This window comes from Panthera onca, chromosome D1 (assembly GCF_046562875.1).
Source record: "Panthera onca isolate mPanOnc1 chromosome D1, mPanOnc1 haplotype 2, whole genome shotgun sequence".
Lineage (NCBI taxonomy): Eukaryota > Metazoa > Chordata > Mammalia > Carnivora > Felidae > Panthera > Panthera onca.
Window position 1 is genome coordinate 98,532,014 of NC_138348.1, and position 66,719 is coordinate 98,598,732.

General features: G+C 53.4%; 6 protein-coding genes across 29 annotated transcripts in view; 1 reads left to right on the forward strand and 5 right to left on the reverse strand.

Moving 5' to 3' along the window:
* CBL (Cbl proto-oncogene) overlaps positions 1–6,537 on the reverse strand; it is an 84,811-nt gene extending 78,274 nt beyond the window's left edge. For all 3 annotated transcript variants that reach the window (XM_060605012.3, XM_060605011.3, XM_060605010.3), the window contains exon 1: positions 5,995–6,537. In XM_060605012.3, the coding sequence (XP_060460995.1) occupies positions 5,995–6,189 (195 nt within the window). In that variant the 5' untranslated portion in view covers positions 6,190–6,537. The remainder of the gene's footprint in view (positions 1–5,994) is intronic.
* Positions 6,538–10,551: 4,014 nt separating this feature from the next.
* Positions 10,552–14,886, forward strand: DRC12 (dynein regulatory complex subunit 12 homolog). Of its 5 annotated transcripts, XM_060605009.3 has the most exons (8): positions 10,599–10,615; positions 10,763–10,808; positions 10,927–11,008; positions 11,459–11,524; positions 11,924–12,043; positions 12,556–12,648; positions 14,142–14,272; positions 14,553–14,886. In XM_060605009.3, the coding sequence occupies exons 3-8, from the start codon at positions 10,939–10,941 to the stop codon at positions 14,679–14,681; spliced, it is 609 nt and encodes a 202-aa protein (XP_060460992.1). In that variant the 5' UTR covers positions 10,599–10,615; positions 10,763–10,808; positions 10,927–10,938; the 3' UTR covers positions 14,682–14,886. The 5 variants fall into 5 exon arrangements, with proteins under 5 accessions (XP_060460989.1, XP_060460988.1, XP_060460990.1 ...); XM_060605006.3 differs by lacking the exon at positions 10,763–10,808 and having other exon boundaries at positions 10,552–10,615; XM_060605005.3 differs by lacking the exon at positions 10,763–10,808 and having other exon boundaries at positions 10,588–10,630.
* Positions 14,887–15,519: 633 nt separating this feature from the next.
* NHERF4 (NHERF family PDZ scaffold protein 4) lies at positions 15,520–20,397 on the reverse strand. 2 transcript variants are annotated; one of them, XM_060605001.3, is made up of 11 exons: positions 20,029–20,397; positions 19,619–19,646; positions 19,402–19,475; positions 18,853–19,064; positions 18,387–18,576; positions 18,134–18,270; positions 17,674–17,878; positions 17,251–17,447; positions 16,918–17,145; positions 16,577–16,777; positions 15,520–16,346 (listed from the first exon to the last, which is right to left on the reverse strand). In XM_060605001.3, the coding sequence occupies exons 1-11, from the start codon at positions 20,042–20,044 to the stop codon at positions 16,317–16,319; spliced, it is 1,518 nt and encodes a 505-aa protein (XP_060460984.1). In that variant the 5' UTR covers positions 20,045–20,397; the 3' UTR covers positions 15,520–16,316. The 2 variants fall into 2 exon arrangements, with proteins under 2 accessions (XP_060460984.1, XP_078288964.1); XM_078432838.2 differs by having other exon boundaries at positions 19,402–20,397.
* A 112-nt stretch (positions 20,398–20,509) lies between these two features.
* NLRX1 (NLR family member X1) lies at positions 20,510–32,488 on the reverse strand. 5 transcript variants are annotated; one of them, XM_060604998.3, is made up of 10 exons: positions 32,464–32,488; positions 30,382–30,509; positions 29,757–29,826; positions 29,171–29,259; positions 27,991–28,610; positions 26,585–27,406; positions 23,153–23,748; positions 22,791–22,877; positions 21,806–22,057; positions 20,510–21,397 (listed from the first exon to the last, which is right to left on the reverse strand). In XM_060604998.3, exons 2-10 carry the CDS (start codon positions 30,449–30,451, stop codon positions 21,076–21,078), a joined length of 2,928 nt encoding a protein of 975 aa, XP_060460981.2. In that variant the 5' UTR covers positions 30,452–30,509; positions 32,464–32,488; the 3' UTR covers positions 20,510–21,075. The 5 variants fall into 5 exon arrangements, 4 of the variants coding, with proteins under 4 accessions (XP_060460981.2, XP_060460979.2, XP_060460978.2 ...); XM_060604996.3 differs by lacking the exon at positions 32,464–32,488 and adding an exon at positions 32,034–32,144; XM_060604995.3 differs by lacking the exon at positions 32,464–32,488 and adding an exon at positions 31,605–32,015.
* A 3,262-nt stretch (positions 32,489–35,750) lies between these two features.
* On the reverse strand, positions 35,751–49,484 carry ABCG4 (ATP binding cassette subfamily G member 4). Of its 7 annotated transcripts, none has more exons than XM_060604989.3 (15): positions 49,172–49,484; positions 48,223–48,472; positions 43,961–44,078; positions 43,708–43,840; positions 43,533–43,583; positions 43,187–43,332; positions 41,919–42,042; positions 41,676–41,790; positions 41,362–41,504; positions 40,021–40,119; positions 39,629–39,797; positions 39,423–39,523; positions 37,934–38,092; positions 37,648–37,766; positions 35,751–37,484 (listed from the first exon to the last, which is right to left on the reverse strand). In XM_060604989.3, exons 2-15 carry the CDS (start codon positions 48,458–48,460, stop codon positions 37,259–37,261), a joined length of 1,941 nt encoding a protein of 646 aa, XP_060460972.1. In that variant the 5' UTR covers positions 48,461–48,472; positions 49,172–49,484; the 3' UTR covers positions 35,751–37,258. The 7 variants fall into 7 exon arrangements, with proteins under 7 accessions (XP_060460972.1, XP_060460971.1, XP_060460970.1 ...); XM_060604988.3 differs by having other exon boundaries at positions 48,223–48,487; positions 49,090–49,484; XM_060604987.3 differs by having other exon boundaries at positions 49,090–49,483.
* Positions 49,485–56,323: 6,839 nt separating this feature from the next.
* The window catches only part of HINFP (histone H4 transcription factor), a 14,576-nt gene continuing 4,180 nt past the window's right edge, over positions 56,324–66,719 (reverse strand). For 3 of the 7 annotated variants that reach the window (XM_078432837.2, XM_060604980.3, XM_060604981.3), the window contains exons 2-10: positions 64,278–64,462; positions 61,910–62,139; positions 61,539–61,650; positions 61,215–61,367; positions 60,637–60,714; positions 60,429–60,549; positions 60,204–60,342; positions 59,987–60,111; positions 58,461–59,430 (exon numbers count right to left, since the gene is read on the reverse strand). In XM_078432837.2, the coding sequence (XP_078288963.1) occupies positions 59,007–59,430; positions 59,987–60,111; positions 60,204–60,342; positions 60,429–60,549; positions 60,637–60,714; positions 61,215–61,367; positions 61,539–61,650; positions 61,910–62,139; positions 64,278–64,452 (1,557 nt within the window). In that variant the 5' untranslated portion in view covers positions 64,453–64,462 and the 3' untranslated portion in view covers positions 58,461–59,006. Of the gene's footprint in view, positions 58,283–58,460; positions 59,647–59,986; positions 60,112–60,203; positions 60,343–60,428; positions 60,550–60,636; positions 60,715–61,214; positions 61,368–61,538; positions 61,651–61,909; positions 62,140–64,277; positions 64,463–66,719 lie in introns of those variants that run through there. The other 4 variants (XR_013550034.2, XM_060604983.3, XM_060604984.3 and 1 more) reach the window with 4 other exon arrangements.

Here is a 66,719-nt window from a genome sequence, read left to right on the forward strand (position 1 = left end):
ATCCAGATGGCAAACAGAACACATGAAAAGATGCTCAACGTGCCATCAGGGAAATACGAACCAAAACCAAAAGGAGATACCACCTCATACCGGTCGGAATGGCAAAAATTAACAACTCAGGAAACAACAGCTGTTGTGGAGCAAAGGGAACCCTACTGCACTATTGGTGGGGATGCAAACTGGTGCGGCCACTCTGGAAAACAGTGTGGAGGTTCCTCAAAAAATTAAAAATAGAACTATCTTCGAGCCAGCAATTGCACTACTAGGAATTTAGCCAAAGGATACAACAATGCTGATTCGAAGGGGCACATGTACCCCAATGTTTATAGCAGAGCTATCAACAATAGCCAAATTATGGAAAGAGCCCAAATGTCCATCAACTGATGAATAGATTAAGAAGATGTGGTACATAATATAAACACAATGGAATACTACCCGACAGTGAAAAAGAATGAAATCTTGCCATGAGCAACAACACAGATGGAACTAGAGGGTATTAGGCTAAGCGAAATAAGAGAAAGATTATCACATGATTTCACTCACATGCGGAATCGGAGAAACTGAACAGATGATCAGAAAGGAAGGGAAGGAAAAATAAGATAAAAACAGACAGGGAGGCATTCCATAAGAGACTCTTAAATGCAGAGAACAAACTGAGGGTTGATGGGGGCGGGGTCAATGGGTGATGGGCATGAAGGAGGGCACTTTTCAGGATGAGCACTGGTCGTTATACGTAACTGGTACATCACTGGGTTCTACTCCTGAAGCCAAGTCTACACTGTATGTTTAAAAAAAAAAAAAAAACAAAAAACAACAAGGTTTACTATATATAGCAAGAATTACCAAAAACTTTAGCCAAAGCTACAAAATGAACAGAACAAATTCTCTTCTCCCCTGGCCCAACCCCACTTTTATTCTATATACCTTTCAAAATTTCTACCATGAATCACATGAAATGCTCAAATGAGCTCATTTCATAAGAAATTATGAAGAATTTTACATCCTTTTGGGGAGTTAATAGCATAAAAACAACACAATCATGTTTTACAATTACTGTATATTACCTTTATAATCGAAAAAGGTAAAACTACTTTAAGTAAATGATACTTTAATTCAGCACTCAAGAAGATTCCTAGGGCTCCTGGGTAGCTCAGTCAGTTAAGCTTCCAACTCTTGATCTCGGCTCAGGTCACGACCTCACACTTTGTGACATGGAGCCCCGAGTCTGGCTCCTCACTGACAACACAGAGCCTGCTTGGGATTCTCTCTCCCCCTCTGCCCTTCCCCACTTCTGCTTTCTCTCTCTCAAAATAAATAAACATTAAAAAAAAGGGGGGGGGATTCCCTACCTGATTCCCCCCTAATCAATCATACAAAAAAATGAGGAGGGACTATGTTTTGACCTCATTTTATTTTGTTAAATGTCTGCACTTCATTCAGCAAGTACCACATGTTAGGCCCAGGAACTGATATCAAGACAGAGCCTGGGTCCTGAAGAGCTCTAGCGAAGGGAGAAACGGATGAAAAAGTGATAAATACTACCGCAGAGAACACAAATTAAGTAGAAGAGGAAAATGAAGTGTACAAGCCTCTGTGACCACCATGCAAAGTAACCAGTACACATTAATTTGAAGAAATGCAAACACTGAACTTGAAAGCAGATAACAGACATTTCACTGGATGGTATTAAATGCTACCTTATTATTCAAGAGAATGTCTACTTTGCTCGGGTGCGTTAATGAACGTGTGTGCGTGAGGACTATTGTAACCACACAGGTCACTTGCTGAATGGTTTCTGTTACTGACGCTTTGTGGAACACCTGAGAAGGTACTGTATGGAGGAAATAACCAAGCCTAAGGAGGTGGGTTATCCTGGATTCCAAGTCAGGCTCCACCATTAACTAAATTAAATTACGTAACATCTCTGAGCCCAAGTGTCTCCATCTATAAAAGAGATGATACCGCCAAAGGGCTACTGCAAGAAATAAGTTTAATGTGATTAAAATTGATTCCCACCCCCACACGTTTTCTTTTCAGTTATTCCTTCAGAACACACAAAGCAATTTAAATATTTACAAAGCTCTTACTATTGTATAAGTCCTCATGACTGGACACTGCAGGAGATAAGCAGATCATGGTCGCTGTGCTGTCCTCACGGAATTCACAATCTCAAGAGGTTAAGGTGAGTACAGAAGTAATATGTACAGAAAAAAATAAGTCTAAACTTAAGAGATCTCCTATCACTGTTTACATACTTACGTAGTCACTCATCACTGTAATGTAATCTGGAGTGTAAGAATTTACACCTAGCAGTATGCCTGGGACTTGGTGTGCAAAGGAAGGAAGGAAGGAAGGAAGAAGGAAGGAAGGAAGGAAGGAGGAAGGAAGGAAGGAAGGAAGGAAGGAAGGAAGGAGGAAGGAAGGGAGGAAGGAAGGGAGGAAGGAAGGGAGGAAGGAAGGAAGGAAGGAAGGAGGAAGGAAAGGAGGATGTAGTCCAATGAAATACACTGAATCATAAATTCTAATTAGTGCCTCTTACTTCCCAAATACAGGAAGTTACTCAAGGTATTTTTTGGGGGGTGGTGGGACAGAGGTGGGACAAACAGAAGAAGGCAGGTAGCAGAAGGATCACCTTTTGAAAATACTTTTTTAAAACTCATGCCTTAAAGGGAAGCTTTTTCCCTTAAAATCATAAGGGAACTATAAATTCTCTTATAAATTATATCTCATTAAAAAAAATCAACACCTTAGTGTTTTAATGATATAAGCTAATTCGAAATAAAAACATAACATAGACCTAAAATATAGCCAGTATGTTGCTCTGCTTCAGGGGCAGGCAAACTACAACCGCCAGCCCTTTCTTTTTGTCCACCTGCAAGCTAGGAATGGCTTTTACTTTTTTAAAGAGCTGTGAAACAGTAACAAAGAATACAAGACTAAGTATGTGTCCAGCAAAGCCTAAAATATTTGCTGTCCCTTGACAAAAACAGATTGCCAACTCCTGCTCTACTTCGTAATGGAATTTTGAGTCTCACTAGATACCTTACTACTTCTAAGTTTACATTTAAGGCAATTTATAGGATTTTTCTCTCCACTCCCCTGCCCAATCCTCTCTTCCCAGCCACTTTCTTCACACACAGGTATTTACACAAGTATTTATTACAATATACTCGGCTGGCAACATAGAGGTTGACCATGTTTTTTGTTTAATAACAAGTGTCCCAGCACAAGGATTTTTCCGACAGTGAGTTTAAGTTCCACAATGGATTAGTAAATCGGGCCTGTGTTGACCAGAACCCATGACTTATGCCGACTTCTCCATCTGCACACATTCAATACTGGGGGAGGGGAAGAGACTAAGTTCCCAGCACGAAGTCAAGACACTGATCATTGATAGGCTAGAATAATATTCACCGAGCTTCAACAACAAGGATAGAACAGGTGTGAGAGAGAGACTCAGAACCGAATTCAATAAATGTGTGGGGCAATTGTGGATTTGACAGTAAGTTCTTTACCACTTACATCATACCACATGAAGAAGGGTTAGTGACATTTATTTAAGACTCTACCAAATAAAAACGTGGAAAAAAATATGCAAGCATAAAAGAAACAGTTCAATCCAATACTTATGAAAGTACTAGGAGATCTGGGGAGCAATATGAACCTATCAGCCTAATACACCAGAAACAAGACTAGTAATTTGTGATATGGGGCAGAGACATTACTAAAAATCACCTTCTAAGACAAGCAACACAAGAATAAAACATCCCTCTCTCCCAACACTAGAAAGGAACAGCTGGGCACCTACTTCCCTTGAAGCTATCAAAACCTGAAAAGCACTCAAAGTGAGTCCTATTCTCCCCATACAACTAAACATCCTGCAGGAAAAAAATCACATCGCTATACACATACTTTAAAGAAATGAGGGAAAAAAACTTTAAAAAGGATCTTATTTGAACTACCTTATAGAGATTCAAAAGTTTGAGGAAAAGTGTATTATTTTTAAGGAAAGGTCTCTAATCCATACAAGTTTGGGTATATTGCATACACGTATCTTACATGAGAAACTAATTAAACATACAATTTTTTTTTTTTTAAATCCAGGAGAACCTTTTCAGTCCTCAGCTGTAAATCCCTAAATGCAAACCTACAAACTTCAGATCTTGAATACATTTGGTATTTTTTTAAAAAGGTGTCAATGAGGGGCACCTGGGTGGCTCAGTCGGTCGAGGGTCCAACTTCCGACTTCGGCTCAGGTCACGATCTCAAGATCTTGTGGTTTGAGTTCGTGCCCCACACAGGGCTCTGTGCTGACAGCTCAGAGCCTGCAGCCTGCTTCAGATTCTGTCTCCCTTGCTCTCTGCCCCTCACCCACTTGCATTCTGTCTCTCTCAAAAATAAGTAAACATTTAAGAAAAAAAAAAACGTTTTTAAAGGTGTCAATGAATTTAAAGTTTCCTTTACATGCCTAACTTTCTGTAACGGTTTTATTACAATTTCTAAATAATGAAATTAAAACTACACCCACCAACGTAATAAATATGAAAAAACTTGTATCATTAACTACAATACCAATTATTTAACATGAGAAACACCAGCCCCGAAAAAGTGGCTCTGAAACCACTCGTATGCACTTCAGGAGTGTTAATGCACGCACGGGACTTATTAAGCATTTATACAGCACTTTTATATTTGCCAAGTGTTTCATAATCATTCTTATTAGCTGTTTTAGTCCAAAACAATCCATGAAGAACTTTACAGAAGAGGAACCTAGACCTAGAGAGGAACCAGAGAAAACCAATTTTCCTCTGGAGGAAATAACACCATTCTCTTACAATATGCCAGATACTTCCAGTTACTTTTCACTGACAATATGAAATTTTCCAAAAATAAGTTGTTAATTAATGAACGTGAAAAATACTAAGAAAACACTGTACTGGGTGCTCTCAAAATGCTTAAACACTTTTAAGGACTCTGGACTACTACATTATAGACACTATAATGAGGCAAACTTCTCCCAAACGCCACACCTGATGGCTAAATATAAAAGCGATATTTTTCAAACTTGCTTTAAAAAAGGTAAGCAAAGAAGCTCATTGAACAAACTTAAAAGTCAGGTCCTGTAACAAGGAGTCAGGTCGGCCACGAAAAAAGTAGAACCCAGCTAAAAGCAGCATGAGGAGGAAGTTCTGGAAGCAGTCAGAATCTGGAAGAAGTCAGAATCTGCTGCTTAGCACGCTCCGTTAATACATCTTTCAGAAGATAATGTTTCTAACCAGAACTTGTGGTTTAATCTCAGCACCAGCAATGGATCACATCCAATGTTTTGGAGAATAAAAATTTGCCCCAGCGCTAGAGGTGGAGGAAAGTTCCTTCCTTGGCCATTTAAACATCCCGATTTCTTTTACCTTGGTGTTAATATCTTAATGAGAAAAAACTATGGGCTCTCCCCGAGCGCAGTTTGCCTACGGAGTTGTCCTGACCCCAGGTCTCTCAACCGGAGCCCATAAACGTTAATTCCCGACTCAGAGCTCGACTGCTCATCCAGCTAACAGCCCCAGCCGGTAAATTGCACGCTCTTCTTCGCCCTCCCCCTCCCTCCTACCTCCTGGGGCCAATTCCGTGACCCACATCCCCAGACCCTGCAGAGCCCCAAACTCTGCACCCCCCCCATTATACTTCCGCCCTGGTGGCTTCCCAGTTAACCTTCACCCCAGCCCCCACCCCATCTTTGTCTCGCCACCCCCAAACACTACCTCAACGTTCCCCAACTCCCAACCGCAGCCCTTCCCCCCACCGCCGACCCCCACCTTCCCGGTCTCTTCCTCAGCCCCGCGTCCCCCACCCTTCGGCCGGGTCACCCCAGCTCCTCGCCTCCCCAGCCCCGCATGACCCGTCCCCTCCCCCAGCTTCCTCTGTCCCTTCCTTCCCTTCCCTCGGCCCCCTCCGCCCACGCCCACCCCTGCTCCCGCGGGTCCTGGGCAGGCCTTTCACCTTGTCCATGAGCTTCCAGCACTTCTCCACCATCTTCTTGTCCACGGTGCCGGGCGGGTGGGGGCTGAGGTGGTGGTGGTGGTGGTGGTGCGGCTGGAAGGCGTCCTTCATGAGCCCGATCAGGCCGCCCGAGCCCGAGCCCCCGGAGCTGCCGCCGCCCCCGGCCCCAGAGCTCTTTTTCACGTTGCCGGCCATGGCCCGGGGAGGGTTGGGGGCCCAGCCGCGTCCGCCGGCTCCGCTCCGCTGCGAGCGAGGGAAAGAAGGAGGGCGTGAAGGAGGGGCCTCTCCCGGCCGCCGCCGCAGCCGCCGCCGGCTGTCCGGGCGGAGGGAGGGGCGGCCGCGGGGAGGAGGAGTGGGCGGTGACTGGAGCGAGGTTCGCGCGGGCGCGCCCCTTCCGAGAGCGCAAGCCCGGGGACGGGAGGAGCGCACGGCGCTCCGGGAAGCCGGCGGCCCGGTCCCGACTGGGTAGCGACCCTTCCTGCGCCACCCCCTCCCGAGCCACAGCTCCCGGAAAGCCGAGGCCAAGTTTCCGCGCCGCCTACCCCTCCCCTGCCCCCGGGGGCGGGCCCAGGCAGAACCTTTGCGCCTGCGCCCTCTGCTGGAGAATCCGGGAAAGGAAGGGGCGGGGTCTGGGGTAGAGTCTGCGCGTTAGACAGAAGCCGAGCCCTCCATGTTCCTTGTGGGTTGTTAGGTTGGCGCTCTTTGAGGGGTGATTGGGGTATTTAAATTAGGACAGCTAGCCGTAGAAAGAAACTTAACGTCAAGTCTTCCGCCACATACCTGATAAATAAGGAAATTGAGCTTAAAGTCATTTGCTTCTAAACATCGTGGGAGAAAAACGGAAGTTATTTCCCCACCCCTTTGGTGTTTTAAACTCATTAAGTCGGCACCGAGGGACAGGAATGCGAATGCTGCAGACTGTTCCAGCCTGATTACGAACACTCCAGAAAGGCTTAAGACACTTAGGCCGCAAGCTCTTCTTCCAGGCCCTTTGACCTTCTGAAAACAAAACATTTCCCCCTTTTTTGGCTTCTGAACACTAGTTCCTTTTCTGGGAATTGGGTATGTGCTCAAGATTCCCCGGGCTCAGCGCATTGCACCGCAGGTTAGCATCCCCAGCACCAGGCCTTGACCACAGAAAGACAGCTGCGAGCCCTAGCCCGAGGAGGACTCCTCTCATGAAACAAAAGCAGTTTCCAGTCATTTCCACTTCTCTAATCTAAAAGCTTCGTTGGAAAAACTATGAAAAAAGGGAACTTTCTTCCTGAAGAAGGAAGTGCCCTGACCTAATTTGTTAATTCTGAGCCTCTTCTTGGGGAGCTTGCAGGCTCTAGCGTGTCTGTAAGTACTCAGTTCCCTCTTAGATCCTCCCACCTGGGTCCTCCACAAAGCCCTTGACTGATTAAGGAATTGAGTTTATTGTGTGCCCCTGTAAGTGGGGGGAGGAATATCTCTGGACTCAAAGACCTATCCGTCAGACCTCCTTATTCTGCAATTCAGTGGCCTTTATCTAAGATTGATTAAGGAGTCCATTATTGTTTCCTATCAGTAGAGTTAGAAAGAGAAGGGGCGCCTGGGTGGCTTGGTCGGTTAAGCGTCCGACTTCGGCTCAGGTCATGATCTCACGGTCTGTGAGTTCAAGCCCCACATTGGGCTCTGTGCTGACAGCTCAGAGCCTGGAGCCTGCTTCAGATTCCGTGTCTCCCTCTCTCTCTTTCTCTCAAAAATAAACATTAAAAATTTTTTTAGAAAAGAAAAGAAAGAAACCTTTAAACACTGCTAATGGTCTCCTGAATGAAATTAACAGTCATGATCTAACTCCAAACTACCTTGCAGTTTTATATAATATCAATGCACATACTATGCTGGGTGACTGACCAAATCACAAAATACCACAATTCTTTTTTTTTTTTTTTCCATCCACATTGCTCAGAGCATTCCCTCTGCCTAAAGTGTGCTACTGAAGTTCAATCCATTCTTCAGAATTCAGCTAGAAATAACCAGACATTCCAGCTAGAAATAACCCTGTCCTCCTCTAAATTTCCATAACCATTTATTCTTACAGCTACCATACATTAATTCATGCCATACTGTCTTGTTGACTTTGGTCTTCCACAGTACCTAACACAGTGTAGGTACACAGGGTATTTCCCCCCTCCATCATCAAATTGTATTGTTTGTACAAATTGTATAGTTTGTACTTTGTTTCTGCTGAAGAAGACATATTTCTTTAAATATACAAATGACCTACCTCGCATATTTGAATAAAGCAGAGTGACAGTTCTCTCCTCTATATCCCTTAAACACTCCCAGATGGACAGAGTTCTGTCTGGTGATAGTTCCTATTTTCACTTCTAAACTGAAGTTAATGAGTGGGGCACCTGGGTGGCTCAGTCAGTTGAACGACAACTTCGGCTCAGGTCATGATCCCACAGGTTGGTGACTTTGAACCCCCGCATGGGCGCTGTACTGGCAGCACCAGAGCCTGCCTGGGAGTCTCCCTCTTTCTCTGCCCCTCTCCCACTCGCACTCTTGGTCTCTCGCTCTCTCTCTCTCTCTCTCAGAAAATAAATGAATTTTAAAAAGAAATCAGGGACATTTGGTTAAGCATCCAACTTCAGCTCAGATCGTGATCTCACGGTTCGCGGGCTCAAGCCCCCTGTCGGACTCTGTGCTGACAGCTCAGAGCCTGGAGCCTGCTTCAGATTCCATGTCTCCCTCTCTCTCTGCCCCTCCCCCACTCACGCTCTGTGTGTCTTTATCTCTCTCTCTCAAAAATAAATAAACATTAAAAAAAATTTTAACGTTAATGAAAAAAGAAGGAAAGCTTGGCCTTTTTTTTTTTTGTTTAATAATTTTTACTTGGCTTATTTTCAAAGTGTACTCAAGATGGGATTGGATTGTTGATCACAGTGTCATTCTTATTCTTGGTTATTCTAGAGCTGGCTCAGTTTGTACCATCACATCATGTGACATGAGGCACTTTTATTACATTTCACCTTCACCCAGACCACATCCTCATTCTGCACCTGAATGTCGGTTGGTTGACTGAACATATTTGAAAAGTAAATGCTCTTCCAAGGCGTGATATGTCGTTTGTATTCTGTAAACTCTGTCCTCAAAATGCCATCCAATGAATGCATCAGCATAACAGAGAAACTGATCATTCCGTGGCAAATGACCCCAACGAGGCTTCTAGATGAGGAGGACCAGTGCAAGAAACTCTACTGCATTCCAATGCAGGGGGAAACGGTTCTGGGGGAAGAATAAATGCAAGCTGACAACAGGCAATTGAACAGAAGTGTGGAGGGGGACAGAGATAGAGAGAAATAGCTAAAAAAAAGTCTGCAGGTTCCTTAATCCACAAGGGGGAAATCCCTGAGGTTTTTGCTGTTTTCATTCTAGCCAGTATGGTGCCCAGAGATCCAGGTGGCAGACAGATGACAAGGCTCCAGAATAGCAACAGGGCTGGAAGAAGGGTAGAGGCTGCCCCACAAGGGCAGGTCGCTCACCATACTCCTTCCCCCAAAGTCGTTTTTCCAGCCATTCATGACTCCAGCAAGATGCTAGAAAGTATCCCCAAGAGGGAGGCACCATCAATAATTTAAGTAGAAAAATTTAGGAGCCTGGCGGGGGGAGGGGGGGGGGGGCGTCAAGCAAGTCCACTAGAGGGAGCCCCGACAAACTCAATACCACAGAGAGCCCAGCAAAGTAGTTTCTGAGCACCCGTCTCTGAAAACCAGCCTCATAAGGGAATAGGGGAAGATCAATAAATTAAGTCTCCACAAGGGAAGATAGCCCTGTGAATGCCCAGTTGAAACCCAGGCCTTACAGGATTTACAGAATCAAAGACTTAAAGACCAGGAAACTGAAGCTGAGCAAAATTAAATGGCTTGCCAAGTTTACATAACTGGAGGGGGGACTAGAACCCATGGCTCTTGTCTCTAACCAGTATCCTTTCTTCTACATTTGTAGCCTCTATGTCAGCAGCCTGGAGTCCGTGGGTCTATCTTTCCTCTGTGTCTCCTTTCTCCGATGCGAGAAACACTCTCAACTCCCTTCTCCTGCATTTCTTTCCCTTGTATGCTACAGAATGCCTTCCCCAAGCCTAATAATGTCATTTGCTGATCAGCCCTAGGGATGTAAATTGCCCCAAATGGCTACTATGAGCTCTTTTCCTCTGTATCAGCATAACAGCACCATATCAGATGTGTAAATCTGTAACTTGTAAGTCTCCAAACCTCAGGCGGTGCTACATGGAAATGAAGCATAGTTACCGGGCTCCAAAGCCCTTTCTCCTCAAACTACATTTAGAACGTAGGGATAAGGAGAGAATTGAAGAATTGACCCTCTGGGACCTTGCTATTTTAAGCTTTGTACTTGGCCCATTCCACCTGTCTCTGACTCCGTGTTTCCCAGTTACCTGGACAACACTCGGCCTCCCGAAACCCAACCTTCCAGTTCTCAGTCCTGCCCTCAAAGGAAATTTGTCACCCTGGATTGGCTCCCAGAACCCAGGCTCCTCCTCAGGCTCCTAGCTGGTTGGGCCATTTCTCTGCCCCTCTCCATGAGTGGGTCACCCTACAGGGAAATACAACAGAAGCAAGAGAGGATCCTACAGGTAGGACGAGGCAGGGTAAGGATGACGGGAAGAGGGAAGAGACGAGGACTGAGGTTTATTTTCTCCAAAAGAGGGTAGAGGGGAATGATTTCTGTACATAGAACCTTACTGGTAGAAAGAAACAGCTCTACCTTCCCCCTACCCCAGGCTTGCCTAAAGGCCCAAGGAGACCAAGAACAGAAGCTTCTGGAAGGTATAAGAGACATGCTCGGAGACTAGAGCTCTAACTCTCCTGGGACTCCTGGTTCAATCTAGGGGTCAGGAAAGCAACCCCATGTGCAGTCTTCAATACAAGTCCTCTCCTTCCCCAGGACAGCAAGGAGATGCCATCTAAGACCAAAGGAAAAGGGATGAAAGCTGGGTCACAGAAGAAGAAAAAGAATGTGGGTGCTGGTGAGTCAGGGTGGATGGAGGTGAGCGCCTCCTGCTTCTCCATTCTCTGGCTTAGACACCAAGCAGAGGTGCTCCAGAGAGAATTCAGCCCTCTGCATGACAAGATAGAGCCTTCAGGACCCTCTCCCCCGATATCTTCCCTCCACGTTCCATGGAGCTGGGAAATTGGGGAAACCGGCATATACCCACTCTGTGCTGCCCTTCTGGCTTTGTGCCTTCCCTATATATTCATTACACATATTCTGAGTACCTACCCTGGGCTGGGCTGCCAGGACACAGCAGGGAACCCCGCCATCAGAAATCCCTCCTTGAAAGGTCCTCAGATCTCCTGCAGGAAGAAAGTTCAGGGCGTGGGATGAGGATGGGGAGAAGTGAGGGAGGCTGAGATCATGATAAGTTCCTAAAGGTCCAAGGAGACCAAGCTGAGGCTTTGCCAACTTGCCAAGGCAGATGTGGAAGCCAAATCCGCACACAGGCTGGCAGTGCTGGAAAAGGAGTTGCTCCAAGACCACTTGGGTAAGAAAGTGGAAGCTCAGGACAACAGAGGTGCGCGGGGCAGGGGGGGGGGGGGGGTGCATTTCACATCGTCAGAGGCTCGGAGGCTTAGAGCTGTTTGCGGGAGGCTGAGGTGACCCCTGCCAATCCTCTGGTGGAGGAAGAACCGACGTTGCGAGGAAGGGTTGGGCCGGGAGGGTTGGTGATGATAGCTAGTTTTTATAAGCAGAACATAGAGGGGGGTTTCCCTTAGTAAGGAAAAGCTCATGGCATTCCAGGGACAAACCGACCAACCCAGAGGGAAAATGAAAGGCTGGAAGCCTGCCACCGGGTTCCCAGAGGTGGGCACGGTCCATCAAGCCCACGGGGCCACGTGGGACCCCCAGCCAGTGGTGAGGACGGCTCTGGGACTTTTCACAGCTCTGAGGAGGGACGAGGCCCGCCGAGCCAAGGCTTCTGAAGACCAGCTGAGGTGGAGGCTGCGAGCGCTAGAGGCTGAGTTGGAAGAGGCCCGAAGTGAGGGGAAGGCCGTCTATGCAGGTGTGTGTGGTTGGTCAGGCAGGCGGGCAGGAGACAGGGGCCTGGAAAAGGACAGCCAAGAGGGCCAGAGGATACAAGGAAGTGAAACAAGAAAGATGTCCGTCTGCCATGCCTAACTTTAACCTTCCCGGCTCGGCATGAATTGGGCAGGGTCCTGAAGGAAACGAAGGACAGCCTCCCAGGATCCCAGGCAGGAACCTTCCCGGATGCCTGATGCCATGTGCTTTGTGGATTAAAAAATGCAGTCATGGCCTTTATCTCATTCATCCCATGGGAGTGAGTGGGGGGAGAAGGGCTACAGTCTAGGTACTGAGTTGGAATGGGGGAAGGAGTTTCGTTTCCTAGCTCTTCCCCAGCTTTTCGGGGTCGGCCAGCCTCTCAGAATCACAAGAACCACCAAGGCGGCCTTTATGCTCCTGTCCCACTGGACCAAGAAGGCCCTCCCTGCCCACAATGTCCCTTCCTTTCTCCACCACTCCATCCACACCTGGGACCCTCTGTCCCCACCACAGAGATGAGTCGTCAGTGCCAAGTCCTGCAGAAGGAAATGGAGACCCGCAGCAGGCAGCTGGAAGAAGAAGTGAGGGGCCTTCGGGAGCAGCTGGGTAGGCTTCCCCACTCCCTAACCCCTGTCTCTCCAAGGGGCACTGACAGGGTCCAAGTCTGCAGGGGTGGACTTACGATGGTCCTTCTCTAGGGAACCCTGGGCGGCTCAGTCTGTTGAGCATCTGATGACGGCTCAGGTCATGATCTTACGGTTCGTTGGTTTGAGCCCCGCATCAGGCTCACTGCTGTTAGCATGGAGCCCACTTTGGATCCTTTGTCCCCGTCTCCGTCTGCCCCTGCCCTGCTTGTGCTCTCTCTCAAAAATAAACATTAAAAAAAAAAAAAAAAGTCCTTCTCTAGAAGACTGCTATCTAAGCTCTCTTACCCTTTTCCTTTTTTAAAAAAGAAAAAATTTTTTTAACATTTATTCATTTTTAAGAGAGAGAGTGAGCGGGGGAGGCGTAGAGAGAGAGGGAGACACAGAATCCAAACAGGCTCCAGGCTCCGAGCTGTCAGCACAGAGCCCGAAGCGGGGCTCGAACTCAGGGGCCGCAAGATCATGACCTGAGCCAAAGTTGGACACTTAACCAACTGAGCCACCCATGCGCCCTCTCTTATCCTTTTCCCCATCAACTCTCCCACCATGGAAGATTGGAGCAGAGGGTTCAAGATGGTAAAAACCTCTTAGGTTGTAACTAAAAAAAGACCTAAGTCTCTTACCCCATCTTCCTCTCTCAATGGTCTCTCCAAATCCAGATCTTTCTCCCCACCACTGCCATGTCTGTCATGGGCAAAACATACTCCCTCTCAGCTGATTTTCGCAATGAAACTGAGGAAAGATATTAGACTTACGTCCATATCTTCAATGCCTCATGCATGCTCAGTCCTACATAAGTACTTGCTACATAAAGGAATAAACCTTCCAGATAAGTAAAAATGTAAAAAACAGGAAGTTTTTCCTTTCTCTCTTGGTTACAGGACGCAGTTGAGCTATGTTAGCGTGCACATAAGATCTTTCACAATTGTGGTCTCAAAGTTTTCTTAACCTAAAATAGCCTCAGTTTAACCTAAAATAGTCTCAGATACCTAAGAGTTGCTTATCTGCCATGCAGACCCTGAATGCCCTTCCTCATCCTTGCCTTGTCTGGAATTTAAATTCGATCAGCATTTATGGAGCACCTCCTGTATATGCTATACATTTCCCCCTATATGCTCGCATTCAACTCACAGTAAGCCTGTAAAGTTTGGATCATTCTGTCTTTAAAGATGAAGAACCTTAGGCTCAGAGAGAGACATGCCTGAGGTTACACAGGTAGTCAATAAGCGACAACCAAACTCTGGACCCACATCTCTTGTCCCAATGCCACTACTCTCTCTACTGAACCTTAGAGGTACATGTCCGCTCTTCATACGGGCTGCGGGAAAATTGGTGATACTGGGGGAGTCTGGAATGATCCCATTTAAGTTCCGCTTTTTAGGTACCTTTGGAGACTCTGTTCACAGGGAGGGTGTCACTACCCAATCCTCTTTCTCCTTCTGCCCGGCCCCACAGAGACGTGCCAGAGGGAGGCTGAGGCCGCACGGGAAGGGGCAGAGCAGGCCCTCAGAGAGCGGGACCAGACCCTGGCTCAGCTTCGGGCACACGTGGCAGACATAGAGGCCAAGTACGAGGAAATCTTACACGTAAGCACCCCTGTTTGAATCCCAACCACCCCAGTACCCAGCACCCCCCCATCCCCCCAAACCCCAACTAGTATGACAGTGACAGACTGGGGGAAGGAGAAGCAGCATCTCCACAAGGAAATCTGCTCTGTCTTGAGGGCAGACAACCAGGGGATGCAACCACGCCCACTAAGTGTAAAAGCTCCCAGAAGCCACTGGCAAAGGAGAGCTCACAGACTAGCCTGGGGCACCCCTCACGCTGCCCTCTCCCTTCCTGGGGCCTGAAGCTTGGTGTCTGCAGGGCAGCCTGGACCAACTCTTGGCCAAGCTGAGAGCAGTGAAGCCTCAGTGGGATGGGGCCGTGCTGAGACTTCATACCAAATACAAGGAGCGGCTCCGCCAGTTTGGACTCAACCCCCTGGATCTGTGAAGCTGTAAGCCTCTAGCCCCTGGGGCTCTGGGAGGCTCCAGCAATAAAGCTGTCTCCATGTGGAACTCAGCAGAACTGTGGGCCGTGGCTTTTTGGCAGAGGTGAGGACCTCTTACGGGGCAGCTTGGTTCTGGGCTGACCCATTACTCCGAAGACTGAACGAGAAGAGAGAAATTCGGTAAGGTCTCAACTCTCTTTTAGAGAAACTGGGTCCCATGCCTTGGGTCTGGAGCTTTTTTGGTCCCTCCAAACCACCGTCCCGGCCCCCCCCCCCCCCCTCCAACACAGGCAGCCAGATTTGTAGGAGAAAGGCCATTTCTATAATAGACTAACAGTAACCAGCCACCAGCCCGCACAATCCTCAGGTTGCAGAGGAAGGTGTAACTTGTCTCCAAATTCTTGCAATATACCCGAGTCTCCTGGCGTCATGCCTAGGGCAAGTTCCAGATGGCTTCAATCCTAGCCAGCCCACAGTCCACCTAAAAAGGGAAAAAAACCCTGGGATTCTCCTCTATTTTACTACAACCCTCCCAGTACTATTTCACCTCTGGTCAAATGTGGCGGGGGGGGGGGGGGGGGGGTTGGTGTCCCACACCAAGAAATCCCCTAACAGTTCTGCGGACACCAGCCGGGTGCCTTACAAGTTAACTCAGTTCTGTCACTACTGACGTGAAGAGAGCATCAGATCCCTCAGGCTCAGCCCCGCAAGACCGGCCCCACTTCAAAAGCCAGCGGCTGTCACCTGTGCTTCTGACCAGCTGGCCAAAACACAAAGGTTCCCACGACCCCGCCCCCCCCCCCCTTGGGCTCCAATATTTGCCAGCGCGGCTCACAGAACTCAAGAGAAACCTTTTAATCGCTAGATTGCCGGTTTTTTATAAAGGACACAAGTCAGGAACGGCCAGATGAAAGTAGGAACGGGACAAGGCATGAGCGTGGGAGCTCCATGCCCCCTCTGGGTACACCACCTGGCCAGCACCTCCAGGCTCCCTGAACCCCGTCCTTTTGGGGGGTTTTTTTATGGAGGCTTCACTAGGGAGGCACGAGCAGTGAAACCATTGGTCATTGGTGATTAATTCAACCTCCAGTGCCTCTCCCCTCCCGGGAGGTCCAGGGTGGGGGTGGGGCGGGGTGGGGCTGAAAGTTCCAACCCTCTCTAATCACGTGGTGGGTTCCCCTGGCAACCAGTCCCCCAACCTTAGGTGCTTTCCAAAAATCACTTCCTTAATTAATAAAGTCAGATGTAGTTGAAAGGGGCTTGTTACGAGTAACAGAAGACACCTTTGTCATCTTACTACTTCGGAAATTCCAAGGGTTTTAGGAGCTCTGTGCTGGGAAAGGGTCTAATTTATTACAAATCACGAAATCACACCATTCTTCATTTTCGGGCGGGAAGTTCATCCCAGGGACACAACCCGATGCTCCTAGGCCCCCTAGTGGGCCTGCCGGAGGCCTCTGGCCACACCCTCTTCTGGGAGGAAGGGAGGGAGACCTTGGGCAATCCTGTGATTGGGGGTGTCCGGAATCCTAGAGCTGCAGTTCTGGCTTAAAGAGAGCTTCTCAGCTCCTACCATCACTAGCCGGAGAGTGAAGACGGAAAGGCCACTGGGCAGATCTGTGTCCAGCGGAGGAGGACTACAGCAGCTCTGAGGCTAGAGCCCCGTCCTGAGCAGAGAGAGAAGACAGAAGGTCATTCAAGGATCAGAAGAGTTCCTTTTCCCTGCCCCCACCCCCACTGGACCGGCCAGGGATGTGGCTTGTTCCCTGGGTCCTTCTGTCCCCACCTACCATGGTCTAAAGTCCCAACCTGCATGCCTCACACTGCTTCACCCTGTAGCCCTCCTCTTGGGCTCTTTCTCTGGCTGCTCACTGCCCGTCTGTCCCTACTTCCTTACCTCTCCAAACCCTGGGCGATCGCAGGCTTCGAAGCCCCGGCAGGACCTGGCGGCCAGCTTCAGGCAGAGGGGTGGCTCAGCCTCAACCAGCTGCTGAAGCTTTTCCAGGTCATTCTCTCCACCCATGGGATACCCATTCACCTCCAGAATCACGTCTCCCGTTTGCAGCCCCGCCCGGGCAGCTGAGCCTCCTAGGGTCACCTGGTGAAGAGGGGGGTTACAGAACATGGGACACCGTGGAAAAGTCGCTGGATGCTCTAAGACCTTGGGAGGGAAGCAGATGATGGCTCATTAGGAGGCAAAGGACTGGAAAGATCCGAGGTCCATAGGGCATAAGTCACCTGGGAGACGAAGAGACGAGGCTCACTGGCCACACAGGTAAGCCGGAAGCCGTAGCCACCGCCAGGCCCAGGGTACAGGAAGCACTGGCGGGAGCCACACGGGACAAGAGGCATGGCTGTGTCTTCAACTGGTAGGTCCTTGGTTTCAACCAGAGAGGGCGAGCAGTTTTCCTGGGGAGAGGCAGGAGCCTCTGTGCTCTCCAAGAAGAGAAGTGGGGACAAGCGAACCTGGAAGGAGGCAGACAGAACAAACCTTTCTTTTTTGCTTCTCCCCCCTACCGGAGCCCTGCTCCATTCCTGCCCCCACTCCAGCCCCCGGCCCTCAGCTCGCACCATGCTGAAGAAGCGGTCAGCCTTACGGTCGACAACAGTGAGGGAAACAGAAGAGCCCTGCGCGCGGATCCTGGACACTGTCTCCTCGTGGCCCAGCCCCTCCACACTTTCCCCAGCCACAGCCACCAGCCGGTCCCCAGCCTGCATCCCGGCTTTCTCAGCTGGCAGTCCTGGGTCCACCTCCCACAGGAACTGTCCTAGGACGTAAACATCCTCATGGCCCCTTCCCTGCTAACCCCAGGGCCAGCCCAGGCCACTGTGGGCACACAGGGACTAACCCCGGGGGGGGGGGGGGGCGGGGACACAGTAGGAGGAGGCTCAGGGCTGGGGTTCAGCCGGGGATACCACTTATATGCACTGAGAGTCGAATGTGAACAGGTTTAACACACACCTTCCCTACCCGCCTCCGGGACTACCACTCACCGGGTTGGCCGTCAAGACCTTTCTCCTCCCGAAGCAGGAACCCAAAGCCCCGGGGCCCCTTCTGTAGGTGCAGAGAGCGCGGCTTGGTGGGCAGTGCCCAGCCCTCCGCTAAGGGCGCAGCCAGGGGCATTCCCAGCCGGCGACACTGTTCCTCCACCTCCGGCCCGGCCACCAGCAGGGTCACTTGCTCTCCACTCTGCCAAAGCTGTAGGGGCCCAGCAGGGCATCGGCATCAACCAGCTGGGTAGGGAGGGCAGAGCCAGGCCCTCCTCCAAGCCCCAGGAAGGAGGCACTAAGGGTGGGGGAGAGAAGAGCCTAGCAGGAACTGTGAAGGGAAGCATGGCAGGAGGTACAAGGTCAGATGAGAAGATGAGTGCGAGGGGGAGGAATCTGCTGCCTGAGGCATGGCCCCCGGGCCCAGAGGGGTGAGGCCCGAATGGGGGAAGACAGCCGGCCATACCTTCCTGCCGAGTTGGTTATAAGTGAACTTCTCCACGCTGACCCCATTCACTTCTAGCAGTCGGGCCCCAGGAGGCACCCCAGCCCGCTCAGCTGCTCCTCCAGTGCTCAGCACCAACCAGAAAGGAGCCTGATAACCTGGAAGCCGGGGGGCGGGGGTGGGGGGGGGGAAACAAGTAAGTTTCCATCTGCCACCTGCCCAGAACTGGGCTAAGATCCCGCTCTTGACCTCCCTCCCGAGCCTCGGGGCTCACTGTAAGTGACGCTGAAGCCAAAGCCGCCCTCATCTTTCACTATGTGACACAGTCGGGGCCGGACCCCTGGGCCGAGAGTAGGAGACAGGTGGGCACTGTTCCCCTGCCGAGCTTGAACCATGTCATACACGTGCTGCGCCAAAACTGTCAGCAACACCCGCGGACCGCTGGCCCGGATACGGCGCACCACCTAAAGAGAGGGCATGCAGGGGGAGGTTGGGAGGGGCCCCTCTTGCCAGCGCCCCCTCCCTGGAACCAGCTGTCTGCAGCCAAATGCTCTACCCCTGAGCTATACCCCCTGGAACCAACCCTCCGGATCATCCCAACCTGGGCAGCCCTAAATCCTGGAAGGTAGGGGAGGTTGAGGCTTAGGGACTGCCCCCATCTATCCAGGGAAGTGACTTTCTCTCTCCTTGAGGTGCTAAGAGATGTTCTACGCCACAGGGAAGCCCCAGCCCAACCTCACCACAGCATAGTCTTCACATTCCACAACGTGGTCGTTCACCCCTAGGATCCGGTCCCCTTCCCGAAGACCCTGGCGCTGGGCAGACGTGCCCGGCTCCACCCTGCACACCACAGGCACAGCCTTGCCCAGCTCCTGTCTCAGGTGGAAGCCAAAACTCCTGCCCTCCTCTTTGCTCAGCAGACAGAAGCGAGGCCGCTCCAGGCTCCAGAGATCTGGAAGGGGATGTGGGCAACAGAAAAGGGGGAGGAAGAGGGGGCATGGCCCAAATACAAGTCGCCTTGTGCCTGGCAGACGCTACCCTTGTGATAGGGCACTGGGCAGGCTCCTACCCAGTTAAGTATTGGGCAGTGGGGCCAAATACCCAAATGTGGGAAGAGTGGCTTGGACAGAAGAAAACACCCAAACCCCTCCTACCTCCACACAGTTACTCCCCACCAGGCTGCTATCAGAGGGAGGCCGAGTGGAGTGGTTACCAAGGAGACGGGAGGCCGGTGAGGAGCTGTGGTATCTCTGGGGAAAGGGAATGGTTGCCCAGGGCGAGGGGGTTACCGGAGGGGTCAAGGTCTTCAGCCAGAGAGAGGACAGGATTATCAATGCCCTGCTTTGGGTTAAACTCAAACTTCCTGCAAGGAGGCAAGGGACACAGGTAGGAGCAAGCTGACATCGGGACTCTGGTCCCGGTCTCTACTTGAGGTGCGAATGAAGGCCTTCCCCACCTTGGATCTCCTCCGCCCCTTGCCCCAATCCTTCCCAGCATGGCACTTACAGAGTTAACGAGGCTGTGTCCTGAAGATCTGCTGGGCAAAGAAGGGACGAGGAGAGGAGGGGCGCATTCCCTCCCCACCCCACTCCTCTTCCACAGTCATTAACTGAAAGGACTTGGGCGAACCCCCAAATTTAGAACTTGCCCCCTCCATTCTGCTCCAGAAAGACCTTCCCTTCTTCTCTCTTCCCTTTGCCTCCCAGTCCACAGAAATCTGAGCATATCAGGACAGGGCGTGGACCAGGAAGACAGACCTATCCACTCACCTCTTCTCTTCTAACTCGCCATCTATTTGCCTCCGGGCACCAAGCCCCAACATCAAGTACACCCTGGTCCCAAAGCCTTGGCCTCCCAATCTGCCCTCTCAACTACCCTCTCAAGTCCCCAGCAGAGGATTTCTCCCAGTCTCCTACCTGCAGCTGCTTCCATAGTTGGATCAGTGACCCAGTGCTCAGGGTAGGGACAAGGTCCATGAAAAACAGCTGACCCTCCCACCTAACCTGCCACGTCCCGCCTCCTTAAAGACACTGCCTTAGGAGCAGTGAGGTAATGGTTAACGGGAGGAGTCTTATCCCCCAGGGGGAAGTATGTGTGTTCCTCCTGCCCCCATTCCTGGGCCCCAACTTTCTCTGGAGACTGCTGCGGTCCCAGCTTCTGCTCTGGGCGGACAAAGGTAGGTTGCTGGTCACGATAATGCCAAGCCTGGGATAGGTATGTTTGAAAAGGTGATAGAAGTCCTATAGCCCAGCATGACCTCCTCCCACCCCAGTATCTTGTTCCTAGACCACCCCCAGCCCTTGCTGCCTCTGAACCTAGCGTCCAAGAACCACCTACAACAAAGTGGTCCGAAAACAGCGCCCCTTCTTGAAAGCATCAGGCAAGAAGGAGGCCATAGTAGGTAGAAGACACAGCTTTTTAATAGAAGCAGGGCAGTGCACAGGCCCCTCGGAGCCACTGAGCATAAGTACGATTGTGAGAAAGGGGGCGTGAAGGTGAGGAGAAGGCACCAACAAGAGAGGAAAGTGGCTCCGGGCATCCTCCGTGTCCTCTGATGAGCAGAAAGGCAGAAGGTGGAGGCCCTCCAACGCATCTGATTGGCAACACCACCGGTGAGGCGGGCGGGAGAAGTGCGCCCCCTGGTGGCACACTCGGAAGCTCCTCGAGAGGATGGAGGTAAGGTTGGTGGTGCCACAGGGCGACTGGCTGCCAAGATGCCACATGAAGAGTCTTTCTCAGCCCTAGCTGAATGGTAGGAGGCACGTTCCATGACCCTGGCAATTCCAGACTTGGGGGAGCAATGGTTGGACACGCCCCGGGAGAGCAACTGGCACAGTTGTGCCCTATCCTTTACCTCCAGCCCCACAGGGATCTTTCTGGAAGTAGTAGTGCAAACCAGGAGGCCACAGAGGGAAGGGTCTTGGGGCCAGGGGTCACATAGCTCGGTGACTGCCGCCACTGCTTCAGCTTCCAGGGCCTCCCAGCTGCTCCAGGAGGGCCCTGACCTCACCCTCCACTCGCAGCAGCTGGGCCTTGCGCCAGGGGTTAAGGGTATCCCCTCGGCTGTCTTCCAGATCTCGAAGCAGCAGCTCAAGGTGGCGCCGGACACGACTGCGATCCCAGCTGTTGAGGTTCCGCTGGACTTCACTAAGGATCACCGACCAGTACTCAGACACTGCTGTCCCCTCTGTCAGCGATACCACGACCCGGGCACCACCTTTAGCAGTGCTCGCCACATCCCGCAGGGCCTGGCGGCCCTCTGAGCTCAGCTCATTGAAGTAGAGGCTAGAAGGAGAGAAAATAGAAGATGCCATTCAGCGGGGCTCTGAGAAGGAGGGCAGAGGGTGGACGGGACAGAGCCTGGGGGGTCCTCACGACTCCTCCCCTGGCTCTGGAATGCGATGGGGTGTGTGAGATGAGCCAGAGATGGAGGGGGGTGGCCAACAGGAGGTGGAGATGACATCTAAATTCAGCAGGATCCGGGACAGTAGGGATGCAGCCACTAGGACTCGAAGAGAAACGGTAGTAGGGAATCGGGGCGGGGCAAGGCGTGGGTCGGTTCCGAAGCGGGTCCGTGAGGACCAGAGAGAAGGCAGGGGTAGAGGGTAGGCCCTAGGGCAGGAAGAATGCAGTGGAGACAGGAGGGAGACTGAAGGGCTGGGGTGGGGGGATGGCACCGAGGACAAGACTCACTGCAGCAGCTCCAGGGAGGGGTGGTCCTGGGCAGCTTGGGCCAGGGCCAGGGCCGCTGTGTCGCCAGCACCATTGTAGGCCACGTTCAGCTCCTGCAGCTGTTGATTACGGTCCAGCTGGGTGGCCAGCAGCTCCAGGCCCTCGTCCCCAAGGCCCGTATGCAGCAGGGAAAGGTGTGTCAGTGAGGTGTTTCCGGCCAGCCCCTCCAGCAGCAGGGCCACACCGGCCGCCGTCAGCGGGTTGTTGGACAGCCTACGGCCACAAGCACCCCAACGTTATGAGGGCCCACGACAGATGCCCTGCGCTGGGCGGTGGGACTTGGACCGAAAGGATACACGGCCTGGGGTGGGGGGAGCCTGGACACAAAGGTGTGCGGGCCGGGGAGAAGAGCACCGAGAAACAGGGGTGTGGTAGAGCGCACAGGAGGCAGAGCAGGGTGGGGGCTGGCTTCTCCTCCTTCCTTCCATTCTCTTCTGCTGACCCACCTCTCTTCATCGTTACCACTTCTCTTCTCCTTCCTTTTTTCACCTCCTCCCCAGACCGCCCTGCCCCTTGCCCTCCCCCTCTTCATTCACCTCCTCTTACTCCAACCAGGCTTCTGGGTTCCTAGTAAACCAGTCAGCGCTTTGGAAGCATCTGCTGAGTGCCCAGCATTAGGGTCATCCTTGTGAGGCGACAGGGAAAATCCTGGGAGAGCATCAGCGGCACTGTTGCCAGGCAACCGGCCTGGCTATTATTCCCCCGGACCCACGCTGATTTTAGCCACCAGAGAGGCACCTATTCCCGGTGGCGGCTTTCCTCCACCCCGCTGCTTGTACTGGACCTGGGCGGCAGGACGGGGTCTAGGCCCCCACCCCCTTCACCACACCAGGGGTGGGCCAGCGCCAGGTGTGTTGAGGCGGGAGGCTCACCGTTGACCTTAGCCTGCCAGCAGGATGGCCAGAGCCTCCCTCCAGCCCTCCCCCACCGGTCCCGAAACACTCACCGCAGGGTGGTGATCTGGCACTGGTCGTGCAGCAGCAGGTCTCGGAGGTCGCTGCAGGCCTCGGGGCCCAGGCTGTTGAGTTGCAAGCTGGGACGGAAAGTGGCCAGAGGGGAGGTGAGAAGCAAGGGAGGAGTTCAGCATGGAGCCTGCCCACCCACCATGCCCTTTTCTCACCATCCTGCCTCTCAAAGCCCACGCAGCCCTCCCTTCTATTGCTTGTCACCTCCACGCACCCCAGACTTCCTCGTCCCGCCCCCTGGTCCTTCCTCACTACCTTTGGTCTCCCCAGCACCTTCTCTTCCCACCTCTTCACCCCCAACCCTCTCCTGACTTCCGGCCCATGCTTGAAGGCGGGTCCTCACCCCAGCTTCCGGGCACGCAGGAAGACAGGCCTGAGTGTGCACAGCCCGGCAGGGTCCAGCTGACAGGAGGCCAAGTTCACCTCATCCAGGGCGTGCCTTCCGCTGCCCAGCACAGCTGCCACCACTGTGCACTTGAGGGGTGTCATGCGCACACCGGCCAGGTTGAGCTGGCGCAGGGAGCTGAGCACCTCAGCAGAGAAGCGCTGATTCTGGAACTCATAGTGGAAGAACAGGTGGTCCAGGAGCTCTGATGGGGGCAGCACCTGCCGGCCCAGCTTGCCCAGCTTCTTCTTGATGGCCTGGGCGTTCTCCAGGGCATCCAGGTTCTTGATGGGGCAGCCGAGCTGAGCCAGCACGGCCCGGTTGTGCGCGGACAGAAGCCCTCCCATGAACATGGGGAAGAGCTCAAAGACCTCATCATCGGGAGGCTCGTCTGGATGGCGCCGGGGGCCCTCCACGCCCAGGATACTGGCACCCATCTGGTCCAGGACATCGTCGTTGTAGTAGTCCTCCTCTCGGAACATCTCCAGCACCATGGCCTGGGCCACCGCCTCGCGGCTCTTACCCACCACGCGCCCAAACACTCTTGGAACCACCTGGGAGGGGACACGGGGACGGTGCTGCAGCCTCCTGTGTGCCCGCTCGGCCTTCAAAGCTCAGCGGAAGGTGCATTCTCCCTGCCCATCCGGCCTCACCGTCTCCCTTAAACCCCCAGCACGATTTGTCTGATCATACTACTCCCCCACGGCAGCACCCGCCGTGGCTCCCCACTGCCCACGCGGAATAGAAAACTTGTCATAATTTGGCCCCAATTTGACCTTTCCACAGCCACCTCTCGATACTTGTGTCCTACATTCCTGACATTAGGAAATTCTTTCTCCCAGACACCCCATACACTTGCAAGCCCGGTGGTGGGAAGGAATTCATATCTATTTTGCATTTGGTTTGGTACCAGGCGAGGTGCTGCTACGAAGATATCCTCATCTTCCACATCATCACGGTCACCCCAGCAACAAAGACTGATGTCGCTCTTGCTCCTTCGAGGCCCTGCCAGCCACACTGCCTTCAGCTACAGACTTCTTACGCTCACGCGCTCTGCTTCTGTCCTTTCGGTTTTTGTCATTATTATTATTTTTCGACAGTACCACGGTTCCATTCCTTCAAAGCTGTATTCTCTTTCTGGGGTGACTCCCCTCCCCAATTCTTCTCCTTGGCTATGCTCCAGGGTCAGGTTAAATGCTCTTCCTGCAGAGAAGTGTTTCACACACACACACACACACACACACACACACACACACCCATCAGGTCCCCCACTTACACATTTTCACAGCACCTGCAACTTTGCTTTCCAGGCACTTACCATAAATCTCATTTATTTATTTATTTTTTTTTAGTTTTCATTTTTTCTAGTGTTCTGTTTATTTTTGAGAGAGAGCACGCAAGTCGAGGAGGGACAGAGAGAGAGGGGAGTAGAAGATCTGGAGCAGGCTCTGTGCTGACAGTGGCAAAGCCCGATGGGGGGGCTCGAACTGGCACACTGTGAGATCATGACCTGAGCTGATGTTGGACGCTTGACCAACTGAGCCACCCGGGTGCCAAACCATAGTTTTAAATCACACGGTCACAGGGACATGTTTGTGTTCCCCCTGGAGGACCAGAAAGGGCGGAAATCTGGGGTTTGGTTCATTGGTCCTTCCCCAGAACCTAACACATTGCCTGGTATACAGCAGGCGCTCAAATGTTTGTTGGGGAAATTAACATTTAGGAGGTTTGGGACATCGTCTCCCGTCCTTGCCTGGGTGCAAGGCAAGGAGGGCCCGTGGCTCTGACAAGGAGCCACGAGGTTGTTTTGTGGAACCTCCTCTAACGGCTGGTTTGGTTTCTTTTTTCCCTTTTTACAGGTCAGGTCTCTGCCATGGAGGTTATAGCGCTCCTCCCTCAACAGTCACATGGTGACAACATGAGAAAATGTCACCCTGCGAAGCTGAGTCAATAGGCTTGTGAAGAAACAAATCGGACCAGCATTCTGCTCAGCAGCCCTCCCTCCCAGAGGGCCGGAGTTGTGGTGCTAACAATTTGGTGCACTGAGGGGCTTCTGGAATCCTGTCAGGAGACCACAACCTCTCACTGTAACCCAGAGAAGGCAAACACATCCTCAAAGGGCTGGGCTGGCCTGAGCAATGGCCATTACCTTCCCGTCTGAGCCTATGGTGTGGGAAAGGGTGGGCTTCCCGAGCCTGTTTTTCTGTCTAACAAACAATAAATAGCACTTATTACGTATCAGATCCTGAGGATGAATACATTTACTCCTCATATTAGGCCAAATGATATAGATTCTGTTATCCCCATTTAACAGGTAAGACTTGGAGGCACATAGCAGTTAAGTAACTTGTCCAAGATCACACAGCTAGTAAATGGCAGAGCCTGGATTTAATCCCATAGAGCTGAATTACTGAATCCCTGCTCCTAAACATTATGCTTCGGTGCCTATAAAGAGGAAAACCTGTTAACATTTTGCCAGCACTGACCAGGGTTCTACCTCCCAAAGAAGAGTTACTGATGCATTCCTAGAGAGGACCAGGGTTACCTAGCAAGGCACCAAAGCTTAACAGAAACATCTATCACACACCAGTAAAGTTTGGCAGAGAGAGCACAGGGTTCAGACTCCTAAACCTGGACCCAGATCCCAGCTATCCCGCTTACTATCTGGGTGACCTTGGGCAAGTTACTTAGCCTCTGTGAGCCTCGGTCTCTTACGATTTTTCTTAGGATTCTAAAAAGGGATCATAATAAGATTTCATTCACAAGGCACCTGGTAGACATCACCAGAAGGTGGATCCTTCTTCCCCTCAAAAACTTAGCACGTCTGTCCTGCTCACAGCACAGTCCTTGGGCCTGTAATTTGGACTCTGGAGCAGGCCTGCGCTATCCTAAGCCAATTATCAATGCCATTTCTCCTCCTGGTATAAATGAATAAAACGGCATCTGCTTTATAAACTTGTCTCTGGTGATTTAGTTAGAATGAGTCATCATTCCCGGAGTCTAACCACCTCCAAGGGAACAGATACATTGGAGTTTCTGGGCCTGCAAAGAAGAGGCCAGACCCTGGACTGTAGCGCGACTCCTGCCTCCCACCGACAAAGGCCAGAAGAGAGGCAAAAAGAAAACCGTCATTAGGGTCATAGGATTGTGACTAAAGTGCCTGCGCCCTCACATCCTCCTCCCAGCCATCAAGCCTTCCCCAGTCTGTGGTTTCCTGCTCCCCCTTCCCTTATGTCTCAATCCCACTAAAAGCCAGATTGCCCAAATCTGAAACCAGAGTCAAGAAGAAGATTCACAGCTACACAGGAAGTGGCGGTTTCCTTCTGGGAGAGGAGCAAGGGGGTGAACGGGGGATAGGGGGGCTGAGAGCCCAGGGTGCTGGGCCGTTACCTTGAGCAGGTTGAAGAGCAGAGGCAGGGCTCGCAGGGGTAGAAGCTTGGCCACAATGCCCAGGACCAGACTGACGTCCTCCCCGACGCGGCCCACGAGCTCGGCCACTTCCTTGCCCACCCGCTGCAGGGTCGTCTTCCGCAAACCCAGCACGATGTAGAGGGCGGCCAGGTATTCCTGCATGGCAGGCACGGTGAACACAAAGGTGCCCTGGCGCCCTGGTTCCACACACGGGGCCAGAAAAAACCTCAGGGCGTCCCGGCGGAAGACACGTAGCAGCTGGAACTCTTCTTCAGTCTTCATGCCAGCTTCCAGGCAGCCACGGACATCCTCTTCGGAGAAGTAGGTCTTGCGGGAGGACACCCCCTCGTAGGCCAACTTGCCCATGGTTCGGGCTGCATAGGCCATTAGGGACAGCTTGGAGGGGTCAGTGCTGTCCAGCATCTCCCCACTGAAGTTCAGACGCAGGAAGCTGGTGTAAATGCTCGTGAGGGTCTGTCCAGCCGGCGTGGGAGCGTGCAGGAAGTGCAAGGTGGCACAGACAAGCCAGCAATAGGAGGGCAGGAAGCAGGCGGCGGCGATCTGGTGGTGCCCCTCCAGGTTCCGGGAGAGCATCTGCACCAGATTGTCACGCTGAGCTGGCGTGGCCGAGATCCCTGCACCCCCAGCACCGTACTCACAGTCTGGCTGGTTGAGGCGGAGCTGGAAGTAGAGCTTCTGCAGGTTGGTATCAGAGAAGCCACAGATCTGGCCATAGCGGCCCACATACTTGCTGGGGATTCGGCCGATGGCGGAGGGCCGGGTGGTCACCAGAATGCTGGCCTGGGAACGGCACGGTTGAGAGTTAAGCAAGACCTTTGTGTCCTGATGGCCTCACTCTCCAGAGAGCCCCTGAAGATTGAGTGTCCCAGGATGGAGATGATGATGCCCACAGGGCACCCGGGTGGCTCAGTTGGTGAAGCATCCAACTTCGGCTCAGGTCACGGTCTTATGGTTCATCGGTTCAAGCCCCAAGTCAGCGCAGAGCCTGCTTGGGATTCGCTCTCTCCCTCTCTTCCCCCCTCTTTCTCAAATAAATAAAAACTTAAAAAAAAAAAAAAAAAAAAGAAAATGATGGCGACTATAATAATTATAACTAACAATTACTGAGCCTCCACTAGGATCCAGGGCACCGTGTTAAAGTACTTCCTATGCAGTGTCTCAGTTGAGTATAGCTCTAGGAGAGAAGGAACAGAGCTTGGGGAAGTTACTGACTGGCTTAAAGACACACAGCTGGGAAGTGGAGGGGCAGGTTTGAACTAACCAAGAACCTATGCCCCCACACCAATAAAACACAAGGGCTCGGGACACACAGGTCTTTAGGAGGCAAGTTAGGGGCAGCAGCGGTGAGGCAGGGGGCCACTCACCTCGGGCAGCATGTATTTGCGCAGCAGGTTGACAATGATGGCAGCTGGCGCCTCTGGCTCCTCGGGGTCACTGCAAAGCCCTGTTCCGGCTAACCGGAAGTCGAGGTTGAGATGCTCTAAGCCATGGAGCACAAAGAGCAGGCGGGACCCAGCAGCAGCCAGCAGGGGCAGAATCTCCTTCAGGGGCGTGTAGCGCTGAGCCACAAGTTGGCACAAGGAGGCGGGGGCAGGGCCCAGGGATGACAGATCCTCGCAGGAGAAGGGGATGAGCAGCTCGAAGGCTGGCAGCTGCCCGTAACACCAGTCCAAGACCATCTTGCGCACGAGTGTGCTCTTCCCCGTGCCCACTGTCCCATAGAGCACCACTGTCTGCACCTGGCGCCCACAGGCATCTGGGTCAAAGAGCTGGGACAGAGCCAGTGCGGGGAGACCGGCTAGGGGTGGCTGATGCTCCAGGGCCAGCTCTGCCGTTGGGCGAAACAGCTCATCTGGGCTGCTCTCGCGGATCACAGGGTCTACATGGACCGTGTCTAGTGCAAAAGTCGGGCCGAACCGGCGCTCTTCTCTGGGCAGTCGGCTGAACCACTCGGCCAGATTCCGGCGATAGCGCTGGACAGCTTCTGGATGGGAAGGCAAGGGGAATGGGTCAAGGAAAGGGGCTGGAAGATGCAGGAGCTTAGGGCTGGCCAGGGAGGTGGTAGGGTCAGGCAGCAGAATCGAATCACAGGACCAGGATACCGAGACCCAGAACGATGCTGTGCACAGAGGACTCCCTCAGACAAGACTGTCCAGAGAGTTTGGAACGCCCATGGCAGAGAGCGGTGAGCCGTGAGACAAGTGACACCAAACCTGGGTTGACTGGTTGTGTGGTTGTGTGTGCGCAATCTCCACCTGAATGTCAGACCCCCGGTTTGTTGAGGGCAGATGTGATATATCCCCCCCACCAGTGCTTTGTATACGCTAAGTGCGCTAAGAGTATACTGCACAAGTGTTGCAGGAAGGGATACATGGACAGGTGGACGATGGGGTGAGGGGAGTTGATGGATCCTCTCTGTCTCCTTCTTCCTGCCTGCTTCTCCCTCCAGACCCAACTTCCCCCCCCTCGCCCCCCATCAATCCCCATCACTAGGATCCCATTCCGCCCCTCTCCTCAGGCTGACTGAGCAGCCATTCTCTTTACCAGATGCAGAGATGCCCTGGAACAGCTGTCCATGCCTTCTGGATGGAGGACCACTGCCTGCTGAGCTTCCATGGTGACGTATAAAGGCCCTGAGAGCAAGAAGGGTTGAGCTGGGGCTCGGCTACTGGGCTCAGCCTCTGCACAGGCTCAGAACCCAGGCCCGTCTGAACTGCTGGACTTTGAGCTTCCTGAGATCCAGGCCTGACCCTGGATACCCAAGTCGAGAGCCTTATCAGACTCTCACACCCTTCCCGGGGACTGAGGTCTTTGTCCCGCTCACCGCACCCCACCCCGCCACCCCCCCCCCCCCACACCACTCTGCTGACTGCCCGCCTGGAGCTCAGGCTGGCCACTGCCAGACTCCACCCACTTCCCACAGATCCTCCCTCTGGCTGCCCACCGTCGCTTGTACTGTAGATCATGTAAACCGACTTCATCTTAGGCCTGGTAGCTGACTCTGTACCCTCCCCACCCTCAGAAAAGCCAATCTCACTCCCGAGAGATCAAGACCTCTCCGAGTCCTGCCCCTTCCCAGGCTACTCAGCTATGCCCAGATGTGTCCTAAGGCATGGCATGGAGGCCTCACCTAGAGAGCCCAAGGGGACGCTCCCCTTTATGGGGCCAACTCCAGTGGATCAGGAAGGGGATCCGTCCATCTACAGAGGGAAAGGGGAAGGAAGAAATAGCACCCAGATCCCACCCACATTTTCCCACCAATACACAGACTCCGTGTCTACATTAAATCCCCCATCATTTGTTCGCAGAACATCGTGTTCTGCCCTCTGTAGCAGTTACCATGCAATTTTATATCTTGTTGTATGATTATTTGATTAACAGACATTTCTGCCCCACCCCCTCCACGAGAGCAGGGACTCCGTCTGTTTTCGTTCATAATTACATACTTAGAACCTAGCACAGGGTCTGGCACATAGCACATACTTAAGAAATGTCTGCTGAACGCAAAACGAAATCAGACAAGGGATCCTAGACTCCTATAGCTACGGGGACCCTCAAAGGTCATCTAGCTTGACTCCCTTATTTTAGGATGGGAAAAAGGAAGCTCAGGGAGGTGAGGTGGCTCGCCCAAGGCCAACAGCTCCTGGAGCACAGTTAGGGCTAGCACACCTGGTATCTGGATCCCTGCCCTCTTGGAGACACCATCTGGACCCTGAAGAGGAATGTAGAAACAGAAACTGCTTCTTCCTGCTCACCTGCTGACTGGAGTACTCTTCCCAGACCAGGGCCCCAAGAGGCCCCGGGCAAGTGGCAAACCCACCACATGGTAGGAAAGAAGGTCAGAGCCCGGGGGACTTAGCACGCCACCTTCTTTCCTGTTCCCCTGTAAGAAGACTTCTGTGAATGGACCACACACACACACACACACACACACACACACACACACCTCCCCACTCCCATCTCCCCGTGCAGGCCACAGAAAGGCCTTTCTCCTCAGGGAGCATCAGCCTTGCCTTAAATGTCAGCATTGCCAAAGCCTTGACCTGGCTTCAGATCGACTCCCTCCCCTACACCCCCTACTCGAGGGATTCCGTTTCATCTCCTACTACCCCTGAGCCTTCAACGAATGCCTTTCTCTCGAGTTCCAGCCTGGTGAACTACTTTATTTAGGCGTCGTTTTCGCTTGGCTGCCAGCAGGCTCAGATGAGTCCTGTGTTCATTTTCAACGGCTTTTCTGAGCCGACGTTTTCAAGTAACAATTATCCACTTTTCCCAGCTCTCGGGTCCTGTTGGCTGAGTTTTAATGATTTCATCACTTTATCTATTCTATGACTTTTATGTAAGCCGCCTTTGAGGCTGGCATAAATAATAAATGAATGGATGACTTCCTACTTGACATCTCCATATGGCCATCCTGCCTGTGCTCCATGCTTCGCCCATACACTCCTCACCCCCCCCCCCACCCCTTTTAGTTACTTTATTGCTTTATCTTTCCAAGCACCCCATTTATACTAGGCACCTGACCTCTTGGGTCTTGAAACGCTTTCTCCCTTCACACACTTGAAACAGCCTTACCGACTCCTCGTGCCAGCGTTTTGCCAGCCTGTTCCTATGGCATTGCCTCTGTGCCCCCTTCTCCTTCTTCTCCTTCCCCGCTCTCTGCCTTCAGTCTCACCCCACACCATTCTAATCCCTCATCTCAGCCACCAATCACCTCCCTACAATCCTGGGTTACGCAAAGAGTCCAAACACCTGGCCCACACAAGCTATTTTTCAGTTTGCCCCCAACCCCTACCTCAGTAGCCAGGCTCACCAAATTCTTGCTCTCAACTTTCCTAACTGTTCATACATTTTCTTCGGCTTGAAATGGCCTTTCTCCCCTGCCGGAATCCTACCCAATTTTTTAAGACCCTGCTCCAAGGTCCCCTCTCCTGGGACCCTGATGCCCCTTAAATGGAGCGTGCTGCTAATTTGGTACTTAGTCTGCCCTGAGATGTGGCTCCTTAAGGGCAGGACACGTTCAGGGCAGGGGAAATGGGCTTGGGCCCACCCACCAGCAAGGCCCACCGGTGGAGCGGCGGGGGCCAGAGCCGAGGTCCCAGGGGCTGGAGAAGGCTTAAGAGAAGGCCCTGGAAAGCTGAGAAGAAAGCTCGGGGAAACTAGCTCAGCGGGAGAAAGTCAGATCCAGGGCCACTGCCTCAAGATGGGGCTCGCCGAGCAGGCGGGGCGGCGGTGAGGGCAATTTCCAAAGATCATTTCCAAGCAGCGGGCACAGCAGGAACAGTACGGGGGCTGTGCTCAGAGCTCCTCCCCGCCCTCCAAACTGGGTCCCAAACAGCTCTCCCCGTTCCCGCTGCTCTCGGAGCCCAAGGGGAGAGGCTGCCGGCAAGCCCACCGCTCAGCGCACCCGCTCGCTCCTCCGGGTCCCGGGCTTGACCTCCCCGAAGCAGCGGCCCAGCCGGGGCGGGGGGGGGGGGCGCGCGGGGCTTCGGCGCCGCCCGGGCCTTCACCCGCGGGCCTCCGGCGGCTCCCGCTTCCTCCCAGAGGCCCCCGCTCGGCGCGTCCCGTCCGCCCCGCCCCTCGTGCGCGGAGCCCGGCCCGCCCCGGCAGCAGGCCCCGGTCGCGGGCCGCGGGGAGGACGGCCCGGACCCCAGCGGCCCGCGGAGGAAGGGGACCGCGGCGCCCGGAGCCCGGCGCCGCGGGGAGCAGACCCGGGGCGGGGACGTCCCGGTGCGTCACCCCCCCCCCCCCCCTTCGCGCCCGCCCTCCGCGGCTCCGGGCCTCGATCCCGGCTGGCCCCGCCGCCGCCGCCTCCCGGACTGCCCTCTGCAGGTTACCAGGCGCCGGTGCCATCCAATTACTTCTCCCCTCTCGGGCGGGGCTTGCTGTTGTGCCCATTGTACAGACCGAGGAACTGCCGCTCAGAGGGTGGGATGACTCCCGCAGGTTGACCCAGTTAGGAAGTGGAAGGGCCGGGACGAGAGTTCCCGGGCCTAGATCTCCCGGCCTCACCCCTCCTGAGGCACCTACCCGTCCCCGGGGCATTTCTTCCCTCTGGGCCTCTTCACCTCCTCAGCCTACCTCCTGGCAGAGAGCCGAGTCAAGGCCTTAGCGGGCCCTCCCTCTGTACCGGGCCCTCTCAGCCCCCAGACCTCTGTGTGTGGCTTCTGGTCACTTTGATCAAGAAAGGAGTAAGAATGAGGGATCCGCTCCCGCCCCAACCTGCTCTTCTTGTCTGGCGCCCTGTCATGGCCTCGCCCTGGGGCTTCCTGGTCCTCAAAGCCCTCACTCTCATCCCTGTGGCTCCACACAGGGCACACCCAGGACCCATGGAGCTGATAGAGCAGCCACCCACCGCCCACAGCCAGGGCCCGCCTCCACGTGCAAACGTAGGTGTGCGATGTGCACGGAGCAGAGGTGTGCAACAGGGAAGCCATAGAGAGGCACCTTGAGGCAAGGCTGGGAAGAGGGCTTTGTGATCTCTACTGTCCATCCGGACTGAAGACAGTGTTGACATTTCATGAACACACATAGGCCTATGTTCATTCACTGAATACATGGTATGGGGTTAGTTCTGAGCGACCGGAACAAGGCGCGCAGGGTCCAGACCATAGCAGCTCCCCTCCGGCTAGCCCAAATGATGGTCCATCGGAGGCAGACAGAAGCCTTTGGAAAGGCTGGGGGAGGAAGTTACTAACTGCCTCTGACAGAGAAGGTGACATTTGAATTGGATCTCGAGTAAGTCCAGGAAGGGCAGGGCAGGCCATTCCAGACAGCAGGGGAAATGGCACATTTTCATTTTAAGAGAAGCTCTGAAAGGGGAGAAGAATGGCGGGGGGGGGGGGGGGGGGGGGGGGGGCGGGGACAACGCTGTGAATGTGGTCTCGGGGGTGACATTTCAGACCTGGGGGACTCTTCCAGCTTCACTCCACTTACCTAGCCGTGCGAGGCAGAATGGCCCCCGGCTGCAGTTACCGGACACGGCTCAGAGCAAACCATTCCCCTCCCCCACCCCCAGTGGGTATGACAGCCATCTCGGCTTTATTAATAACATATCATTTGACCGGCATCTCACGGACAGAAGTACCCTGAGTCACGCTGTGGGCATGTGCTCTGTCGTCCAACCTCAGGATGGGGCACCAGGTGCTGTAGACCCATAGCGTGGAGAACTGCCTTAATCATCTCTGCCCTCCAGCCCCTTGCACGGGCCCTGGCACAGAAGGTGGCTGCATTGAAGGAAATGACCTCTGAGTCCGGGGAGGCTGGCACTCAGGGGGAGCAGGCCCATTCCTAAGCATGCTTGGACGGGCAGAGGGCACACCCCTGCAGGTTGATGGGACCGGTGGGAGAAATCGTAGGTGGCTCACAGTGGCAAGAGGACAGGATCTGGAGAGCTTGCTCAAGTTGCTTCTCCAAGCCTTGGTTTTCTTCTCTGTGAAAGGAGGAAATGATAATACTCATCCCAGCAGCCTCATGGGGTTACTGTAAGAATTGAAAGAGCTTTCTTTGCAAAGACATGAGCCACTCTACAAAATGTTCTCTGGGTCTGAGTGGCCCTTGCTGGCTCTGGATGGCTGTTCGTCTCCTGTAGCTCCCAAGGGCTCTTACCAGTGTGTGAGTTTATAAATGTTTTACTCTTTTCGGAGTATTTACATTTTGAAAGAGAAAGTAAAGGTGAAGAATCTTGAGAAAGACGGCTTAATGGTGGGATTTTGTGCCCTCTGATTTTAATAAGCCACCTGCAGGCATTACTCCAGGGAAAGGGCGGCACCCAGAACGGCCCCTAAAGCTAGCTAGGGTTCCAGAAGCTGGGACTCTGACCTCTTCCCACTTCCCACCACCACTCTGAACCCCTCACGATAACGTCCATCTCCAGGGGTGCCTGGGTAGCTCAGTCACTTAAGCGTCCGATTCTTGGTTTCCGGTCAGGCCATGATCTCACAGTTCATGGGTTCGAGCCCTGCATCGGGCTCTGTGCTGACAGCTCGGAGCCTGGAGCCTGCTTTGGAGTCTGCGTCTCCCTCTCTCTCTCCCCCTCCCCCACTAGTGCTCTGCCTCTCTCTCTCTCTCTCTCTCTCTCTCTCTCTCTCTCAAAAGTAAATAAACATTTAAAAAATTAAAAAAAAAAAAAAGTCCATTTCCAGGCAGGCACCCAACCAGTAATAGACTAGACCCTCATCTGGCCCGGGACACTTAGCTCTGCATGTAGCACATGCAAGGTAGTCCTAGCAGCTGGCAGGGTCAATGTCAGTCCCTTCCTTCAGTCCCCAAGCTTCAGGATCAGGAAGGAAGAGGGTGAGACAATGTGCTGCTTCTTGGGTCACCTTGCCACCAACCTTCAAGGACTTCTGGGCAGTTGTCTACTGCAAACCTCAGACCACCAACCCACGTCCAGTCCTGATGGCTGATGGCTGGGCCCTGGTTAAGTGTGGCTCAGGGACGGGGCTGGGGGGTGGGGGGCAGGAGAGAAGAGAGGAAGAAAAAGAGAAAGCTGGGGTAAGTTCGGTGAGGTACCTGGTATTCTCATCCTAGCGCTTAGGCTCTGGGGTCAGGCTCTGGGGTCTTTCCTGCTTCTCACTGCCCTTTATGACCACTGACTAGATGCCCTCCCCCGCCCCGCCAGGCACAACCGGGGCTCAGTGACTTCTGAAGAGGGGGACATGTATCACTTGGCGAGAACACACCCATGCAACAGACACAAGGCACCCACACAGAGCATGCAGAGCCACCCTAACCATCATCATTGGCCAGTGTCAAGAATGAGGAGTCTGGAGGCAGAAGACCCGGTTCCCAGATCTGGCTTCGCCTCCATTAGCTAAGGGTCCCTGGGCAAGTTACTTAGCCCATGTCTCAGTTGTCTCATCTGCAAAATGGGTTATCATGAGGGACGATGCACAGTCGGCATTGGACTTTCTTGAGATAATGAACACCAAGCATTTGTAACATATAAAGCATAATACGGGTACTTTATATGCTACACGTTCGCTACCTTGACATGTACTAGCTTGGCTTACCACCCACTGCCACAAACCCCCTAAAGCGCGCAGACTCCTTTCAAGTGCTTCGAAGACCCCTCACAGCCCGTGGCCCTGGGCGCCACGCCCGTACACATTTCTGCACCGCATACTGTATAAATATAGGTTTTATTAATAATGGGTGAAACCCCACAAATACGACTGGCATCTCTGGGTGATGGCGGGAATCCGTGGCAGGACAAGAGAAGGAAGAGTGGTATGTGTACAGAAATCCGGGGGGCGGGAAAGAGCCCTGGGGGAAGGGGAAATCAGAAGTGGCAGGAGCCTGGACCTCCCACAACAGCCAGACATGTTCTGTGTCTGCCGCTCTGGGGCCCAGGGGCCGCGTTGGCTGATGGGAAGGGTGTGGAGAGACCCAGACGGGAGTTTGAATGAGCAGCAAGCGGCTGGGGAAGGGGCGAGAGAGTGAGAACACCAGCCTGACGCACAAGAGAGGGGGCATGGGGTGGCAGGCGGCCAAGGCCAACTGATGCCCGTCTTGTGCTTGTGTTGGCTCCTGAACCCCAGGGAGATAGTGCCTTGTGCCGCCCCTGACTTGGAGGGGAAGGAAGACCCGGGGGTAGACACCTGCAGATCCCGGAGACACCCCGGGCAGCACCAGCCTCATCCTTAAAGGCCAAGCGGCATGCCCAGGAGGAGGCCGGCACTGCCCTTCCCGCAGCTCCCACCGCCACCATCGCTCCTCGGGGCCACGGCGGACGGCGAGCGTGTGTAGGTCTGAGATTGCCTGTTCGCATGTATGTGCCCGTTAACTCTGGAGAGGGTAGGGAGTTTTGCAGGACCGGGCAGGAGAAGCAAGAAAGGAAGCTTGGTCTTCTCCTACTCATGCCCCAGAATAAAGTGCATTCTCCAGTTCCAGTGGCAGGTGAGAGAGAAACACAAACATTATTGCAGAGGTGCCACCAGACCCTACCCCCACCAAAGGGGACGGGGAAGGGTGAACGGGGCGTCCCGTGGCCCCAGGCCTCTCCAATCCCCAGGATTGGGAGGGGCGACCCAGACAGAAAACCCAGCTTCTGTCCCAGCAGATTGTCCAAGGCGGCCAGGTCTGGGGGTGGGGAGAAGGTGAGGAGGAGGAACAGACTTCCAGAGCCTTCCCTGCTCCGTTCCAGTGTCCAAATGGGACTTCCAGGGGGCCCCACCAGGGCCCAGCCCTGGAACCTGAACCTCAGAACAGTCCAGTTTACAAACACTTGTGTGGCGGGGACCCCCAGAGGAGGCCACTTTGGTCAGTTGTGAGTGGGGGCCTGGAGACCCTGGGGCTCCCAGGCAGACAACAGAGGAGGGTGCCGAGGGCGGGAAGGAGGGCGGCAGCCTCCTAGTGGTCTTTGCATGCAGATGTTGGAGGGACTAGGGAGGAAGCTACGAACGGCATCAACTGGGGAAGACTCCTGGGCATGGCAGGGAGGGCTGGAGCCCCGGTTGCCACGGCCACGGCCGGGAGCGCAGTCCAGCAGCCAGCCTGTGGAGCAGCCGAGAGAGGGGAGGATGGCTGCACCAGCAACCAGTGCCAAAGTCTACGAGGTTAAAACAGTCCCAGAGGGCTGGGGCTGGGGGCTTCCGCTGCGGGGGCTGGGGCGCAGGCCAGGGCCAGGCTCTATCTCTCGGACTTGACCCGGTAACGGAGCACAAGGTACGCCAGCAGCCGCAAGGCCAGGAAGAAGATGCCCAAGACCAGGAAGTCCATGTAGAGCTTGGCGTCCTCCACATCCAACGCTCGGAGGATACTCTGTGGATTCTGGAAAGGGCAGCGCTCCTCCAGGCAGGTCAGATCTTCTCGATCCATGCCATAGATGGTCAGAATCACACCCTCAAAGCCATACCTAGGCACGTGGGGACATCAGAGCAGGATACAGAGCATAGGTCACTGTTCCCTGGGCAAACCGCCAGGGCCCAGTTGCAACTCTCTCAGCCCTGGGGCCTGGGCTCCTGCCGGAGGGTGGGGTGGGGGGAGCAGGGACAGATGGTGAGGGAAGAGGCACTGACCTGACATAGGAGAGGTAGGAGCTCCATTGCAGGTAAGTGGGGATGGTCTTGAAGCTGACAAAGAAACCGGAGAACAAGAGGACAGGGATGGCGGTAACTGGGCCCACAAAGGTGGCCACCTGGAGGGGAGGGAAGGGGACCGGGCCATCACAGGAGTGACCAGGATAGACTCAGGACTGAGGTGGCCCCGGGGTTTCCCACAGATCCATTCCCATGCCAGCCCCTGTTTCCTCCCACCAGATCCTGTCCACCGCCCCTCAAGATCCCCAAGTGCCGGGCCTCCCACCTGTAGGGAATTGGAGGCGGCTCCAATCAGCAGCCCCAAAGACTGGGCCACCAAGGCGGTGGCAGTGGCCAGGGCTGAGAAGAGCAGGAAGCGACTGGTTTCAGCTGGCTGGCCTGTCATCCAGTACATAATGCTGCAATATACCACCGGGCACACCACCTGGGGAGGGGACACAGGCCTGGGCAGTGGACCGCGAGCCAGGGGCACGGTAGAAGCCTAGGACAGCTCTTCCTCCAGCGTCCGTGCTTAGTCCTGTCCCCGCGCTCTGTCTGCTGTTCCCCGCCCCCCCCCCCCCCCAGGCTGACCCATGACCGCTTCCTTCCTGGCTATATGAACCTATTCTCTTCCTCCGGTGTCACCATTTCCATTAGACCCACTCTGACCAGTTCAGGCATGGCGACTTCTCCATATCTGAGCTCCGAAACCTGGACCAGCTTATTCTTTGTATTGTTGATTAATTAACTCTACATGGGAAGCACACTTTGTCCCCCTCTGAGCTATCAGCTCCTGGAGGCGGAGTCCAAACCCACGAGTACGGTACGGCAGGCTGCCCCCTGCACAGGGGCGCCCAATCAAGAGGCCACCAGAGGCCGAGATCCAGCTGTGCTCTCCCCACAAAGCCATGCACCCTGGCGCGGGGCAGCAGCCGCCCTGAGGAAGGGGCATCTTCGTCCAATCTGCACAAAGGTGCCCTCGGGATTATTGGTGGCCCTGGAGCTTGGAAAAGAGTGGCAGTGGCAAAAAAAAAAACCCAAAAAACAACCCAAACTGGCTAACATTTAGTGGGCACTTTAGTGCATGCCAAGCACTGTTCTTTTTTTTTTATTTTTTTAAAATTTATTTTAATGTTTACTTTTGAGAGACAGAGTGTGAGCAGGGGAGGGGCAGAGAGAGAGGGAGTCACAGAATGCGAAGCAGGCTCCAGGCTCTGAGCCGTCAGCACGGAGCCTGATGTGGGGCTCAAGCCCATGAACCGTGAGACCACGACCTGAGCCGAAGTCGGACGTTTAACTGACGGAGCCACCCAGGAGCCCCTGCCAAGCACTATTCCAAGGACTTTACACGTATTAACTCATTTAATCCTCAAAAACGACCCTGAGGTAGATACTCTCGTCACCCACTTTATAGATGGGGACGTGGAAGCAGAGAGAGACAGGGGCTCAACGTCTCCCGGCTACCAAGTAGCACTAAGGCTCCAGGGACTCCACCAGCCCCCACTGCCGTGGATAAGATTTACAGAGTCATTCACGGGGTTATTATTCTTATCACTGTCTGTCTGTCATCGGTCGTTCCCACTAGAACATAAGTTCCACGAGGTCAGGATTACATCTGTCTTATTCATTGCCGGATCCCAGCGCCTGGTGCACGGTAGGGACTCCCCGCCTACTTGCTAAGTGAAAGGGAAGAGAAAGGATGGCAGGGGACAGGGTTGAGGGAGACAAGCAAGCAAGTGAGGAAGGAGCCAGATAGGAGGGAGGAAGAGGCTTACCTGAAAGGGCACGTCGGCCATGGTCTTGGCCAGATAATATGCTTTGAGGCTGTACCAGTAGTTGAGATGCTCCCTCATGAAGACTGCCATCTCTAAGGGGACTGAGGACACAGGCAGATTAGGCACAGCTGTCTGATACCCTGACCCCCTGTGCCCCCAGCCTCCCCCCCCCCACCACCACCACCGCCCAGGGCAGCTCAGCTCACAGGTGAGCACAGTTGGCATAAGGGCAGCAAACATGAGGAACAGCATGGAGAAGAAGAGGCAGCCGGTGTTGTTGAAGACCTTGCTGGCATCGTTACCGATGTGCAGGTAAAGGAGACCAATGAGCACGCCGATTACCACGTGGGACACAAACCGCAGGTGGGTCAGGACCTGGGTGAGGAGAGGGGATGGGCCGCAGGCCAGGGATGAGCAGCCACACTGGGGTAGGAACTCGGAGCTGCCCTCGCGGACACACAGACACACAGGGGTACCGGGAGACTGCCGGCGGTGGGGGGTGGGGGGAGGGGGGACATTCCCCTCCCAGCTGCTGAGATCCTATGCCCCCCAAAGCCAGGCCTCTACCAGCCTCTTCTCCCCCAACTTGATGCCTCACCGTGTCCCTGAGGATGGACAAGAAGGTCCTCTTGAAAAGGATGCAGAACTGTGTAAGGGTGCTGGTGGCAAAGGTGTGGCTTTCGATGGGATCCACTTCCTGGGGAGAGGACATTGGCTTAGGTGAGCCTGTCCCACCCACTCACTGCACATCCAGCTCAGTGATGGGAAAACCCCTGAGCCCTTCCTCAGGGCAGGGGTCCTCCAGGTGTACTGATGGAAAATTCCCCACCATTGAGGTGCGTGCCTGGAAGCTGGCCTCAGAGTCATGAACTGGAGCGAGATTCCGAGAGAGAGAGAGAGACAGAGAGAGAGAGAGAGAGACAAGGAACAAGTAAAAACGTGGGAGGCAGGAGAGAGCAAGGAGGTCAAGGACACCTGTGGGGGCTAATAGGAGACCAGTCACTCCTCTTCTTTACTCCATCAAGAAACCTTTACCCCAAGGGCATAATGACAATCATATCTAGCAATGATAATAATGACCGCAGCAACAGTAAGGAACCCTTCTGGTTTTTGAGGCCAGCATCCATCTTATCAGTTCAGAAGAAAGAATTAACCAGAGGTCATATGGCCTCCAGGCACAGCTGGACCAACCAAGGGACTGGAGGAGTGCAACGCCGCCAGCTCACAAGTGGTTAATTATCACTACCCTAAAGATATAAGCACCAGATGGACCGAATGAAATCTCTAACACAGAGAACAAAGATTTTTCAGATTCCAACTCTCTTGAGGTGGGAAAGATCTCCATCTGCTCCGGACGAAACAGCACCACAGCACCTGCTGGCATGACCTTATGGGTCTCCAGTCAACGCCATCCACCTTCTCAAGAGACCCTTGCCCCAAATTTTGGTCTTAAAAACCCTCACTTGCAAGCCCCTGGGGAGTTTGGGACTTTTGAGCACTAGCTCCCCATTCTCCTGGGTGGACCTACAGTGCAAAGACATTTACGTGATGATCTAGTTAGTCCTGCCAATAACCCTGGAGGTAAGTGTCATCACCCCCAGGCTGCAGATGACAGTAGGACACGTTTTGGCCATGAGGCAAGAGACAGCATCGGTTTTGCTTACCAGGTGGCACCGTGCCGGCACCGAGGACAACACACAGATGCTCAGTAAGAACTTGCTGAACAAATAAATGAACGAGAACGCCAAAGCTCAGAGGTCGAGCAACGTGCCCAAGGTCACACAGCTGTTAATGGTAGGTCTCCTCCAAGTTCTGGGTTCTTCCTAGAACCCAGTGGTTGTGATGCCTCTGGGGGACAGCCTCTTTGGCAGGGCCGTTGTCCATCGTCCCATCCCCCCTCCCCCACTTTTCCTTCTCTGCCGTCCCCACCCCTACTCACCTGAGGGCAAGGGGGGCAAGGGGTGGGGACCTCATTCTTCTCTGGGATGCTCTTCTTCTCAGCCATGGTACAGAGCCCATTCTGCACAGCCCTGAACAGCATGGGGTTGAGGTCTCCGTACTCTCCAGAGGCCACTTCGATGACTAGGAGGCACAGAGGGGAGCGCTTAGCTAAGATGTATCCTTGGTTCCCAAGGGCAAGCCAGCCCCTCCATGCGTGTGTGGGGAAGGCCAGTGACAGTGAGGCCTCTGCCCCCAAGGAGGCCCCGGGCGCGTGACCCGATCCCCCAGGTTTGGCCCAGCGTCATCACTCACTGAAATCAGCCGGGTTGTGGTAAGTGGGGCAGTGCAAGCCGAGCCCCTTCAGGTAGGGGATCAGGTTGGTGACCACGCCCTTGAAGATGCACTGACCCTGGCTCAGGATGTAGAGCTGAGGCAGAAAGAGAAGGGTGAGGAAAACACAGCCAGTGGACCCGGCAGGCCCCACCAGCACCTCTACTGATGCCCTGCTCTCTCCCCATTGCAGGCCAGGCACGTGTGAGGCCCAGAGACACTCACCTTGTCAAACATCTCAAAGAGCTTGGCACTGGGCTGGTGGATGGTGCAGATGATGGTACGGCCCCCCTGGGCCAGGGACTTCATGAGGGACACCACTTGGAAACAGGAGGCGCTGTCCAGACCACTGTCCAGAGAAAGGGGGTGGGGTGGGGTGAGGTGGGCAGAGCCCAAGAAGGGAGAGTTTGGGGTGGGGCAGCTGCTATGACGGGGATGGAGCTGGCAAGGAAGGGAGTCACTCTGGCCATCCCCGTAGCCTGTACATACTGGACGATTCAGGCGTTTGGAGTTACCAAGAGGCCCAGAGCACCACTCAGTTCAACAAGCAAATATCCAGCGAGCACCTGTTGAAGGCCAGGCCCTGGGATTCCGGTGATGGATCACTAAGACAGACTCTGGTCCAGAGGGAGGGAGAGATAAGCGCACAGATCACTTGAGATAATGTGGAACGTGGCGTGACAAAGAGGGGAGGGTTCAGGTCTGCCGTACAGGGGTTGGGGGGTAGTCAGAGGAGTTTGCCGGGTGCATGTGGACGAAGAAGGAGCTACGCCAGCTCTGGTGGAAGGGCAGGCATGGAGGCGAAGGGCATTCCAGGCACAAGACACAGCATGTGCAAAGCTTAGAGGCAGGAAACACATGTCTGGCCCAGGGAATTATAAGCAATTCAGTGTTATTAGAGCATAAAATAGAAGACGGCATGAAGCAAGATGTGAGGCTAGAGAAGTAGGTTCAGACCAGGACCTTGTAAGTCCTCTGATTTTATTAGGAGGGCAAATGGGAACCGTTGGGTGTGTTTTCAAGCAAGGGAGTGAGAATTGCCAGACTTGTCTTTTAGAAAGCTCTCTCTGGCTGCACTTTGGAGGAAGGATTGGCTGCGAAGAGACTGAAGGCAAAGAGATAGGAGCCGGTTGCAGAAATGCGGGCAAGAGCTGCTGATGTCCTGAACTCAAGCAGGAGCCCTAGGGATGGGGGTGGGGCAAATCTGAGAGACGGAGAAAGGAGGTAGAATCAGCAGGATTTGGTGACTGCTTGGCTGTGGGGAAGAGAAGGAGAGGGAGGCATCAGTCAAGGAGGACGTGGGATTTCTGCCTGCATGAAGGATGGGGCTGCTACGGCAATAGGACTGGCAGGGACGGACGAGGAGTAAGCCCTTATCTTGGCCCCAGGAGGCTGCGAAGGCCGGACTCTGGTCTCCAGCAGTGGAGCAGATTCCCCGGGGCTCAGGGCTGAGAGGAGGGGGCATCCTGCTGGGGGAGGAGGGGGAGAACTACCTGGTGGGTTCGTCAAAGAACATGACCGGCGGGTTGTTGACCAGCTCCAGGGCGATGGCCAGGCGCTTCCTCTGCCCACCGGAGAGCAGGGCCGTCCTCGTGTGGGAGCAGGACATCAGGCCCAGGGCTGTCAGGATCTCCGTCACCTGGCCCAGGCCCCACCCCCATCCCAGGTCAGCTTCAGAGTCTCCGCCTCTCCCCACCCCCACACCACCCCAACTTAAAGAAGTCTTCCCTTAAGTCCACTGGCCCCACCCGGGCCCCCCCCCCCAACCCGGGGCTCTAAGACTCAGAAACACACACAGGGCAGCCGTCCTCTTCTCACCCCTGTCTCTTCCCCACTCACCAGTTCCTTCTTCACCTCTTGCTTCTCACTCAGCTTCAGGTTAGCAGAGACCTGAGGCCCAGAGAGTAGGCGGGTCAGATGTGTGTGGGAGGGGGGCCCTGCCTCGACCCCTTGAGGATGGGGGCAGGGGACAGAAGCGGGGGCTGGGAGGAGGAGGCGGCCATCCAGCCCTCACCATCATGGCTTCCAACACCGTCAGGTGTGGGAGCAGCATGTCTTCCTGCATGATGTAACAGGACATCTTGCGGAAGGTCCTCAGTTCCCGCGGCCTCCCGTTGACCAGGATCTGCCCCTTCATGCCAGACTCCCTGGAGGAACATTGGTCGCGGGTGGGGGGGGTCAAGGCCACTTCAGATCCCCTTCTGGGCTCTCCCGGGGATCCGTCCTCCCGGCCCCTTTCCCCGCCTCCGCCCCAGCTGCGTCCTCACCTGTACCCTGCCAGGATGTTCATGAATGTGGACTTGCCAGCCCCCGAGGGGCCCATGATGCCGATCAGCTCCCGGCGGCAGAATTTACCCGACAGGCACTTGAGGAGGGTCTTATAACCTGCAGTGAGGGAGGGAGGCACTTCTGATCAGGGTTGCAGTGAACAGAGGAGCCCCAAACTCTCAGCAGCGGCCATGGCTCTTATTGAAATAGGCAGTCCCTACTCAGGGTAAACTGATTCGGAGGGAGGAATGACCTTCAGAGCAGCAACAGTATTCACACCCTCTCATCCTGGTCCCCTAGAAATGGCCACTCCTAATGTCGAAGCATCAGGGGTGACCATACTCTTCGGCAGGCTACGAAAAACCTCCACACCTCATGGATGGTCGCGGAGAGCGGGGTCAAGCTTATAGACGACCCTGCTCCCCTTCTATACACACAGCAGTGACCCTCACTGCCTCCAGGAAGATTTTCCCAACGATCAGCCCGAGTGAGCTGGTCGAATGGCCTCGGTGTTCCCATAGCGCTTTGCATATGCCAGCACGGTGGCTATTTGACGTGCCTGTCTCCCACCCCTTCCCCACCCAGCCTCTTAGTCTGTGAGCTGCTTGGGGGCAGAGTCTGTGGCTTGCTCATCTTTGTAACCTCAGGAGACTGTCTGGCAGGTACTAGGTGCTCAGTAAGTGTTCCCGGAGTGAGTGTTCTCAGAGCTTTTGCTTCATTCTGGAAAAGCCTTCTTTGTGCTCCCTTGGCCCCCTAGGCTTGTCTCTGCAGCCCCTAACGTGGCCCAGTAACATCTCATCATTCATTCACTCGTTGGGAGGCAGCATATGCATTAAGAGCACCGATTTGGAGTCAGGTGGATCTAGGTTCAAATTCTGGCTCCACACTTACCAGCTGTGTGACCTCAGGCAAGTTGCTTAACCTCTCTGAGCTCCAGGTCCCTCATCTGTAAAATGAGGATGATAGTACCTATCTCATAGGGTTGTTGTAAAGAGTCAATGAGATAATATATGTAAAGGCATATGACACAGTGCTTGGCACATAGAGTATATTTAAAAAATGACATTTTATCATTAATTCCATTTGACAAATGTTTATTGATATCCACTACATTCCAAGCTCTGTACCAGACACTGGACAAAAAAAAAAAAAAAAAAAAAAAAAAATGAAGAAGACACATTTCCTGCTTTCAAGAAAGTCATAGTCTGGGGCGCCTGGGCGGCTCAGTTGGTTGAGCGTCCGACTTCAGCTCAGGTCATGATCTCACAGTCTGTGAGTTCGAGCCCCGCGTCAGGCTCTGTGCTGACAGCTCAGAGCCTGGAGCCTGGAGCCTGCTTCAGATTCTGTGTCTCCCTCTCTCTCTGCCCCTTCCCCGCTCATGCTCTGTCTCTCTCTGTCTCAAAAATAAATAAAAAACATTGAAAAAAAGAAGAAAGAAAGAAAGTCATAGTCTAGGTAAAAATGGCGGGAACGTCTGTGGATCTAAGGAAAGATCAAATAAGGGTCATAATAGAAGCACAAATAATGCACAATGAGAATGCAGAAAATGGAACTGAGGAGGGTGGAGGGGCAAGGGAAATATCAAGAATGGCTTCCCGGAAGAAGTGGCAATTGAGCGAAGTCTTGAAGGATGCTCAGCACTCAAAAATGGAGAGGAAAGTCAGAGGCTCGCCAGTCCTTGGAAGGAGGAGCTCTGCCACGTGAGAGAATATACAGAACACAATCCAGGAAGCAGAGGTCAGAGACTACAGGGAGTCACCCGGGAAAACAAGGCAGAGAGGAAGGAGGAAGCCCATGAGACCAGCCTCGCCTCGTATGCTTGCAGACCTGCCTCAGTGAGGCAGAAACACCAATCTCCCACTGGAGATTTTGTTCATTACCACCCTCCTCCGACCCCCACTGAGCCCCACTCCCTCTCCACAATACCTCCTTAGCAGAGACAGCGAAGGGATGTGATCTTTCACTCTCCCTCCACAGCAGCCAGCTCTCCCTCTGGACGCATCCATTCAGAAGGAGGCTCAGCTGCTGTCCACTCTGGGGTCCTGATCGCACCGACGGCCTGGATAGTGCTTTCCCGTTTATAAACTCATTACCCGGGTTGCTGCTACAGCGACATGGACGAGCCAACTGGGGCCCAGGGACATCCAGTGACTCACCCAAGGTCACACAGCAAGTTCTTCACTGGGAGAGGGCAAGTCACAGGTTCTATCCCTCTGCCTCAGTCATTATGACCATCAACCCGAAAGACGTGTGGTTGTATACTCCAGCAAACGCCTTTCAGAACCACTCACGGGAAATGATTTCTTTTGCAGGGGAGGAAACTGGCAATGATGAACCTTCCTCTCATTTAATCACAGCCAAGCACTAGATTGGACACTGATGCCTAATACAAATATCATCTTACACTTGCCTTTCACAAAGCATTTCCACAGATAATGTCTCAGCTAAGCCTGTGCAATGACAGTTCTTATCACCCCTATTCACAGATGAGGAAAAGTGAGGCCGAGAGAGGGTAAGCAGATGGCCCAAGGTCATCTTCCAGTGGACAGGTGGCTAGGAACCCAGTCTTTGAACCCCTGCTGTTCCATAGCTGCTCTTCACGGGAAGGGCCTGCCAGGCCTTGACATAAAGACACATCAGAGTTCTAGTCCTGCCTCAGTCAGTAACTCTCTTGCAATTCTGTCAAGTCCTGTCAAAATCAGGACAGTAACGTCTCCTCCCAAGGCATAACAGGGTTATTGTGAATGTTAAGTGAGGTATTTAATAATAACTGATAGCAAAGTGTTTTGAAAACAAGAAACACCGTAATAATTAGGGGAAATGGGCGGCAAATCCTTACCTGGGAAAGGCAGAAACTACCCTCTCTCCACATCCCTCTCTCTTTTTCCTCTCTGCCCACCTCTAATTTCTCGAATTGCTTTCTGTCCTCCAGACAAGGGGAGAGGGACTCCAGTGAAAAGGCAAGTCAAAGAGAGGAGGACAGGAGACAAAGAAAAGGGCAAGGGACAGAAGAGAGAGCAAAGTGGACAGTGGAGAGTATGGGGCTGGCAAGGTCAAAGGAGAAAGGACCCGGTCGCAGGTGCCACTTTGTGACGGGTGGGTGGGTTGAAGCAACCGGTCTATCTAACTACATTTCTTTCTTATCTACACATCTCCTCGAAACTGAGGAAACGAGAGGGCTAAGGACATAATGGCTACCTCTTCATTTTGCCCAGAGCTGGTCTCGGGGCGGAGAGGCTGCTCAGGGACGGGCACCGGGCAGGGGGCCCAGAGGCCTCCGTTGCCATTGGCTCAGGCCCTGTGACCTTTTGGTCACTCATGGGAGTGAGGGTGGGGAGGACAGAGACAGCTCATGCTTGGTCCTGCTCGGAAGCACCCCAAACTTATTCTTAAGTCTCAGAGAACAATGTCCCAGCTCCACCCCTCGTCCACACCCAGCTCTGGGGGAAAACAGAAACAACAACAAAAAAAAACCCTCAGCTTGTCTATTCCCAGCTCAAGCTGCCGGTGGCCGGCCAGGGGCAAGGGATCCAGGCGATGGCGAGGGTTCCAAGGAACTCAGAGCCCCAGCCCTTCCCCACCTGTGCTGATGAGAGAAAAGAGGAGGGGATGGGAATTGGTGTACCAGGGAAGTTAGGAGACGGGGAAAAACAATACGCAGGGAGCTGGAAAACCTGGCTTCTGGTCCTGGCTCTGCCACGTATGAGCTGTGTGGCACTGGACAAGTTACTCAACTTCCCCGGACCTCAGTTTCCTTATTAGTGACGTGAGGATGTCATCTCTCTTGCTAAACCCTCACCCTCCCTGCCTTGGAGGACTTCAGCAAGAATGGAGTAAGGCGACAGGAATGAGAACATCTTTTAGGATTAGCAGTGTTCTTTGGGTACAAGGATATTGCTAACCGCTGGGGAGAACCTGTGCAACACAGCCCCCCGCTTCCTCGTACCAGCCCTCAAAGGCAGGAATTCTACCTAAAAATAAAGAAGGAAAACTCCGCAAGAGTCACTGAACCCCCGGAGGTCATCATGTCAACCTAGAGGGAGAAAGCTCCAGGAGCCAGTTGAACCTAGAGTCCCACACAGCGCTCGCGGGTGTGGGGGGAGCACAGACCCGCCGCCTCAACTGTGTGCATAGTCAGCGGGTTGAGATTTCAGTGCTCCCACAGGGCCCATTGGTGCGGAACAGGGGACTCCCAGACCTCCTGCTCTCCACGAGGCCACTCCTGGGGGCTCCGCAGCTCCCCACCAGACTGCTCCCTTACCCCGTTTGCGCCAGCAGGGCCCCTCCCGCACGGAATAGGACAGCTCCACGAACTCGATGTCCACTGCTGAGCGCTTGGGTAGGTGGGAGAAGCGCTGGGCTTCGGTGATGTGGTTCTCCACCTTCTTCAGGTGCGTGGTCAGCATCGGGGGCTCCGCCCCGTCCTCCAGCGCCACGGCCATGGCCACGGCCCCGGGTCCTAGTCCACAGCCCACGGCCTCCAGCGCCTTCTCCGCCATCACGCCGCCGGCCTGCAGGGAGAGGGCCTGCTCGGTTCGGCGGAGACCCCCAAGCCTTGGCTCAAACCTCCCTCGCCTTCTAAGGCTCCCCCGCCCCCACCCCCCGCCTCTTTCTCAGGGCAGATCTGCTACGGAGAGCACCCCACTCCCCACCGCCAGAGCGTCTGCCCCCTCCTGCCCCCCACTCCCGGCGCAGCAACGCTCGGGTCCGACCTCTCCTCGGTCCGGCCAGCCCCAGCCCCGGCTCCAGCCTGGCCGCAGCCCGACCCCTACAAGCCCTCACCCGCTCCCCCCTCCCCGCGGTGGCTCTAATCTCCTTACCCCGCAGGCCAGCAGCCCCTGGGGGCTGGAGGGTTGGGGAGCGGGGAGGAGGGAAGGGGCGGCCCGCGGAGGCTGCCCGCTAGCTGGTCTGGGTAGCCGGGTGCGCGCAGGGCGGACCGGGGGGAAGGCGGAGGAAGAGGAGGCTCTGGGCCTCCCGCAGCATCCCCCTCCCCATCCCCGGGCGCGACGCCCGGCCCGCCCCTCCCGCCGGCGCCCCGGGGCCCCGGCGGCCGCACCACCCGCACCCAAGACCTCCCCCCTCCACCGCGGCGGGCTCCCCCCTCCCCATCTCCCGCGTGCCTAGTCACCTTGATGCGCCCCCGGGCCGGTGCGGACCGAGAAGCTTGGCGCTGCCGCGGGCCGGGGACGGAGACTCCGGGCCCTTCTCACCTGCCTCCGGCTGCGGCACCGCGGCCCGGCTCCCGGTCCCGGCGGCGCGGGCCGGGGCGGGGCCGGGGCGGGGCGGGCGACTGGGGAGGGCCCGGGCCCCAGTCCGCCGAGAGATGACAAGGATGGGGAGGGGCGAGGGGGGCGCGCCCCGACTCGGCTGGGCTGCGCACACCCGGTTCCCGGAGCCCGGTCCCGGGCGCTGCGTCCTCCCGAGCCCGCCGGGCGACTGCGCTCCGCTCCCAGCTACTGCTCGCCGGTCCCGCTGTTCTTAAAGGGCCCGCGCGGCCCCGCAGCCGGCGGGGGGCGAGCAAGGCGAAGGGGACGGCGGTGCCGGCGACGCGGAGGCCGGAGCCAGCGCAGGTGTGGTCCCGGGACTGGGGGGTTGGCGACGAAAGGCCAACTTGAAGACAGGAAAGGAGCTGAAGTCGTGCAGTGGGGACAAGTCCCTGGATTACATACTAGATGACGGTGGTGCGTATATGGGGTGGGGGGTGGGCATGAGGGTGCAGATGCCATCTCTCTCAAGGGATTGTGAAAGCTGTCAGACTGCGCGAGCACGCACGCACACACACACACACACGCCATCAGTTTCCCTCGGTTCTGGCCCTTGAGCTCAGGCTTCCCCCAGGGATTCCCCAAACTAGATAAAAGGCTTTGAAAGCTAGTCTTGGGATATCCTCCTCCCCTTTCCCCACACCACCCCCACTTTCCCTCTCTAAGCCGGAGGAAACTAGTTAAGAAGGGAAGGAGAGTGGATGCCTTGGGAGAGCTTGAAAGCAGCTCCAAGGTTAAGGTGGTACTTAGAGCTCAACCTGCTTCGCCTGTAGACATCTTTATTCTCCCAGGCAAATTCAGGCCTTTAAGACAGGCACAAGCCTTATACACAAGCACATATGCGCCAGGGCATGTACAGGGCTCACAGACACGGCCTTCCGCATCTCCTAGCACACACGTGCGTTCTCTCCCTCACCCCACAAGCCTTCAAATGCAGGTCTCCAGAACACTCTGGGGCTTGCCCCTGCTTTGCTCCTTACTCTTGCTCCTCTTGGTCCCTGCTTGCCCCAGACCCAGTCTTCTAGGGGTAAGTAGGTTAGCCAGTTGAGACGTGTGACCTGAGCTTTTAAGTTCCCACCTGTCACAGGGCAAAGACAGATGGGAGGGGAGGCTGCTGGTGCTGCAGCCACCTTCTTACTGCAGCAGTTGAGAGGTTACTAGCAGTCAAACCTCTCCCCTGCTCATCGGCCCCTCCTCCAGCCTCTCCAGCGCATGAGCGCCCCGAGGCTGGCAGCCTCTTTGAGACATCACCAGGCTCCACCCTGTAACTGTAAGGTTCAGTGGGTTTCGGGTCCAGCCCTCCTTACCTTCCCCCCCACCCCATGCCCTACATCACCGCCGTTCCTCAGGACCAACGTTCTCCTTCTCCAGATGGACCCTCCGTTCTCCAAGTTAACTCCAATGCCCTAGTATAGACTCCCCATCGCCAATGGTTGCATTCATTGAGCGATCATTATGGACCTGGCGTTATCTGACTTCATTCTCACAATATCCTCATGCGGCAGGCATTACAACCTCTCTTTAGAAATAAAGAAACATGCGACAACGTGGTTGGGACTGGAGTGTATAAATAAGCGAAATTAGTCAGAGAAAGACAAATATCATATGACTTCACTCGCATGTGGAATTTAAGATACAAAACAGACGAACATAAGGGAAGGGAAGCAAAAATAATATAAAAACAAGGAGGGGGACAAACCATAAGAGACTCTTAAATACAGAGAACAAACTGAGGTTGCTGAAGGGGTTTTGAGTGGGGGGTGGGGGAAGGGCTAATTGGGCAAGAGGCATTAAGGAGGACACTTGTTGGGATGAGCACTGGGTGTTACACATACGGGATGAATCACTGGATTCTACTCCTGAAGTCATTATTTTAAAAATAATGTAAATTTTAAAAAATAATAAATTTAAAAGAAGGAAAGAAGAGAAGGAAGGAAGGAAGGAAGGAAGGAAAGAAGGAAGGAAGGAAGGAAGGAAGGAAGGAAAGAAAAGAAAGAGAAAGAAAGAAAGAAAGAAAGAAAGAAAGAAAGAAAGAAAGAAAGACAGGCATAAGGAGGTTGGTTAAGCAATGTGCCCAAGAGGACACATCTAGTCAGCAGCAGAACAGGGCTTGAATCCTGAAGTTTTTGCTTTTACCCACCTGCTATGGGGCCTCTCAGAACCCTATTCTCAAATGGACTCCCTCCCTCCCTCCTGTTTTCTAGACAGGCTCTTCCATTCTCCCAAGATAACCACATCTTAGTGACACCCCCTCCTTTCCCTGGCATACAACTTTCCAATTCTCAGGAAAATGTTCTCCCCTTTCTTAGGAACACAGTGTCCCCCTTTCCTCGGGACAGGCTTCCCCAGCTTCAGAGACCAACATTTCCAAGTGTTCCATCAGCTTTCCACGCCATAGGATTTACACCCCATGCCCCAGAGCCGTGGTCCTCAGCCCTGGCTACGAGTTAAACATCACTTGGGGGATGTCTACAAAATATGTCCAGATAGTACCGCAAACCAGTTAGTCCTGATCTCAGGACTCAGCTCTTAGTGTTTTTAAAAAGCTCCCCGGTGGACCCCACTGGGTAGGAAGTCGAGAGCCCCTGCCCTAATTGAACCTTCCATCCCCTGGGTTTGAACACGTGCCATGGACCCATGAAAGTCCTCCCTCTTCCCTAGAACAGACCTTCCCATTCTCTAGGGCACCCTCTCCCCATTTTGTGAACACACCTTCCATGTCCTGAATCTGGAGTCAGTTATCTGCTTTCTGATTTTGATGCTTTGATTCATTCTGTGTTCTTAAGCAACTTTCTCCACCTCTCTGAGCTTCACCCATAAAATAGAGATGATAAAAATTCCTGCAGATCGGCCTCAAAAGAGTCTCATGAGGTTCAAGTGTCCAAGACCTTAGTGTTTATTCTCAAGAATAGATCATACATCCTTACTCTCCAGGCCAGGCTTACCATGGTTCATTTTATTTCTCCCAGAAGAAGCTCCCGTTTTCTTGGCAAAGGAGGGAAACTACATTTATTGAAGGCCTACTATGTGCTAGGCACGTGGCATAACCACGTGACCTCTGAAAAGAGCTAGGTCTGTATCTTTCTCCCCTGGATTCCTAGAACTTGGACACAGAAAGTACCCAATAGCTATCAGCTGCCTGAATGGTCTAACCAGTCCTCATGACAATTTTATGAGGTCAATATTATCCTCCCGTGTTTCAGATAAGGAAACTGACGCTCAGAAATGTCCAGCACAAGTATGAGTTGATGTGATGGCTCCAGGGATCCATGTCAGAATCATCTGGCGGGCTTGTTAAAACAAATTGTTAGCCCTACCCCCAGACTTTCTGACTCAGCATCCGCAGTGGGGCCAGAGAATCGGCATCTCTAATAAGTCCCTAGGTGATGCTGATACTGCTAGTCTAGAGACCACACTTTGAGAACCATTGCTCAAGAGACCCTTCATTCCTCAGTCCAGACCTCATCATTCCCAGAACAACCCCCCCTATCACCTACCAAGGACTTTCCCTCAGAGTGGACCTGCTCCCTCTTCCCCAAATAGTCCTCCTCCATTCCCTGAGACTGATCCTTTTCTTTCTCTGAGACCTCCCCAATTCCCATCCCAGACCCTTTCCCCCTTCCCAAGAGGGAGCCTCCAAACAGGGCAGGCTCCTTAGACCCAGAAAGGTAAGGGTTGATGATAATTGGCTTACGAGGAACAAGGCAGAAGCAGAAAACTCCTGTCTCAGCTTAGTGCCAGGAGTTAATCTAGCAGACGGGTGCTCTGGGCAGGGATTTGTGGGAGAAGCAGGTGGTAAGGAGCTTTATGTACCTATGGCAAAAGGGGGGTAGCAGTGTCCTATGGGACAGGGGGAGGAACTGGACTGGGGACTCTGGAACCAACTCAGTTCTGTTCCCACCACCCCAGGCCACTCATCCGCGGGGCCTCCTTTGCCCACGGCACTAGTCTCTCGTCTTCGCCAAGAAAGGTTTTAAAATGTATTTATCAATAGAAGGACCCTCTGCTGGCCACTGGGGGAAATGCAGCTCAGGACTGGGAATGAGGGGTGGATTAAGGGGGAGGCTGACGGAGCCCTCCCCTACCCAAGGCAGGAAGCAAAGATGGGCGTAGGCTCGAATCTGGACGGTGGAGGGGGGTACCTGCTAGGCAGAGCCCCTGCTGTTGCTTTCTAAAGGATCTTTATTCTTTTAAAATTATAAAAATACAGGGGGACTTGCGTGGCTGAGTTGGCTAAGCGTCTGATTTCCGATCAGGTCAGGATCGTACCAGTCCTGAGTTCAAGCCCCGTGTGGGGCTCTGCACTGGCAGCAATGGGCCTGCTTGGGATTCTCTCTCCCTCCCTCTTTCTCTGCCTCGCCCCCATTCACGTGCTCTGCTTCTCTCTCTCTCAAAATAAATAAACTTAAAAAAAAGTGTAGTAAGTACGGGGTCAGTCAGTTAAGCATCAGACTGGCTCAGGTCATGGTCTCAGAGTTCAAGCCCCAAGACCCCTTGAGACCCGCATCGTTCAAGCCCCGATCCCTGCATCAGGCTCTCGGCTCTCGGCTATCAGCACGGAGCCCACTCCAGATCCTCTGTCCCCCTCTCTCTCTGCATGCGCCCCCGCTTTCGGTCTCAAAAGTAAATATTTTTTTAAAGTGTAACACATACCTCTCCATCTCTCCCCTGCTATGTTGTACCACTCCCTTCTGCTAAGAAGAAAACGAGGGGACCTCCAAAGCTGCAAAATGTCAAGGGTCACTACCCAAGAGTCTCTGTCTCTTTTTCCTTCTGATCCCACACACCCCCCTCCTCTTAGTCTCAGCTTGTTTCTTCCCTTACAACTTGAACCTCCACCACACCTCTCGGTTATGTGTGTCCTTTGCATGGAACCAGCCTTGAGCGGGTGTCACCCAGTGGTTCTCTGGTGTCGGTTCCCCTTGTGAGACAGGACCCACTCCACTGGAGGGGACACAAAGGCCTCTGCAGGTAGGTGTTTCCCTTGGACTCTTCCACTCCTGTGACATGTCTCCACTCTGCAGCCTACTTCCTTCTTTCTTTCTTTTTCTTTCTTTCTTTCTTTCTTTCTTTTTCTTTCTTTCTTTTTCTTTCTTTCTTTCTTTCTTTCTTTTAACGTTTATTTATTATTGAGAGACAGAGAGACACAGAGTGTGAGCAGGGGAGGGATAGAGAGAGGGGGGAGACACAGAATCCGAAGCAGGCTCCAGGCTCCGAGCTCCGAGCTGTCAGCACAGAGCCCGACGCGGGGCTTGAACTCACAAACTGCAAGATCATGACCTGAGCCGAAGTCGGTCACCCAACCAACTGAGCTACCCAGGCGCCTCACCGCAGCCTACTTCTTTTAGATGTACTGTGGACTCTGAATAGCTCCATTTAAAAATGTCCCCTTTCTGACCACAAGCACTCCCCTCTGCCCTCTAATCTTCAGAAGCCTCATCGGAACCTCTAACGCTTTGTTTTTCAGCTTTTTTTTTTTTTTTAAGTAAGCTCTATGCCCAACATGGGGCTTGAACTCATGACCCTGAGATCAAGAGTTGCATGCTTTATCGACTGAGCCAGCCCGGTGCCCTGAAACCTCCAGTGCTTTGATCCTAACCACTACCTTCTGGTCTCTCAGGGGCTCCCTGTCCAGTCTTCTCCAGCTGCTGTAATTACCCTGCTCCTTGGCCCGACGCCATCCACGTCCTGGCTGTGGGTCAACCCAGCGGTCTGTCTTCTGCTTTTGCTCCGGGGGTGCTGGTATCTGCTACAAAAAAGTACCTGGTTGTGCTGAATTTGCCAGTGCCTGATCTTGGCCTTCGACCATCAGCTGATCTCACTCTTTTTTATCTTCTAATGGCGATTCTTATCACTCTCCTCAAAACTTTAATTCCTACTTCCTCAAGGAAATAGAGACAACCAGATGTGAAAGCTTTCTCACCCCTCCCGTTCATCCCTCCTTCCCTGGCTCCAAAGGGGTGGCTCCATTCCTTCCCCAGGTGTCATTTATCTACTTGTCCTCTCTATTCCTTGCCCGGTCAAGAAATGCAAGCTATTAAGCGTGAAGAGTTGCCAGCATCCACCAACCTTGCCTCTCGGCCTCAACTCCTGCTGTTGAACAGGACGGCTGTGCTCCTTATTCCCGAAGTGCATCATGGGATGCCTGCCCTTGAGCAAAATTCATCCACTCATCTACCGTTCACTATACCTATATTCGATAGGTCGTAACCTTACCGAAATGACCTGATTCCCCACGACCATTCCTCCCTCTCCTCATCTTGGGGAATCATTGCTCTTCTATACCTTAGTCAGCTCTCCTGTGCTCTTCTCTGAGACTGTGGACTTGCCCCAAGTAAGAGAAAAGAAGCATTCGCTTCCACACTCCTGGGCCGCCTGCCTTCTCTTTGTACCCCCACTCTTTAAGGGACAGTAAGGTTGGTTGTCTCCTTAATCTTCAGACACCATGATGTCTGACGTATGGGCTGACTCGGGATGAAACCCTAAGGTAATCAAATTAGCAGTGTCATCGCCCTACCTCCAAAGTCCTGCGCTGACCCAGCCCCAGCCTCTGATATCCTTCCATAGGCCTCTAGTTGCTTCGATTCCATAACCCCTCACGCTAGCTCCGGTGCTTTCTAACCTATGCATGCTGAGCCCAGAATCCCCTTCCCCCGAAGAACTAGATTCACGCGGTAGCAAGCCAGAACCTCTTCCGCTGTCCCCATGGTACAGAGCATGAGATCTGGTGTGGGTGTAACAGCCAAGACTGGTAAGGGAGGTACTTTACATAAGGGATTGGCTTGATCCTCAAGACACTGCTCAACTGAGGAAAGCACGGCATCAGGGATGCTGGAGGGGGCAGCCTCAGCCACTGCTTAGAGCACCAGCAAGGGGGCGCCTGGGTGGCTCAGTCGGTTGAGCATCTGACTTCGGCTCAGGTCATGATCTCACGGTCCGTGGGTTCGAGCCCGCGTCGGGCTCTGTGCTGACAGCTCGGAGCCTGGAGCCCGCTTCGGATTCTGTGTCTCCCTCTCGCTCTGCCCCTCCCCTGCTCATGCTCTGTCTCTCTCTGTCTCGAAAATAAATAAAAACGTTTAAAAAAAATTTTTTTTTGTTAGCTTATTTTATTGTAAGAATACACAGCATATAATACATATACAAAACATGTGTTAATCAACTTCTTACGTTATTGATGAGGCTTCTGGTTAACGGCAGGCTATCACCAGTTAAGTTTTAGGGGAGTCAAAAGTTACACATGGATTTTCACTTACGTGGGGGGAGTCGGCGCCCCCACCCCCCCGCATTGTTCAAGGATCCACTGTATTTGAACCGTATAGGGATAGTGGGGCACCACCGTGTGTTTTCAAGGTTTGGAGTCTTTAAAGTCTTCATCTGGTCATGGTTAGGAGAAAGGTCTCTAGGGACTTGCCTTTGGGGTTTGTCTTTGGCCCTGTTTTATTCAACCTTTTAATCCACCTCTTGGGGTCAGGTGTCAATCTCACAAGACAAAATTTAATAAGGACAAACAGGAGGGCCTGCTGTTAAGACCAAGGTAACAAGTGCATACCTCAGAAGTAAAGGAGCATGGTTTGGGCAGCATGAAGTATGGAAAGACAGGGGGTTCTAGAGGGCAGTGGCTTCACAATGTGTAACCACCAAAAACACAGACCCAGAGGAGGTGGGGTGGAAGGGGCCCCAAATTAAGTGACGTGAGAAGATATAGAAGAGACTGAGGGTACTTAGCCCAAAGAAGCCTCGCTTGTCTTCGACGAACTGAAGGCCTGCTGGGGTTAGTGGATTATACTTGTTTAGGGGAAGGACAGGGCGTGGGTGGCAAAATCAGTACAAGACCCTAGAGGAGTGAGCCTGGGAATGAGATGGCCTTGCTTGAGCACATTTTTCATTCACATTTCCTCTCTTCTCCACACTGCCATTTCCTCGAAGGTGCTCTCGTAGAGGCAACGTGAACATCCACACAGGCATAACCTTAAAGCCCTCATTGTTTCTTGCCTGAATTCTTCCCAGCAGCCCCCTAACTTCTCACTGTTCCAATCTGTATTCCTCATCACTGGCAGAATCACCGTCCTAAAACCTCACGTGGATCCTTTTGGGTGGCCCGGCCTTCCTTCCTGGTCTCGTCTCTCCCCGTGGCATACTGCCCTGTGCTGCAGGCCACGGAGTCCTCCTTCAGGTGTAGAGACCTGGTTTCCTCTACCTGGAACAATGTGTCTACCTCTTTGTACCTTGTAGCTCTAATCACTTCCTCGATGAAGCCTTTCCTGATCCCTCATGCACATAATGCTGTCTCCTCCTCCTCTGAGCCTCCTCAGTGAACTCTGGTAGGCTTCCAACCCTCCACTTACTTTGGTCTTGTCTCTGTACTCCAAGTCTCTTCAGGGCAGAGAGTTTCACTCACCTCTGGGTTTTACTCATCATTTACTGTATCTTTACCACCTGCCACGGCGCCCGGACTATAGAAGGAACTCGGTAAATGGCGGCTGGAATTAACGAAAAGCTTGTTCTTTCCTAAATTCTTCCTGCAACAGGCACATGCTGTTTTTGCGGTAAGAATTAAGTTCGGTCCTCTCAAAAAGGTGCAGAAATCTTCTGTGGGCAGCTTTCTGCCCACGAATACCCCTGAGAGTATTCCCTTGACCTCAAGAGTGGCAGCGACACCAAGAATGGACACAGGGTGCCGAGAGGTGGCTGGACAGGCCAAGGGAAATGGTTCTTATTTTTGGAGGGTTTCAACCTCTTTGAGAATCTAGTGAAAAACAGACCCTTTCCCCCAGGAAACTGTACATTCAGACACAATTTTCTAACCTGGTCTTTAAACCTACAGTACCTGCCATTCCCTAGGGCCTCCAAATCCACCACCCGTCCCAGCTTCCTCCTCAGCCCCACAGGTAGAGACCCTACCCCAGAGACACTGGATTCTAACCAGGACTCAGACGGGATGGCCGTGCCCAGGTGCCCTACCTTCCTGTCTCCCAGCCGATCGTGCATTCTAGAGGGAGTGTTACTACTGCCCACTCACAGCCTACACCTGAGACCTCCATGGAGACAGCAGATGCTCTGGGAAGAAATGGAGACGTTTCACCAAGGGGGGAGGGGGAGGGGAGCAAGAGTAAAGATACAAACAAAAACAAACCCCAGTCACTAAAAGGAGAACAAGCCTAATGAGTCAACTCCTCTTCTGGGCAGCTGCATCTCCTATCTGGTTGAGAGCCACCAAGCATAAGGAAGACATGAGTAAGAGCCCGTGTTTCTTTTATTACCAAAACAACCGTTACACACACACTCAGTGCCTCCAATCCCATCCCTGAGGGTAACCATGAAAGTCCTTGCGATCGCAGGAGCCCTTTAGAGGGAGATGGCTGCCTGGTTCATGCTGCCTTGGCTGGTTGTAAGGAAAAGGCCCTCGCAGGAACCAGTTATGTGTCACCCACGGACCTAAGGACGGGAATGGGTGCGAGCTGACGGGGGCTTTTACTCACTGTTTCAGAGTGACTAGGGGGTTATGGGTAAGCCTGATACCAGCCCCTCTACAAGGACACACACGACCAGCGCATCCCCCTCAAGGAACCCAAACTTCTCGGGTCCCCACAAAGCGCCGTCTGGCAGAAAAGGAAGTCCTTTGGATCCGCTGAATGACGCAAGCCAGGTCCGGAGTGCGCCACACAGCTCTTGGCACCACCCTTAAAGGCATCCGTTGGCAGGGGCTGCCCGCTAGGGGCACCGCCACCAGCCTGGCTCACACGCCAGGGTCTGGGGTAGGAACGGTCAGGCTCTGCAGCCCTCACACCATCTGGACTTGTGGCTCCTCAGCTACTCCCTGAAGCTTTTCCATGACGTTCCCTGAGGGGGGCTCGGGGGCTGGGGGGGGCTCTCCCGGGGCCTCGGACAGCACATAGTAGACAACCTCTTGCTCGCCTTGGGCGTTGGTCTGGTTCACCACATGGACGACGGGGCCGGGGGTGTCCTGAGAGGCCGAGAGGGCCGTGCCGTCACCGCTCCCACCCTCCTCTTCCTCTTCGGCCTCTTCCTGGGGTCCCGGCTCCCCTGGCACTGCTTCAAGAATGATGCCCTGCAGGCTGCTGTCACTCAGCGATGCTCCCGGCTCCAATCCGTCCTGCGGCTGCCGCAGCAGCTGCTGTGTCAGCTCCACACTCTCATAGCGAACCAGCTGCAGCCGCATGTAGCCATCTTCATGCTCCTTGTACCTGGGGAAGCGGGAGCATGGGGGGCAGCAAACATGCGCAGGGGGACGCAGAAATGTCCAGAGACCGGCAAGCTACGGGACAAACACGAGGGATGGGAGAAGCCCTGGGATGTTAAGTGATAGGAGTTGGAGACCAAGAGGGGTCTTTATTGGAATGTGCAGAAGAAATGACAAGAGGGAGGGAGCATTACTCGAAATGGAAAATTTGATGTAGAAACTTGAGGTGGAGGGAGGGAGGGAGGGAGGGGGTGCAGAGGGGGAAAAAGAAATGATCTGTGTTGGAGGGTGGGAGTGTCACAGGATTCAGGAGATGGCCTTGGGGCTACGGATGAGGGCCCTTAGGCTCCGGTTCTGGCTGTAGGGCTTTGGCACCGTGCCTTCCACTCAAAGGTAACAAAACTCATCTTTGCTCCACCACCGATTCTCGGGGTTCCCCGAACCTCAACGGAGACGGTGGACATCCAATTATCCTCAAATTCAAGGTTAACTTGTTGAAAAGGTATCGGGGGGCGGGGGGGAAGGTCTGCGAACCTACGGGGCAGGGTTCAGAGACATACCGAAAACGGGGGTGCCCTGAGGGCCACTTGAACTGGTGCTTCTCTCGAAGGTGCACGGTGAGGTTGTTGCCCCTCGTGAAGCATTTGTCACATACGTGACATTTGTATCTCGGCTCTGAGTCTCCCTGACGGGGAGGGGCGGGAGAGTGAGGCCAGCTCTGCATCCTGGGCTCCCCCACACCTGCACCTGCCCTCTCCCACCGACCGCCCAACTCACCTCATGCACTTTTCGGTAATGGGACTTGATAGAGCAGAGGGATCGCGCGCTGAAGCCGCAGCTCTCGAAGTCACACCTGTAGGCGGGCTCCTTGCTATGGGTGTCCAGGTGCTTCCGCAGGTCAATCAGATTCTTGCAGCTGCCGGGAGAGGTCAGGAGCGGTGGGAGGGCACGGGGGACCCTGGACCTCGGGTTCTCTGATTTCTGGCCCCTGGTTCCCCTTACCTGTATTCACAACAGTCACACTTAAAAGGCCGGTCCTCGCTGTGGCGAAAGCGCATGTGGTTTCGGAGGGACGATGGCAGCGGGCAGGTCATATCACACAGAGGACACTTATAGTGATTCACTGAGAGGAGCAGAGAGGAGGCTGTGATCGGGGGCCTAGCGGATACCTGGAGGGTGGGCAAGGAGGTCGGGGGCGCCGGCCGCTCACCATGGTTACGCATATGGTCCCGCAACAGCCGCTCCGTGGCAAATCTCTTGGAACAGTGAGAGCACTGGAAGCGTTGCTCTACAGTGGGGCAGGCAGAAGAGAGCCTGGGCTGCGGAGGATGGCGGAGAGGCACAGACAGGAGAGCAAGCCCGGGAGAGGAGAACCACCCAAGAAAGGGGGAGCTCAGGAACCAGGGATGGACAAAGTACCATGGAAAGAGCATGGCGCTTGCAGTCGAGAACCTGAATGAGAATCCCTGCTTGACCCCTAACTAGCTGTGCGACCTCAGGTAAGTGAGGTAACCTGGCCCTCGGTTTCTTCACCTGCAGAAAGGGGGAGGAGCAGCATACCTCATGGGGTTGCGAGGACTCACTGGGAAGAGATGAGGCACACAGTGAGCACTGAACAGTAAGAGCACCTAATGACTCTCCTGTCACACTGTGGCAGGTGACTGAGTCCTAGAGGTAGATGTAGCCAGGCTGCAGATGCCTTCGGTGGCCCCCACTCCCGGGAACATGCCCCTTACCCCCACCGCAAGGACGGCCTGCACCCGCTCCCCTTCTTCTCTGATTGCTTACGATCCAACGCGGTCTGGCGACGGATGTGATCTAAGAACTTGGTGTTGTTGGCAAACATGCCCCCGCAGGTGGGGCAGGCCACCACCTTCTCCTGGGTGTGGCTGCGGAGGTGCTCTCGAAGCTTCCGGCAGTCTTTGAAGGTGCAGGTACAGCCTGGGAAGGAAAGCCCAGTCAGGCTCAAACGCCCGGAGGCAGTTCTGACATCAAGTCTCCGGCCAGCAGCCGACCTTACCCTGGGGGACTGGTCCCATGCCCCGCCGCCGCCCCAACCCCTTGCCACCCCCAGGGATTCTTTAAGGACAAGAAGTTAAGGAGTGGCCCTACCTTTCCAGCCACACAGCACCACCTGGTTGTCTTTGCCGACCGCTTGGTATTCACAGCACAGGCTGTGTGCTTCCACGTGCCGATAGAACCACTCGGGGTTGTCGAAGGAACTCTGTGCCAGGGGCAACCTGGGGTTAGGACCGAGGGTGGCTAGAGGGACTTTTACACCGACGTGCCCAAGGGGGCTTTCTTGGCGCTCCCTCAAACTAACTCGGTGGGCCTGAGAAAGTTGGAGCATGGGGGCCACCCGGAAACGAAATGACACAGTAGCAGGAACCTGGCAGACGCAGGGCATCCCTGAGAGGGTCAAGGCATCTTGAGCTAAGATCCCCAACTTCCTCCCACCCCTACGCCCAGCACTGCCCGCTGACCTCACAGTGCTCCCACAGACACAGGAAGTGGTCAGGGATGTCAGGGATGATGTTGCGGCTCTGGAAGTCCAGGATGCAGGGGCTGAGGTCGGCCTGGCTCTGCAGAGCCTGCAGCCCCCACTGCTTCAGCTTGGTGTGGTAGCAGTGGAAGTAGACGTGGCGGATGAGGTCAGCAGAACTGTCCATAGAGCAAAAGCCACACTCCTGCCACAAGCAGGAGAATTCTTCTTCTGCAGAAAGGGGTTTAGGGGGAAAAGTCTGATACCTTCCAAAGCTCAGCTCTCCTTCTACCTGTGACACTTAGCGGCGAGCGAGCAGGCTGGACTCTGACCAGATGACCACAGTTCATTCGGCAAATACCAGCATTTAACAACTACCAATCGTGCACCAGGCACTGGGGGGGTGGGGGTGGGGGGGGGGTAGTGATGAGTAAAGAGTCCCAGTCCTTGCCCTCACGATAGCTTTCAGTCAGGGAGAGGAAACGTTAGTTAAGTAATCCCACGTATAAATCTAAAAGCGCAGCCAACTCCGAGTTCTATGAAGGGGGCAGGGGGTGCGGGTTACTGCAACGAAATTAAACAGAGCCCATCTGATGTAGGCATGGGGGACTCGGAAGTGTCCCTGCGTTGAGATCCGAAGGGCGAGCATCCGTGAGCTAGATGGAGAAGTGTGGTCGAGGCAGAGGGAAGGGTGTGCGCAAGGTCCAGAGCCACCAACTCACAGTGTGGCTGGCGTGCGCTGCCGCCTCCCGAGCTGGGACACCCCTCACTCCTTCCCGTCGGACCGCAGGTCCTTCTTTCCTCCAAATTCTGCCCGAGATCCACCCTCTCCGGGAAAGCCATCAGCTGCGGCAGTCCAATGCCTGGCTCTCATGCACCTCTCTCGAAGCACATTTTCAGTGCTTTACAGGGGCTCACTTGTTTTTAAAAGGAGCTACTCTGAAATATATAACCCCCTAATTTCCCTTTTGTGTACGTACTGTTTGACTTCGGAAACTATCACTTATGCTTCATAGTCACGAGACTTAAAACAGAATCTGAGGTTGGGGAAGGAGAGCTGCCTCTGTACTTTCTGTAGAACAGAATTTTTAAAACTGTTTTGTGACCTGTTAGTGACTGAATACATCAATTTAGGGAGGCGCATAACAATTTTTATTTTTTTAAGTAGGCTCCATGCCCAACGTGGGGCTTGAACTCACGACCCTGAGATCAAGAGTCACATGCTCTACCCACTGGGCCGGCCAGGCACTCCCCCCCATTTTTTTTTTTTTTTAATGAAAAAGAATAAGAATACTTGAGAGAACATTTAACAAAAGCAAGTATTGTTTCAAGCATTTTTTTAACTTTTTATCTGGGGTTGGGAAGTAAAACGCATGCCTATCTGGTAGTTGCAGTGGGAAAAAAAAAACAAAAATTGAGAAGCATTACCAGAGAAGCAGAAAAGCAGGTTGTCGACAGCCTGTATAATAATAATATGATCCTTTTTAAAAAAGAAAATCGTCTTTATCTAATTTATTATTGCATGCAGAGAGACGTCAAAAGGACATTCACTAAAGTAATGTCACTAATTGCCTTTTGATGGCAGGATGGAGGATTCAGATTCGTCCCACGTTTCCTTGTTGAATGAATTTTCCATGATGAGTCTACGATGCTTTTGTTTTTTAATGTGAAATTTATTGTCAGATTGGTTTCCATACAACACCCAGTGCTCCTCCCAACAGGTGCCCTCCTCAAGGCCCATCCCCCACTTTCCCCTCCCCCACACCCCCCATCAACCCTCAGTTTATTCTCAGTTTTTAAGAGTCTCTTATGGTTTGCCTCCCTCCCTAACTTTTTTTCCCCTTCCCCTCCCCCATGGTCTTCTGTTCAGTTTCTCAGGATCCACATAAGAGTGAAAACATATGGTATCTCTCTTTCTCTGTATGACTATTTCACTTAGCATCACACTCTCCAGTTCCATCCACGTTGCTACAAGGGGCCATATTTCATTCTTTCTCATTGCCAAGTAGTACTCCATTGTGTATATAAACCACAATTTCTTTATCCATTCATCACTTGATGCACATTTAGGCTCTTTCCACAATTTGGCTATTGTTGAGAGTGCTGCTGTAAACATTGGGGTACGAGTGCCCCTCTGCATCAGTACTCCTGTATCCCTTGGGTAAATTCCTAGCAGTGCTATTGCTGGGTCACAGGGTAGGTCTATTTTTAATTTTTTGAGGAACCTCCACACCGTTTTCCAGAGCGGCTGCGCCAGTTTGCGTTCCCATCTACAATGCTTTTATAAGCGAAACAAGCACAATTAGGCAAGGAAAGTCAGACGTTCCACCTTCCTTGAGCTCCTTCCCCCTCCTGTCCTGCCCCCTTACCAAGTGGGTCCTCCTCCTCCTCCTCCTCCTCCCCGGAGCCGTGCAGGTGCTGCCGGAGGTGCTGAGTGACATGCTCGCAGAACTCCTCCATGGCTGAGCACACAAAGGAGCAGGACCCCCACTCACACTGTAGCCCCAGATTCTCCTTTCGGGGAACTTTCCCAGGGGGCGGCATGGCCTTCACCCTAGAGGGGAAAGAAACCCACAGCTGCAAGGATTCCACCCAAACGCCACCAGGGGGTGAACGGCTGGGCTGACAGGCTGCCTAGAGGCGGCAGCAGGCGCCTTCTCCCGTGACCTGCGAGAAACCCTGTGCTTTTTCAATAAGGATGGAGTAGCAGTTCCTCAAACCCCTGGAAGCTGTCTGGCGTTCTTGGGAAGGGAAAAACACACTAACATTATTGAGCGTGTGCCAGGCACTGAGCTAAGAACTTTAAAGGCACATTTCTCTTGAAGCTTCAGAGCAACTGGCCAAGAAGGAATTAATTATTCCAATGGGATGCAGAACAACGCACAGGTTCAAAGAGATGGCTCTGGACAAGGAAGAGACTTCAAATCTAGACTCCTGTGTCCGCCACCTACTAGCTGTGTGACCTTGGCCAAGTAACTTAACCCTTCTGTTCCTGAACATCCTCATCTTCAAAACGGGGATAGCAAAACCTTTTGTTGTTAATTTCACACTTAACTATATATCAAGCATCATACTAAGCATATTATATTACGTCACTGAATTACCAACACCACCCTATGAGGTAAGTACTATTTTTGACTTCACTTACAAATAGGAACCTCTGGCTCAGAGAGGTTAACTGGTTTGCTCAAGGTCACACACTACTGGTGTGGTAGGGTCAGGTCAGGCTGACTCCAAAGTCCATATTCTTTCCACACAGCTTACAGATGAGCCCAGAAGCTCTTTTATTTTTCACTGCATCATGTCCTAAATCCCCACCAGACTTTCAAACTGCCATACTGTCAGCCTTTGCCTAATCTCCCAGTGGTTACTCACCACTCCCCTGACATTCTCTGAACTAAAATGTCTATTTAATCCTTGAACAGAGATTTGAACTGTGCGGGCCCATTTATATGCAGACTTTTAAAATACTTTTCAAATACATTGGAAAATTTTGGGATGTTTGCAACAATTTGAAAAACTTTGCAAATGAACTGTGTAGCCTAGAAATATTTTAAAAAATTAGGGGTGTCTGGGTGGCTCAGTCAGTGAAGGGTCTGACTTTGGCTCAGGTCATGATCTCACAGTCTGTGGGTTCGAGCCCCACGTCAGGCTCTGTGCTGACAGCTCAGAGCCTGGAGCCTGCTTCAGATTCTCTATCTCCCTCTCTCTCTGCCCCTCCCCTGCTCACACTGTCTCTTAAAAAAATAAGAAAAAGGTAGGTCACAAACACATAAAATCTATGTAGACACCAGTCTTTCATTATTTAATACCATAAAATATATACAAATCTATTAAAAAAGTTAAAATTTATCAGGGCACCAGGCTGGCTCAGTCAGTGGAGCATATAATTCTTGATCTCGGGGTCATGAGTTTGAGCCCCACACTGGGTGTAGAGATTACTTAAAAAATTTTTTTATTAAGTTAAAATTTATCAAAACTTACACACACACCTACAGACTGTCATCTTTTCATTTTTGACATCTAGTGTTAGCAATACATGTAACATCTGCAGTGTTGTTGTTTTTTTTTACATAAGACAATATTTTTTAAAGTTTATTTATTAAGAGAGAGAGAATTTATTAAGAGAGAGAATAATTTAATTATTAAGAGAGACAGGCTCCGCACTGTCAGCACAGAGCTCGATGCGGGGCTCGAACTCACGACCCGTGAGATCATGACCTGAGCCAAAACCAAGAGTCAGATGCTTAACCGACAGTAGAGCTATTAGTAGTTAAGCTTTGGGGGAGTCAAAAGTTATACATGAATTTTTGATTGCATAAGGGTTGGCACCCCAACCTCCACGTTGTTCAAGGGTCAAGTACAGATTCCATTTGAACAAAAGAGGCCTTATCTGTCTAGCTGATATCGTACCTTGGGTATTTACAGTGCTAGTCATGCTTAGGCCTATAATAAATGCCTGTTGAAGAAAGCTGAATAAGAACCTGCAGGTTCTCCACCTTTAATATGAATTCAATTGCAGGGTTCTCTAGCCACCCTGCCAGAGATTCGGATTCAGGTAGGCTGGGGTTAAGCTTAGAAATCTGCCCTTTTACCTCGGCACCCCAGTTCTGATGCAGGCAGTTCCAGAAGCACAGTTTGTGGAACAATAAAAGAATAGTTTCCCTCATTAAAAGGAAACAGAATGACAGAGGACAGCAGTGAAAGCAAAAGTCCAGGGACAAGAGAGGACACCAAGAGGCCTTGACTCTGCCTGGTGTGTCACCTCTGGGCGGATGTTAACTGATTGTCGCTGCCCTAGAAGGGAGCAA

Excerpts from the sequence above, each read along its gene's own strand:
- DRC12 (XM_060605006.3), top strand. The coding sequence starts at position 10,562 with ATGAGTGGGTCACCCTACAGGGAAATACAACAGAAGCAAGAGAGGATC. Across the intron at positions 11,009-11,458 it reads GAAAAAGAATGTGGGTGCTG|ATGTGGAAGCCAAATCCGCA; the intron begins GTGAGTCAGGGT and ends TTGCCAAGGCAG. Across the intron at positions 12,044-12,555 it reads GGGGAAGGCCGTCTATGCAG|AGATGAGTCGTCAGTGCCAA; the intron begins GTGTGTGTGGTT and ends TCCCCACCACAG.
- NHERF4 (XM_078432838.2), bottom strand. The coding sequence starts at position 19,609 with ATGCTGGGAAGGATTGGGGCAAGGGGCGGAGGAGATCCAAGGTGGGGA. Across the intron at positions 17,879-18,133 it reads ATAACCAACTCGGCAGGAAG|CTTTGGCAGAGTGGAGAGCA; the intron begins GTATGGCCGGCT and ends GGGCCCCTACAG. Across the intron at positions 17,448-17,673 it reads AGGTCTTGACGGCCAACCCG|GACAGTTCCTGTGGGAGGTG; the intron begins GTGAGTGGTAGT and ends TTTACGTCCTAG.
- NLRX1 (XM_060604998.3), bottom strand. The coding sequence starts at position 30,451 with ATGTGGTGGGTTTGCCACTTGCCCGGGGCCTCTTGGGGCCCTGGTCTG. Across the intron at positions 29,827-30,381 it reads AAGAGTACTCCAGTCAGCAG|ATGGACGGATCCCCTTCCTG; the intron begins GTGAGCAGGAAG and ends TTCCCTCTGTAG. Across the intron at positions 22,878-23,152 it reads CTGCGTGCCCGGAAGCTGGG|CTTGCAACTCAACAGCCTGG; the intron begins GTGAGGACCCGC and ends TTTCCGTCCCAG.
- ABCG4 (XM_060604989.3), bottom strand. The coding sequence starts at position 48,460 with ATGGCGGAGAAGGCGCTGGAGGCCGTGGGCTGTGGACTAGGACCCGGG. Across the intron at positions 43,584-43,707 it reads CGGTGTTGGAAGCCATGATG|GTCTCTGCTAACCTGAAGCT; the intron begins GTGAGGGCTGGA and ends TCTGGGCCTCAG. Across the intron at positions 41,791-41,918 it reads TCTTTGAGATGTTTGACAAG|CTCTACATCCTGAGCCAGGG; the intron begins GTGAGTGTCTCT and ends TTTCTGCCTCAG.